At 44.5% G+C, this 68457-nt stretch overlaps 2 protein-coding genes, 1 long non-coding RNA gene, 1 other non-coding gene and 1 pseudogene across 4 annotated transcripts; 3 read left to right on the top strand and 2 right to left on the bottom strand.

The window, feature by feature from the left end:
- The first annotated feature begins 23687 nt into the window (after window positions 1-23687).
- Window positions 23688-28302, top strand: LOC125521092 (putative respiratory burst oxidase homolog protein H). Its single transcript, XM_048686143.1, has 15 exons — window positions 23688-24206; window positions 24573-24735; window positions 24815-24863; window positions 24951-25064; window positions 25146-25568; window positions 25681-26067; window positions 26155-26250; window positions 26365-26480; window positions 26560-26662; window positions 26769-26857; window positions 26952-27102; window positions 27180-27329; window positions 27422-27550; window positions 27644-27722; window positions 27840-28302. Exons 1-15 carry the CDS (start codon window positions 23867-23869, stop codon window positions 27947-27949), a joined length of 2499 nt encoding a protein of 832 aa, XP_048542100.1. The 5' UTR covers window positions 23688-23866; the 3' UTR covers window positions 27950-28302.
- Window positions 26511-28838, bottom strand: LOC125521100. The gene is made up of 3 exons (XR_007289018.1): window positions 28645-28838; window positions 26868-27078; window positions 26511-26650 (listed from the first exon to the last, which is right to left on the bottom strand). It is a non-coding gene; the product is annotated as an uncharacterized LOC125521100 (long non-coding RNA).
- A 2683-nt stretch (window positions 28839-31521) lies between these two features.
- On the bottom strand, window positions 31522-34763 carry LOC125521107 (transcription factor FAMA-like). Its single transcript, XM_048686159.1, has 4 exons — window positions 34508-34763; window positions 33765-34412; window positions 31974-32477; window positions 31522-31888 (listed from the first exon to the last, which is right to left on the bottom strand). Exons 1-4 carry the CDS (start codon window positions 34517-34519, stop codon window positions 31799-31801), a joined length of 1254 nt encoding a protein of 417 aa, XP_048542116.1. The 5' UTR covers window positions 34520-34763; the 3' UTR covers window positions 31522-31798.
- Window positions 34764-57897: 23134 nt separating this feature from the next.
- Window positions 57898-57970, top strand: TRNAE-CUC. Its single transcript has one exon. It is a non-coding gene; the product is annotated as a tRNA-Glu (tRNA).
- Window positions 57971-58373: 403 nt separating this feature from the next.
- LOC125532937 lies at window positions 58374-59277 on the top strand (annotated as a pseudogene).
- Window positions 59278-68457: the final 9180 nt, after the last annotated feature.

Here is a 68457-nt window from a genome sequence, read left to right on the forward strand (position 1 = left end):
GTTCTTGCCATGTCTAGCTTGCATTTTGTGCCTTCTTGATGGGTATATGCTTAGTTTGTCATGACTTGCCCTGTGGTGAGTGCATCGAGCTCGTAAACATGCCTACTTGAGTTATGTTTCAGCATGTGCCAGTTTTTACCAAGTCTGAAAACTGATTATGTTTTTGCTATGTTCACATGCTTGCAATTATATTTTCTGATCCCTTTTGGCTCAAGGTCACTAAGGGACTTTTGATAAGCTCTTTGAGTATCTCCATTCCATGCTTTACTTTGCCATGTTCAGGTCATGTAACATGTAGTTTTGATGCTCCGAAGAGTGCTACCTGATCTGAAATTCCAGACAAGTGTTAATTTCACTAAGTCTGAGATCTGTTTGCCATATGCATTTTTGCCATGCTTGTTTGAACCTGTTAATGGATGAATTGGCCATAGCTCAGTGCTAGACTTTTGTTAAGCATCTTGAGTGCATCCCTGCCATGTATTTTGTTGCCATGTTTGGGTGCTGTAGCATGTTCATCTCATTGCATTTAGATGGCTACTTGCTGTAAATCGCAGAACGTGGCCATATTTTGAATCGCTTGCCATTTCCAAACCATAACTCCGATCCCGACGTTCTTTATATCGTTTTCAAGCGATTTCATCTCATCTTTCCAGTGACACACTTGGATCTCCAAGTTGAGGCCAGGTTCTTGCATTTCCTGTCATATCTTGTATATGCATCCCGCATCGCATCCCGCATATCGTATCATCATTGCTTCGTATTGTTTGTTCCTTGCACGTGGTTGATTGTGTCCTTGTTGCTTGTTTGTCTTGTTTGGGTAGAGCCGGGAGACGAGTTCGCTAACGAGGAGCCCGTTGAGTTTTCTTTCGAGGATCCAGTCAACTTTGACAACTGTGCAGGCAAGATGATCATACCCTCGAAATCACTACTATCTTTGCTATGCTAGTTTGCTCGCTCTTTTGCTATGCCAATGCTACGATGCCTACCACTTGCTTTCAAGCCTCTCAAATTGCCATGTCAAACCTCTAACCCAACATGTCCTAGCAAACCGTTGATTGGCTTTGTTACCGCTTTGCTCAGCCCCTCTTATAGCGTTGCTAGTTGCAGGTGAAGATTGGAGGCCGTTCCTTGTTGGAACATTTATTTACTTGTTGGGTTATCATTATATTGCCATGTTATATTAATGCATCTATATACTTGGTAAAGGGTGGAAGGCTCGGCCTCTCTCCTAGTGTTTTGTTCCACTCTTGCCGCCCTAGTTTCCGTCATATCGGTGTTATGTTCCAGGATTTTGCGTTCCTTACGCGGTTGGGTTATAATGGGAACCCCTTGATAGTTCGCCTTGATTAAAGCTTTTCCAGCAATGCCCAACCTTGGTTTTACCATTCGCCACCTAGCCTCTTTTTCCCTTGGGTTTCCGGAGCCCGAGGGTCATCTTATTTAAACCCCCCCGGGCCAGTGCTCCTCTGAGTGTTGGTCCGAACTGAGCTGCCTGCGGGGCCACCTCGGGGAAACTTGAGGGTTGGTTTTACTCGTAGCTAGTCTCATCTGAGTGTGCCCTGAGAGCGAGATATGTGCAGCTCCTATCGGGATTTGTCGGCACATTCGGGCGGTGTTGCTGGTCTTGTTTTAACCTGTCGAAGTGTCTTGAAGAACCGAGATACCGAGTCTGATCGGAACGTCTTGGGAGGAGGTGTATTCCTTCGTTGACCGCGAGAGCTTGTCATGGGCTAAGCTGGGACTCCCCTGCAGGGATTTGAACTTTCGAAAGCCGTGCCCGCGGTTATGGGCAGATGGGAATTTGTTAATGTCCGGTTGTAGATAACTTGAACCTTAATTTAATTAAAATGAATCAACTGAGTGTGTTACCGTGATGGCCTCTTCTCGGCAGAGTCCGGGAAGTGGACACGGTGTTGGAGTAATGTTTGCGCAGGTTGCTCTCTAGTTTCTCGCTCGTGCTTTGCCTCCTCTTCTCGCTCTCTTTTGCGAATAAGTTAGCCACCATATTTGCTAGTCGCTTGCTGCAGCTCCACATATTTACCTTACCTCACCTATAAGCTTAAATAGTCTTGATCGCGAGGGTGCGAGATTGCTGAGTCCCTGTGGCTCACAGATTACTATTACACCAGATGCAGGGCCTGATGATTCCGCTCCAGGAGACGCGCTTGAGCTCAAGTGGGAGTTCGACGAGGACTCTCAACGTTACTATGTTTCCTTTCCTGATGATTAGTAGTGGTGCCCAGTTGGGGGTGATCGGTACCGTGTCGCATGTTGGGTTATCTTTTATTTTGGCGCCGTAGTCGGGCCATGAGTTTTTGGATGATGTAATGTTATTTATGTACTTGATTGACGTGGCAAGTGTAAGCCAACTATGTTATCTCCCCTTTATTATTCATATTACATGGGATGTTGTGAAGATTGCCTAACTTGCGACATATGCCTTCAATGCGATTATGTCTCTAAGTCGTGCCTCGACACGTAGGAGCTATAGTCGCATCGAGGGTGTTACCAAGTTCATCACCCCAGCCAAGAACAGACCCTTGCGAGGCTGTTCTTCCTTGTACTGTCCACTATCATCAGCCCAAGAGGCAATCCACCACACCACACACTGGAGTAGGGTATTACACCACAACGGTGGCCCGAACCAGTATAAACCCTGTGTCTCTTGTGTTGTTCTTTCCTTAGCTTAGATCTTAGCGAGGCGGAGGGGTGCAGGTAGGTAGGAGGCGAAATCTCTACGCGCACCCCAGTGTTCGAACCTCAAGGGTCTGCCGGAACCCGTAAATCCGATAGAGGATGGTTGATAATGATGACGGTGACGAATCCCCCTCTCCGGAGCCCCGAACGGACTCCAGATCACCTCCCGAGAGGTTTTAGGGCTTGGCGGCGGCTCCGTATCGTAAAACGTGATGATTTCTTCTCCCTGATTTTTTTCTCATCAAAACTCAATATATGGAGGTGGAGTTGGAGTCGGAGACGCAACAGGGGGCCCACGAGGTAGGGGCGCGCCCTAGGGGGGCGCGCCCCCACCCTCGTGAGAAGGGTGTGGGCCCCCTGGTCTTCATCTTTTGGCGAGGATTTTTTATTATTTTTCTAAGACCTCCCGTGGAGTTTCAGGTCATTCCGAGAATATTTGTTTTCTGCACATAAAACAACATCATGGCAATTCTGCTGAAAACAGCGTCAGTCGGGTTAGTTCCATTCAAATCATACAAGTTAGAGTCCAAAACAAGGGCAAAAGTGTTTGGAAAAGTAGATACGACGGAGACGTATCAACTCCCCCAAGCTTAAACCCTTGCTTGTCCTCAAGCAATTCAGTTGACAAACTGAAAGAAAGAAAGAAAAACTTTTACAAACTCTGTTTGCTCTTGTTGTTGTAACTATGTCAAGCCAGCATTCAAGTTTTCAGCATAGATCATAACTAACCACATTTGCAATAATTCTCAGGTCTCATAATTACTCATATCAATAGCATAATCAACTAGCAAGTCATAATAATAAATCTCGGATGACAACACTTTCTCAAAACAATCATAATATGATATAACAAGATGGTATCTCGCTAGCCCTTTCTGAGACCGCAAAACATAAATGCAGAGCACCTTTAAAGATCAAGGACTGACTAGACATTGTAATTCATGGTAAAAGAGATCCAATCATAGTCATACCCAACATAAATTAATAGTGATGAATGCAAATGACAGCTGTGCTCTCCAGCTAGTGCTTTTTAATAAGAGGGTGATGTAAATGGATAGGCCCTTCGCAGAGGGAAGCAGGGATTTGTAGAGGTGCCAGAGCTCGGTTTTGCAATAGAGATAAATTGTATTTTGAGCGGTATACTTTCATTGTCAACGTAACAACTAAGAGATGGCGATATCTTCCATGCTAAACACATTATAGGCGGTTCCCAAACAGAATGGTAAAGTTTATACTCCCCCTCCACCAACAAGCATCAATCCATGGCTTGCTCGAAACAACGAGTGCCTCCAACATACATCAGGTCCCAGGGGGAGTTTTGTTTGCAATTAATTTTGATTTAGTTTGCATAAAGCATGGGACTGGGCATCCCGGTGACCAGCCATTTTCTTCGTGAGTGAGGAGCGGAGTCCACTCCTCTTGAGAATAACCCGCCTAACACGGAAGATAAGGACAGCCTTGGTTGATACATGAGCTATTCGAGCATACAAAACAGAATGTTTATTTGAAGGTTTAGAGTTTGGCACATACAAATTTACTTGGAACGGCAGGTAGATACCGCATATAGGAAGGTATAGTGGACTCATCTGGAATAACTTTGGGGTTTAAGGGATTGGATGCACAAGCAGTATTCCCGCTTAGTAAGGTGAAGGCTAGCAAAAGACTGGGAAGCGACCAACTAGAGAGCGACAACAGCCATGTACATGCATTAAAATTAATAAACATTGGATGCAAGCATGAGTAGGATATAATCCACCATGAACATAAATATCGTGAAGGCTATGTTGATTTGTTTCAACTACATGCGTGAACATGTGCCAAGTCAAGTCACTTAAATCATTCAAAGGAGGATACCACCCCATCATACCACATCATAACCATCTCAATAGCATGTTGGCACACAAGGTAAATCATTATAACTCATAGCTAATCAAGCATGGCACAAGCAACTATGATCTCTAATTGTCATTGCAAACATGTTTATTCATAATAAGCTGAATCAAGAAAGCGGGACTCATCATATTTACAAAAACAAAAGAGGTCGAGTTCATACCAGCTTTTCTCATCTCAGTCAGTCCATCATATATCATCATAATTGCCTTTCACTTGCACGACCGAACGGTGTGAATAATAATAAGAGTGCACGTGCATTGGACTAAGCTGGAATCTGCGAGCATTCAATAAACAGGAGAAGACAAGGAAATATGGGCTCTTTGGTTAATTCAATAATAATGCATATAAGAGCAACTTCAACAATTTAATTATGGTCTTCTCCTACTGACCCCAAAGAAAAGAAAAGAAATAAAACTATTTACACGGGAAAGCTCCCAACAAGCAAAAGAAGAACGGGAGATATTTTTGGGTTTTCTTACTACATACTACAGCAGAAAAATAAACTACTACTAATTTTTTTTGGTTTTTCTTAAGGTTTTAACAAGCACACAAGAAGAAAAGCAGGAAAAAGAAATAAACTAGCATGGATAATATAAGTGAAAAAGTATGAGCACCGACATCTAGCAATGAGTGTGTGTGAACATAAATGTAATGTCGGTGAGAAATACGTACTCCCCCAAGCTTAGGCTTTTGGCCTAAGTTGGTCTATGGCCACGGCTGGCCTGGCGGATATCCATAATAATAGTTGTTGGGGTCATATGATGAGGAGGAAGAAGGCTCCGATTGCCACTGGGCTGTAATCATCTCGGGATCCCACTGATAGTTAGACTGTCGTGAAGGATCAAATTGTGGTTCCGGTTCTGGCTCCTCAGCTGGTGGCGGGGTCCGGTAGGCGTGAATAGCTGCCAACGGAACAAGGTACGTGCCTGCAGTCAAATCAAACAAAGAAGGAGCAGGCAAGGTAATAGTCTCAGGATGATGTTTATTAAAGAACAATTGATATTTAAGCTCCCCCCTATTCTTAACAATAAAATCATGTGCCACCATACTTTTATGATCTAGATAAACACGGGGCAGCACCTTTTCTTCCTTCTCAGCATGCCTAATAGGTATGTTAAAATGTGCGGCTAGGCGTGTAGCATAAATGCCTCCAAAGATGGGGCCCTTAGTACGGTTCATATTTAACCGTCTGGCAATAATACCGCCCAAACTAAAAGTGTTATCACGTATAAACCTTGGAGTAGAATAATTAAATCAGGGATACTAAGGTTTCCAACTGTTTCCGCGTCCAATTAAACAACGACTAGCAAATAATGCAAAGTAACGTAAAACAGGAAAATGTATGCTAGTGATTCGTGCATCGGAAACCTTCCTGGTTTCTCCTACAGTGATATTATTAATAAATCCCTCCACATCATCATGTGTGGTTCTTCTGTCTTGCCCTCAAAAGGGACTAAACAAATACGACAGAAATCAAAAAGTGACATCTCCTTAGGCTCATCATATAAATGAAATTCCACCGTAGGTGGTGAGTTCCTAGGATGAAAATAAAAGTTTTGCACAAAGGTATTTGTGAGTAAGAGATACTGATCGCATTGGTCGTGGAGGAAAGCGGTGAGGCCTGCATTGTGAGCCAATTCATGAAAATCTTCATAGATACCGGCTGCTCTCAAGAAATCATCAGAAGGCCATTCACACGCCCGAATCTCCGTGCGCGGCAAATTATACTTAGGCTTCGGTGCCTTTTCCTTCGAGCTTTGGCTCGATGAGCCCCTCAATAATCTCCTCATCATTTTCTGAAAAATTCTGAAATTTTTAGTAACTTCAAAATAAAAGTGAACAAAACTCAATAATATTGATAGCAACTACTCCTACAAGTGCCTAGAGCCTATATCATGCATCAAAACTACTTGAACCATATAAATTTGACATGCAAGCTCAAGAACATGGTCACCTAATGCAGCACAAATTTGCAATGAATAAAGCACTAGAACAAAAACTAATTGGACCAATGGAGGAGTCACATACCAAGGAACAATCTCCCCAAGCAGTTTTGCGAGAGGTGCTTTGAGCAAGGAGATCGAAAATCACAGCAAAAGTGGCTGGAACTCGTGCTTGAGTTGGTTTTTCGGGTTTGTGTGAGCATAGAGGAAGAAGATGGGTGCTGGGATAAGTGGAAGGAGGGCCCATGTGGCCACGAGGCAGGGGGCGCGCCCACCACCCTCGTGGCCAGGTGGCAGCTCCTCCCGCGGTAATTTTTGCACAGTAAATCCTCAAATATTCCCGAAAAAATCATATTAAATTGGCATGTCATTCTGAGGACTTTTATTATTTTGGGATATTTTTATATTGCACGGATAATCAGATAACAGACAGAAAAATACTATTTTTACTTTATTTAATATAAATAACAGAAATAAAGAGTGGGTACAGAAGTTTGTGCTTCTAGTTTCATCCATCTCATGCTCATCAAAAAGAATCCACTAACAAGGTTGATCAAGTCTTGTTAACAAACTCATTCCGATAATCATGGAACCGGAGAAATTTCGAATAACACTAAGTTACCTCAACGGGGATATGCACATCCCCAATAAGTATATCATATTTCTTCTTGACAGTAGGAAGAGGAAATTCAAAACCTCCAAATATAATCGATGGAATTTTTCCAATAGAGTTGATACTATGAACTTGAGGTTGTTTCCTCGGAAAGTGTACCGTATGCTCATTACCATTAACATGAAAAGTGGCATTGCCTTTGTTGCAATCAATAACAGCCCCTGCAGTATTAAGAAAAGGTCTTCCAAGAATAATAGACATACTATCATCCTCGGGAATATCAAGAATAACAAAGTCCGTTAAAATAGTAACGTTTGCAACCACAACAGGCACATCCTCACAAATACCGACAGGTATAGCAGTTGATTTATCAGCCATTTGCAAAGATATTTCGGTAGGTGTCAGCTTATTCAAGTCAAGTCTACGATATAAAGAGAGAGGCATAACACTAACACCGGCTCCAAGATCACATAAAGCAGTTTTAATATAATTTCTTTTAATGGAGCAAGGTATAGTAGGTACTCCGGGTCCAAGTTTCTTTGGTATTCCACCCTTAAAAGTATAATTAGAAAGCATGGTGGAAATCTCAGCTTCCGGTATCTTTCTTTTATTAGTAATGATATCCTTCATATATTTATCATAAGGATTTGTTTTGAGCACATCAGTTAATCTCATACGCAAAAAGAGAGGCCTAATCATTTCAGCAAAGCGCTCAAAATCCTCATCATCCTTTTTCTTGGATGGTTTAGGAGGAAAAGGCATGGGTTTTTGAACCCAAGGTTCCCTTTCTTTACCATGTTTCCTAGCAACAAAGTCTCTTTTATCATAACATTGATTCTTTGATTGTGGGTTATCAAGATCAACAGCAGGTTCAATTTCTACATCATTATCATTACTAGGTTGAGCATCATCATGAACATCATTATTAATATTTTCATTAGGTTCATGTTCATTACCAGATTGTGTTTCAGCATCAGACATAGAGATATCATTTGGATTATCAGGTGGTTCAGCAATAGGTTCACTAGAAGTTTGCACAGTTCTATTATTTTTCTTCTTCTTTTTAGAAGAACTAGGAACATCAATATTATTTCCCTGAGAATGTTGCTCGATTCTCTTAGGGTGGCCTTCAGGATACAAAGGTTCCTGAGTCATTCTACCAGTTCTAGTAGCCACTCTAACAGCATAATCATTTTTCTTACTATTCATTTCATCAAGCACTTCTTTTTGAGCTTTAAGTACTTGTTCTACTTGAGTGGTAACCATAGAAGCATGTTTGCTAACAAGTTTAAGTTCACCTTTAATATCAGCCATATAATCACCCAAGCATCTAATCATATAAGCATTTTCTTTTAATTGTCTACCAAAATAAGCATTGAAGTCGTCTTGCTATTAAACATAAAGTTATCAAACTCATCCAAGCACTGACTAGTCAATTAGTAGGAGGTAATGGTTGAGGACTATCAATGCACTGTCATAGGAGATTACGAATATATAGCATGTGCGCGAATAGGAGTAGCTGAGGACGATTCCTTCAAACATTCAGACACTTTGCTGACTCATAAGTTGTGTCTCTCAACAGGATAGCACTGCGAGTCATAAGACATGTAATTTTCTTCAACTCGGGGTAAAATCTCAGTTTTGTGTGTAAATACCTTTGTACGTTGGAGAGATTATCTTTGCCTCTTGCATATTTATATGTGGCGAAATTACAGAAGAGAAATAGAACACCTCTCTCAGAGTTTGTTTAGGAATATGCTCAGTAATTGGATTGGATGTCAGGAGATGGCTCAGGAGTCAGAGTGTATTATTTTCATTTGTCAACATATTATTCAATAGAATTTCAGCTTCATCCGGTGTTCTTTCCCTGAAAAGAGAACCACACAACTATCCAGGTAATCTCTCGAAGCATCGGTTAGTCCATTATAAAAGATATCAAGTATTTCAGGTTTCTTAAGAGGATGATCAGGCAAAGCATTAAGTAACTTGAGAAGCCTCCCCCAAGCTTGTGGGAGACTCTCTTCTTTAATTTGCACGAAGTTGTATATTTCCCTCAAAGCAGCTTGTTTCTTATGAGCAGGGAAATATTTAGCAGAGAAGTAATAAATCATATCCTGGGGACTACGCACACAACCAGGATCAAGAGAATTAAACCATATCTTAGCATCACCCTTTAATGAGAACGGAAATATTTTGAGTATATAAAAGTAACGTGATCTCTCATCATTAGTAAATAGGGCAGCTATATCATTTAACTTAGTAAGATGTGCCACAACAGTTTCAGATTCATAGCCATAAAACGGATCAGATTCAACCAAAGTAATTATATCAGGATCAACAGAGAATTCATAATCCTTTATCAGGAACACATATAGGTGAAGTAGCAAAAGCAGGGTCGGGTTTCATTTTATCTCTAAGTGATTCTTTGTTCCATTTAATTAATAACCTCTTAAGCTCATATCTATCTTTGCAAGCTAAAATAGCGGCAGAAGATTCCATATCAAAAAGATAGCCCTCAGGAATAACAGGCATATTTTCATCATCACTATCATCATCGTATTCAGATTCAATAATTTCTTTTTCTCTAGCCCTAGCAATTTGTTCATCAAGAAATTCACCAAGGGGCACAGTAGTATCAGACATAGAAGCAGTTTCATCATAAGTATCATGCATAGCAGAAGTGGCATCATCAATAACATGCGACATATCAGAACGAATAGCAGAAGCAGGTGTAGGTGTCGCTAGCTTACTCATAACAGAAGGTGAATCAAGTGCAGAGCTAGATGGCAGTTCCTTACCTCCCCTCGTAGTTGAGGGATAGATCTTGGTTTTTGGATCTCTCAAGTTCTTCATAATGATAAGTAGATATAAATCCCAAGTGACTCAAAGAATAGAGCTATGCTCCCCGGCAACGGCGCCAGAAATTAGTCTTGATAACCCACAAGTATAGGGGATCGCAACAGCTTTCGAGGGTAGAGTATTCAACCCAAATTTATTGATTCGACACAAGGGGAGCCAAAGAATATTCTCAAGTATTAGCAGCTGAGTTGTCAATTCAACCACACCTGGAAACTTAGTATCTGCAGCAAAGTGTTTAGTAGCAAAGTAATATGATAGTGGTGGTAATGGCAACAAAAGTAAAGACACAAAAGTAATGTTTTTGGTATTTTGTAGTGATTGTAACAGTAGCAGCGGAAAGTAAATAAGCGTAAACCAGTATATGGAAAACTCGTAGGCACCGGATCAGTGATGGATAATTATGCCGGATGCGGTTCATCATGTAACAGTCATAACATAGGGTGACACAGAACTAGCTCCAATTCATCAATGTAATGTAGGCATGTATTCCGTATATAGTCATACGTGCTTATGGAAAAGAACTTGCATGACATCTTTTGTCCTACCCTCCCGTGGCAGCGGGTCCTATTGGAAACTAAGGGATATTAAGGCCTCCTTTTAATAGAGAACCGGAACAAAGCATTAGCACATAGTGAATACATGAACTCCTCAAACTATGGTCATCACCGGGAGTGGTCCCGATTATTGTCACTTCGGGGTTGCCGGATCATAACACATAGTAGGTGACTATAGACTTGCAAGATAGGATCAAGAACTCACATATATTCATGAAAACATAATAGGTTCAGATCTGAAATCATGGCACTCGGGCCCTAGTGACAAGCATTAAGCATAGCAAAGTCATAGCAACATCAATCTCAGAACATTAATGGATACTAGGGATCAAACCCTAACAAAACTAACTCGATTACATGATAAATCTCATCCAACCCATCACCGTCAGCAAGCCTACGATGGAATTACTCACGCACGGCGGTGAGCATCATGAAATTGGTGATGGAGGATGGTTGATGATGACGACGGCGACGAATCCCCCTCTCCGGAGCCCCGAACGGACTACAGATCAGCCCTCCCGAGAGGTTTTAGGGCTTGGCGGCGGCTCCGTATCGTAAAATGCGATCCTTTCTTCTCTCTTATTTTTTTCTCTCCGAAAGCGAATATATAGAGTTGGAGTTGGCGTCGGAGGGTTTCCAGGGGGCCCACGAGGTAGGGTGGCGCGCCCTAAGGGGGGCCACCCTCGTGAGAAGGGTGTGGGCCCCCTGGTCTTCATCTTTGGCGAGGATTTTTTATTTTTTTTCTAAGATGTTTCGTGGATTTCCAGGTCATTCCGAGAATATTTGTTTTCTGCACATAAAACAACACCATGGCAATTCTGCTGAAAACAGCATCAGTCCGAGTTAGTTCCATTCAAATCATACAAGTTAGAGTCCAAAACAAGGGCAAAAGTGTTTTGAAAAGTAGATACGACGGAGAACGTATCACTACTCCCGAACCCAACGAGACGCTTCTCGTGTTCGTCTCCCACTTCCTCCGAGGACTAGGCCTCGCTCTGGATCCCTTTGTTAGGGGTCTTATGTTCTATTACGGGCTAGATTTTCATGATCTGGCCCCGGATTCCCTTCTTCACATCTCGACATTTATTGTCGTATGTGAGGCCTTCCTCCGCATTACCCCTCACTTCGGCATGTGGCTCAAGACCTTCGATGTGAAGCCGAAGATGATCGAGGGGCAGCACGCAGCGTGCGGAGGCGCTTCAATAAGCAAAATTGCTGAACGCTCCATGGCCTGAGGGTTACTTCCCAGAGGTGTCCGGATTGTGGCAGCGGGAGTGGTTCTACATCACAGCTCCCCGAAGTGCCAAGTGGGTAGCTGCCCCCACCTTTCGCTCAGGCCCCCCACCACAACTGATGTCATGGATCAGCAGGGGGCTGAGCTGGGGTCCAGCCAAGGACGTGCCAATACTGCAAAGCCGTATCTGAGATCTCTTTGAGAGAGATTTCAGTCTGGTTATGGTAGTGCAAGTTGCTAGTTCGTCAAGTCCAGCCTTGCAAACGCCGGCCCCTTCGCATGTGGGAATTCAACCCGGAAGGATCGCGAGCTATTCAACATTTCCTCGGCATGACGCACGAAGAGATGTACAAATTGTTCTTCTGGACCACAAATAATGTGTCCGGACATCACTGAGGATGCAGGTCTGAGCTGCAATCGCCTCGGATACCCAAGTAAGTAGCCCCGCATCCGAACACACTGTCCGTTTATTTATCGCAACATTGCCCTAAAAACACTCTTTGACCAGGATTGGATAGCGAAGGCAAAGTTGATCAGGTGTTCGGCCCCCCTCCCTGAGACCTCACCAAATCCCGTGCTAACCAGGATGCTGGAGATCGCGCCTTATCAAGCGCCCTCAGGAGAAGATAAAGGGGGGAACAAGGAGGCTAGCGCCTCCGCGAAGGAGGTTAGCCGGGGGAGGAACTGAAACTTCCTCTCCCCAGGGACGGAAGAGAACCCTCTGAGGACCCGGAGAGACATGGTCTCCAAACGGGGGGAAATCTCCGCCGGAGGGTCCTGCCCTGGGTGATGTAGTCGTACGTCTTCACGATCCGACCGATCAAGTACCGAACACACAGCACCTCCGAGTTCTGCACACGTTCAACTCGATGACGTTCCTCAAACTCCGATCCAGCCAAGCTTTGAGGGAGAGTTCCGTCAGCACGACGACGTCGTGACGATGATGATGTTCTACCGATGTAGGGCTTCGCCTAAGCAACACTATGATATGACCGAGGTGGATTATGGTGGAGGCGGGCACCGCACACGGCTAAGAGATCCAACAGATCAATTGTTGTATCTCTAGGGGGTGCCTCCCTCCCCGTATATAAAGGAGTGGAGGAGGGGGAGGGGGCCGGCCACCCTTGGCGCGCCCCATGAGGAGTCCTCCTCCCATCGGGAGTAGGACTCCCCCTTCCATGTTGGAGTAGGAGAGGAGAGGGAAGGAGAAAGAGGAAGAAAGGAATTGGGGGGGGGCGCCGCCCCCTTCCTTGTCCAATTAGAACTTGGGAGGGGAGGGGCGCGCGGCTGCCCCTTGGCCGCCTCTCCTCTTCCACCAATTGGGCCCATGAGGCCCAATAACCTCCGGAGGGGAGGGGATGTCCCGGTAACCCCCCGGTACTCCGGTATATATCCGATAACCCCCGGAACCATTCCGGTGTCCGAATATAGTCGTCCAATATATCAATCTTCATGTCTCGGCCATTTCAAGACTCCTCGTCATGTCCGTGATCACATCTGGGACTCCGAACTACCTTCAGTACATCAAAACACATAAACTCATAATATAACCGCCATCGAACTTTAAGCGTGCGGACCCTACGGGTTCGAGAACTATGTAGACATGACCGAGACACGTCTCCGGTCAATAACCAATAGCGGAACCTGGATGCTCATATTGGCTCCTACATATTCTACGAAGATCTTTATCGGTCGACCGCATAACAACATACGTTGTTCCCTTTGTCATCGGTATGTTACTTGCCCGAGATTCGATCGTCGGCATCTCAATACCTAGTTCAATCTCGTTACCGGCAAGTCTCTTTACTCGTTCCGTAATACATCATCTCGCAACTAACTCATTAGTTGCAATGCTTGCAAGGCTTAGGTGATGTGCATTACCGAGAGGGCCCAGAGATACCTCTTCGACAATCGGAGTGACAAATCCTAATCTGAAATACGCCAACCCAACAAGTACCTTCGGAGACACCTGTAGAGCACCTTTATAATCACCCAGTTACGTTGTGACGTTTGGTAGCACACAAAGTGTTCCTCCGGTAAACGGGAGTTGCATAATCTCATAGTCATAGGAACATGTATAAGTCATGAAGAAAGCAATAGCAACAAACTAAACGATCAAGTGCTAAGCTAACGGAATGGGTCAAGTCAATCACATCATTCTCCTAATGATGTGATCCCGTTAATCAAATGACAACTCATGTCTATGGTTAGGAAACATAACCATCTTTGATCAACGAGCTAGTCAAGTAGAGGCATACTAGTGACACTCTGTTTGTCTATGTATTCACACATGTATTATGTTTCCGGTTAATACAATTCTAGCATGAATAATAAACATTTATCATGATATAAGGAAATAAATAATAACTTTATTATTGCCTCTAGGGCATATTTCCTTCAGTCTCCCACTTGCACTAGAGTCAATAATCTAGATTACACAGTAATGATTCTAACACCCATGGAGCCTTGGTGCTGATCATGTTTTGCTCATGGAAGAGGCTTAGTCAACGGGTCTGCAACATTCAGATCCGTATGTATCTTGCAATCTCTATGTCTCCCGCCTGGACTTGGTCCCGGATGGAGTTGAAGCGTCTCTTGATGTGCTTGGTTCTCTTGTGAAATCTGGATTCCTTTGCCCAAAGCAATTGCACCAGTATTGTCACAAAAGATTTTCATTGGACCCGATGCACTAGGTATGACACCTAGATCGGATATGAACTCCTTCATCCAGACTCCTTCATTTGCTGCTTCCAAGCAGCTATGTACTCCGCTTCACATGTAGATCCCCTACGACGCTTTGTTTAGAACTGCACCAACTGACAGCTCCACCGTTAATAAAATCGTATCCGGTTTGCGATTTAGAATCGTCCGGATCAGTGTCAAAGCTTGCATCGACGTAACCATTTACGACGAGCTCTTTGTCACCTCCATAAACGAGAAACATATCCTTAGTCCTTTTCAGGTATTTCAGGATGTTCTTGACCGCTGTCCAGTGATCCACTCCTGGATTACTTTGGTACCTCCCTGCTAAACTAATAGCAAGGCACACATCAGGTCTGGTACACAACATTGCATACATGATAGAGCCTATGGCTGAAGCATAGGGAACATCTTTTCATTTTCTCTCTATCTTCTGCAGTGGTCGGGCATTGAGTCTTACTCAACTTCACACCTTGTAACATAGGTAAGAACCCTTTCTTTGCTGATCCATTTTGAACTTCTTCAAAACTTTATCAAGGTATGTGCTTTGTGAAAGTCCAATTAAGCGTCTTGATCTATCTCTATAGATCTTGATGCCCAATATATAAGCAGCTTCACCGAGGTCTTTCATTGAAAAACTCTTATTCAAGTATCCTTTTATGCTATCCAGAAATTCTATATCATTTCCAATCAACAATATGTCATCCACATATAATATCAGAAATGCTACAGAGCTCCCACTCACTTTCTTGTAAATACAGGCTTCTCCAAAAGTTTGTATAAAACCATATGCTTTGATCACACTATCAAAAGCGTTTATTCCAACTCCGAGAGGCTTGCACCAGTCCATAAATGGATCGCTGGAGCTTGCACACTTTGTTAGCTCCCTTTGGATCGACAAAACCTTCCGGTTGCATCATATACAACTCTTCTTCCAGAAATCCATTCAGGAATGCAGTTTTGACATCCATTTGCCAAATTTCATAATCATAAAATGCGGCAATTGCTAACATGATTCGGACAGACTTAAGCATCGCTACGGGTGAGAAGGTCTCATCGTAGTCAATCCCTTGAACTTGTCGAAAACCTTTTGCAACAAGTCGAGCTTTGTAGACAGTAACATTACCGTCAATGTCAGTCTTCTTCTTGAAGATCCATTTATTCTCATGCTTGCCGATCATCGGGCAAGTCAACCAAAGTCCACACTTTGTTCTCATACATGGATCCCATCTCAGATTTCATGGCCTCAAGCCATTTTGCGGAATCTGGGCTCACCATCGCTTCTTCATAGTTCGTAGGTTCGTCATGGTCTAGCAACATAACCTCCAGAACAGGATTACCGTACCACTCTGGTGCGGATCTTACTCTGGTTGACCTACGAGGTTAGTAACAACTTGATCTGAAGTTTCATGATCATCATCATTAACTTCCTCACTAATTGGTGTAGACGTCACAGGAACCGGTTTCTGTGATGAACTACTTTCCAATAAGGGAGCAGGTACTGTTACCTCATCAAGTTCTACTTTCCTCCCACTCACTTCTTTCGAGAGAAACTCCTTCTCTAGAAAGGATCCATTCTTAGCAACGAATGTCTTGCCCTCGGATGTGATAGAAGGTGTACCCAACTATTTCTTTTGGATATACTCCCTCCGGTCCTTTTTAGTTCGCATATAAGATTTGTCTGAAGTCAAGCATCGTAAAGTTTGACCAACTTTATAGAAAAAAATATCAACATTCACAATGTGAAATCAATTCTAGTAGATATGTCATGACTTAATGTTTCATATTGTACAACTTTAGCATGGTAGATATTAATATTTTTTCATATAAATATGGTCAAACTTTGTGAAGTTTGACTTCAGACAATTCTTATATGTGAAGTAAAAAGGACCGGAGGGAGTACTATGAAGACACATTTCTCCGATTTGGGTTTGAGCTTATCAGGTTGAAGCTTTTTCACATAAGCATCGCAGCCCCAAACTTTAAGAAACGACAACTTTGGTTTCTTGCCAAACCATAGTTCATAAGGTGTCGTCTCAACAGATTTTGATGGTGCCCTATTTAACGTGAATGCGGTTGTCTCTAAAGCATAACCCCAAATGATAGCGGTAAATCAGTAAGAGACATCATAGATCGCACCATATCTAGTAAAGTACGATTACGACGTTCGGACACACCATTACGCTGTGGTGTTCCAGGTGGCGTGAGTTGCGAAACTATTCCGCATTGTTTCAAAGGTAGACCAAACTCGTAACTCAAATATTCTCCTCCACGATCAGATCGTAGAAACTTTATTTTCTTGTTACGATGATTTTCAACTTCACTCTGAAATTCTTTGAACTTTTCAAATGTTTCAGACTTATGTTTCATTAAGTAGATATACCCATATCTGCTTAAATCATCTGTGAAGGTGAGAAAATAACGATACCCGCCGCGAGCCTCAACATTCATTGGACCACATACATCAGTATGTATGATCTCCAACAAATCAGTTGCTCGCTCCATAGTTCCGGAGAACGGCGTTTTAGTCATCTTGCCCATGAGGCATGGTTCGCAAGTACCAAGTGATTCATAATCAAGTGATTCCAAAAGTCCATCAGTATGGAGTTTCTTCATGCGCTTTATACCAATATGACCCAAACGGCAGTGCCACAAATAAGTTGCACTATCATTATCAACTCTGCATCTTTTTGGCTCACATTATGAATATGTGTATCACTACTATCGAGGATTCAATCAAAAAATAGACCACTCTTTAAGGTGCATGACCATAAAAGATATTACTCATATAAATAGAACAACCATTATTCTCTGATTTAAATGAATAACCGTCTCGCATCAAACAAGATCCAGATATAATGTTCATGCTCAACGCTGGCACCAAATAACAATTATTTAGGTCTAAAACTAATCCCGAAGGTAGATGTAGAGGTAGCGTGCCGACGCGATCACATCGACTTTGGAACCATTTCCCACGCGCATCGTCACCTCGTCCTTAGCCAGTGTTCGCTTAATCCGTAGTCCCTGTTTCGAGTTGCAAATATTAGCAACAGAACCAGTATCAAATACCCAGGTGCTACTGCGAGCTCTGGTAAGGTACACATCAATAACATGTATATCACATATACCTTTGTTCACCTTGCCATCCTTCTTATCCGCAAATACTTGGGGCAGTTCCGCTTCCAGTGACCAGTCTGTTTGCAGTAGAAGCACTCAGCCTCAGGCTTAGGTCCAGACTTGGGTTTCTTCTCCTGAGCAGCAACTTGTTTGCTTTCTTCTTGAAGTTCCCCTTCTTCTTCCCTTTGCCCTTTTTCTTGAAACTGGCGGTCTTATTGACCATCAACACTTGATGCTCCTTTTGATTTCTACCTCCACAGCTTTAGCATTGCGAAGAGCTCGAGAATTGTCTTATTCATCCCTTGCATATTATAGTTCATCACGAAGCTCTTGTAGCTTGGTGGCAGTGATTGAAGAACTCTGTCAATGACACTATCAACAGGAAGATTAACTCCCAGTTGAGTCAAGTGATTATGATACCCAGACATTTTGAGTATATGCTCAGTGACAGAACTATTCTCCTCCATCTTGCAGCTATAGAACTTATTGGAGACTTCATATCTCTAATCCGGGCATTTGCTTGAAATATTAACTTCAACTCCTGGAACATCTCATATGCTCCATGACGTTCAAAACGTCGTTGAAGTCCCGGTTCTAAGCCGTAAAGCATGGCACACTGAACTATCGAGTAGTCATCAGCTTTGCTCTGCCAGTGTTCATAACATCTGGTGTTGCTCCTGCAGCAGGTTTGCACTTAGCGTGCTTCCAGGACGTAATTCTTCTGTGCAGCAATGAGGATAATCCTCAAGTTACGGACCCAGTCCGTGTAATTGCTTACCATCATCTTTCAACTTTGCTTTCTCAAGGAACGCATTAAAATTCAGCGAACAACAACGAGCCATCTATCTACAACAAACATAGACATGCAAAATACTATCAGTACTAAGTTCATGATAAATTTAAGTTCAATTAATCATATTACTTAAGAACTCCCACTTAGATAGACATCTCTCTAATCATCTAAGTGATCACGTGATCCAAATCAACTAAACCATAACCGATCATCACGTGAAATGGAGTAGTTTTCAATGGTGACATCATTATGTTGATCATATCTACTATATGATTCACGCTCGACCTTTCGGTCTCAGTGTTCTGAGGCCATATCTGCATATGCTAGGCTCGTCAAGTTTAACCTGAGTATTCTGCGATGTGCAAAACTGGCTTGCACCCGTTGTAGATGGACGTAGAGCTTATCACACCCGATCATCACATGGTGTCTGGGCACGACGAACTTTGGCAACGGTGCATACTCAGGGAGAACACTTTTATCTTGAAATTTAGTGAGAGATCATCTTATAATGCTACCGTCAATCAAAGCAAAATAAGATGCATAAAAGATAAACATCACATGAAATCAATATAAGTGATATGATATGGCCATCATCATCTTGTGCTTGTGATCTCCATCTCCGAAGCACCATCATGATCACCATCGTCACCAGCGCGACACCTTGATCTCCATCGTAGCATCATTGTCGTCTCACCAACTATTACTTCTACGACTATCGCTACCGTTTAGTGATAAAGTAAATCAATTGCAGGGCGATTGCATTGCATACAATAAAGCGACAACCATATGGCTCCTGCCAGTTGCCGATGACTCGGGCAAAACATGATCATCTCATACAATAAAATATAGCATCATGTCTTGACCATATCACATCACAATATGCCCTACAAAAACAAGTTAAGAACCAAAGTATGACATGCTGGTAAGCAGTATGACTTATATCGCCCACAACTCACTTGTGTTCTACTCGTGCATATAACATCAACACATAAAACCTGGCTCTGATGCCACTGTTGGGTTTCGTAGTAATTTCAAAAAAAATCCTACGCACACGCAAGATCATGGTGATGCATAGCAACGAGAGGGGGAGAGTGTGATCTACGTACCCTTGTAGATCGACAATGGAAGCGTTAACTTGATTGATGTAGTCGTACGTCTCCACGGCCCGACCGATCAAGCACCGAAACTACGGCACCTCCGAGTTCTAGCACACGTTCAGCTCGATGACGATCCCCGGACTCCGATCCAGCAAAGTGTCGGGGAAGAGTTCCGTCAGCATGACGGCGTGGTGACGATCTTGATGTTCTACCGTCGCAGGGCTTCGCCTAAGCACCGCTACAATATTATCGAGGACTATGGTGGAAGGGGGCACCGCACACGGCTAAGAATATGATCACGTGGATCAACTTGTGTCTCTAGGGGTGCCCCTTGCCTCCGTATATAAAGGCTCAAAGGGGGGGGCTGGCCGGCCAAGAGGAGGCGCGCCAGGAGGAGTCCTACTCCTTCCGGGAGTAGGACTCCCCCCCTTTCCTAGTTGGAATAGGATTTGCGGAGGGGGGAAGAGAGGAGAGAGAGGAGGAAGGGGGGCCGGCCCCCTCTCCTTGTCCTATTCGGACCAAGGGGGGGAGGGGCGTGCGGCCCATCTATGGCCACCTCTCCTCTCTTCCACTAAGGCCCACTAAGGCCCATATACCTCCCGGGGGGTTCCGGTAACCTCCCGGTACTCCGGTAAAATCCCGATTTCACCCGGAACACTTTCGATATCCAAACATAGGCTTCCAATATATCAATCTTTATGTCTCGACCATTTCGAGACTCCTCGTCATGTCCGTGATCACATCCGGGACTCCGAACAAACTTCGGTACATCAAAATGTATAAACTCATAATATAAATGTCATCGTAACCTTAAGCGTGCGGACGCTACGGGTTCGAGAACAATGTAGACATGACCGAGACACGTCTCCGGTCAATAACCAATAGCGGGACCTGGATTCCCATATTGGTTCCTACATATTCTACGAAGATCTTTAATCGGTCAGACCGCATAACAACATATGTTGTTCCCTTTGTCATCGGTATGTTACTTGCCCGAGATTCGATCGTCGGTATCCTATACCTAGTTCAATCTAGTTACCGGCAAGTCTCTTTACTCGTTCCGTAATACATCATCCCGCAACTAACTCATTAGTTGCAATGCTTGCAAGGCTTAGTGATGTGCATTACCGAGAGGGCCCAGAGATACCTCTCCGACAATCGGAGTGACAAATCCTAATCTCGAAATACGCCAACCCAACATGTACCTTTGGAGACACCTGTAGAGCTCCTTTATAATCACCCAGTTACGTTGTGACGTTTGGTAGCACACAAAGTGTTCCTCCGGCAAACGGGAGTTGCATAATCTCATAGTCATAGGAACATGTATAAGTCATGAAGAAAGCAATAGCAACATACTAAACGATCGGGTGCTAAGCTAATGGAATGGGTCATGTCAATCAGATCATTTAACTAATGATGTGATCCCGTTAATCAAATAACAACTCTTTGTCCATGGTTAGGAAACATAACCATCTTTGATTAACGAGCTAGTCAAGTAGAGGCATACTAGTGACACTCTGTTTGTCTATGTATTCACACATGTATTATGTTTCCGGTTAATACAATTCTAGCATGAATAATAAACATTTATCATGAATATAAGGAAATAAATAACAACTTTATTATTGCCTCTAGGGCATATTTCCTTCATGTGAAATCTCCTTAGTGTTGTTAAAGCAGCCTTGTTTAATCTTCTTCAGGTTTTCAAGGGGTTTTTGTTTATGATAGCCATGGAGCAGGAAAAACTGACATGCTACTAAAGCTAAGATGGTACTGATTCTGATTCTCGTATCATTTCGTGAACGAAATTTGTGTCTTGTCAATGCTTGCTGGATGCTAGTCATGCTGTGTAGTATAGCTAATTCTTTACGTATCTTTATAACATTCAATAGCTCTTTAGTCCTGCCAGGACAAGGTTTGATGGAAATTCGTCGGAGCCTTTCATTGTTTCCTTGCTTGATGCAACAGATTCGTACCTGCTATGTTTGTGCTTGCTTAGTTTAGCTATTCTATTTGTGATTTGTTATTCTGGGGTGAGATGTGGTATGTGTCTAACTGTTGTGTAGAGATGCTTGTGCTTGGAGCCTTGTTGTATATCTTTGTATCGCCTTCTTTGCAAGCTACCCATTTTGTTTACCCTTTGTATAGTCCCAAAAAGGTTTTCAGGTTTTATATCAAAGCTGAAGCCTATTGTGTTCATATGTTTCACTGAGGAAAACTTCAAATCTTAGTCTATAGAGAAAATGCTTTGTGTCACATGCTCAATACACTTTGAACTATATACCTGGTTTAGTTTTAAGGAAAAATGGTCCAGTTTTAGAGAAAATGCTCCTGGTTATTTAACACACTTACTGAACTAATCAGCCTACCGACTAACTACCATCAGTATCCACCGAACGGTTGTGGAAATAACTTTTGCTGATAATCCTTTGTTTTAAACAAGTACTAATATTTTGGTAGGACAAGAAGTTTCAAATTCTTATGCTGGTTTATGTTCTCTTTTTAGGTTATGAGAAGATATGCTGCTGGAAAGATGCTCTTAGCAAAATGGAAGGGCTGCAACCAAATCCAATCGACAATGTGGCAGTGGTCTCTGAATATCTAAGCTAGTGATCATCTTTTCAGCGATTCCTTTTCTGTTTGGCCTTCTCGTAGGTAGTGTACATTAGTTGTCTGTTGGAGTTGTGATGACAGTATATCTTTTTTGTTGCTTCGCTGTCGTTTGATATAAATGGCATTCTTTTTAGTTGCTGCTGCTTATGTATACATAATCTGATGAAGATGTACATATATGATATATGATTGTACGGCGAAACAAATATTGCTTTGATAGCAAAATAATAATAAAACTCATCTATTTCTCTGTTGTCCAGTCCTATGAATTAGTGGGCTGAAAATATTGATGGGCTGGAAGAGGCTTTGGCCAAAACAATGCTGGACAAAGATGAAACAAAAAAAGTCTTAAAAATAGAAAATGGACCGCAAAAAGGCTCAGGCCTAGAAAATGGAAAAGGCTTAGAAAACAAAAAGGCCAAATTGTTGGGCTAGGCCCATATAGCTAGCGAAAATTAACGGGCAAAAACATAAAATGGGCTGAATTAATGGGCTCGGCCCATGTAAAACCCCCAATTGGAACGGGCTGATTGTAATCAACGACCTTCTCATTTGGTCGCAATTTTGCCACATCAGCTTGCCACGTCAGATCCGACGTGGCCTGGACAGACAGCTAGCGACCAAAACCGAAGGTCATAGAACCAATGACCTTTTGTTTTGGTCGTAAACGTCTAGGACCTTCTCACAGAGAAGGTCGTTATTTCAGTTTACGACCGCCAGGTTTTGACCATCTGTTTTTTGTCACAAAAAGGTCACAAATGAAAACAATGACCTTTCAGTGATCAATAGTGATGGTCGCAAGTTGACATATTTCTTGTAGTGCTCGTTCTGGCGGCGGATATGGTCGTTCGGTTGCCCATGGAACTCGATGTAATCTATAATACATAAATAGTTGATCCCCACTAAGTCTAATTCTCTCAACATGCAGCCCTCCACATCATCAAATATGACACGTCATCATCCACCAGAACTATTTTGTAGGACATGCATACGCCAATTTAATTGTTCCATTTCCAATAATCCAACATACATGCATACCCTTTGTTTACGTATAATTACTTTCAAAAGTAATAGCTTTCGATTTAGGTCATTTCATTCGTATAGAATGTGTCCAAAATTAATCTTTAAGCTCCCGCAGCAACGTGCAGGGAAATCACCTAGTTTTTATTATGTTTGGGGCGCTTTGCACTTCCGGTGAATCTTTATAATAGATTTGATATTTTTACAAAAAATATATATTAGTAACTTTGACCTAGAAAAATCTCAGAACTTTATTTTTTTTGGGACGGAGGGAGTATTTTTTTTTACTTTTCAGGAGTGTTTTGCTACTAATAAGAACTTTTAGATCACTCTACGTCCGAACGCTTTTTCCACAAAAAAAACTTGGGCGCGGCGCTTTTGGCGAATGGCACCTACCAGCACTCACGTCGCACAGTCACGTCTGGCTGTGCAGCGCAGGGCAGACTCGCGTGGACGGCACGCCACGGCCACAGGTGCCCGTGCCACGCTCTCATCTCAGGTCCAAACAAAAGGAAGAAGAGACACGCCGAGCGGCAGGCTAGGCTCGTCCGGCCTTGCCGCGCATGCAGTGCAACGGCTAAAATTGGCGCGACCCCTCTCCGCAACACGCGCCACAGTTCTCCTCGCTTTCTCCTCCCCTCCCCACCTCGTCTCCCACCTTCCAAATTTACTACGCCCACCAGCGGCCTCGCATTGGGCTTGGGCGGTGGTGCCATCACCGGTGCAGCGCGCAATGGCGTCGTCGTCGGAGGGGTACGTGGACGTGCCGCTCGGCGGCGAGCATCATAAGCAGCCGCCGCCGCAGCCGCACCCGTACTCGGCGCCCACCATGCGGAAGCAGCCGTCGCGGCTGACGTCCGGGATGAAGCGGCTGGCGTCGAGGGTCACCTCCTTCCGCGTGCCCGACATGGGCCTCAAGCGCACCCACTCCAGCGCGCAGCCGGCGCTCAAGGGCCTCCGCTTCCTCGACAAGGCCGCCGCCGGCAAGGACGGCTGGAAGTCCGTCGAGAAGCGCTTCGACGAGATGAGCGCCGACGGCCGCCTCCACCAGGAGAACTTCGCCAAGTGCATCGGTACGTCCGTTTCCCCGATCAACCGGCCGTCCTTTCTTGTTGCCTTCCCGCTCCCGCAATCTCGATGCTCTCTGAATCTCTGATACCTGCTAGCTTGACGGTCCGGCAAAGCATGTCAGAATTCAGCAGTGCTCTGCTCTCTTTTCCAAAACATGTCAGATTCATTTTCAGGTTGGCCAGCAAAGCATTAGCCAGCCACATTGGTTGATCTGGAACGCAATCGTTTATTTATCAGAGGATAATTAGCAATGTATCATCTTGAAACTGAATCTGTCTACATCTGTCTACGTTGGCCAGCAAAGCATTAACCAGCCACATTGTTTCATCTCTGAATATCTAAGCCCAGAACGGCTCTGCTTCTCACAGGCATGGCGGACTCCAAGGAATTCGCAAGCGAGGTGTTCGTGGCGATGGCGAGGAGAAGGAAGATCGACCCAGAACAAGGACTCACCAAGGAGCAGCTCCAGGAGTGCTGGGAAGAGATGTCTGACAACAACTTCGATGCACGGCTACGCATATTCTTTGACATGTAATAAAGGTCTACCTTACCTTCTCTTCGGTTGCGATACCTCACTGCCGGCGTCTTGATGAGATTGTTTTGCAACCAGGTGCGACAAGAACGGCGACGGAAAGCTCACAGAAGATGAGGTCAAGGAGGTCGGTAGCACGCCGTCTCCGGACCTGCCTGCCCTTCTCCACAAAGCCAGCCTCTATGAAATTTCAGGGTTTTCATTCCATGTGCAGATCATAGTGCTGAGCGCGGGGGCGAACAAGCTTGCCAAGCTGAAGAAACATGCTGCGACCTACGCCTCGCTCATCATGGAGGAGCTGGACCCTGATGCCCGCGGCTACATTGAGGTGCCAAGAAATGAAAACTTATCTTCTTCTGATGCAGCACCAGCATGCTTACATATATGCTCATCTTCTGTCCTGATGCAGATTTGGCAGCTGGAGAAGCTACTCCGTAAGATGGTGATGGAAGAGGGGTCACAGGATCAGATGGACCAGGCGTCAACCAGCCTCGCCAAGACAATGGTTCCGTCCAGTCACCGGAGCCCAATGCAGAAACAGATTCACGAGACCGTCGACTTCATCCACGAGAACTGGAAGAGGATATGGTTCCTGGCGCTGTGGGGGGTCGCCAACATTGCCCTCTTCATATTCAAGTTCATACAGTACAGGAATCGGGCCGTCTTCGAGGTGATGGGGTACTGTGTCTGCATCGCCAAGGGTGCCGCTGAGACGACCAAGCTGAACATGGCCCTCATACTCCTCCCGGTGTGCCGAAACACGCTAACAGCACTCCGGTCGACTGCACTCAGCGCCGTCATACCATTTGACGACAACATAAACTTCCACAAGGTACATAGCCCTTGTGCCATTTCCATTCCAGGACAATACAAGGAACATCTTACCGGCATCTGCATCATGCAATGCACAGTACGCCCCCCTTTAACGATCGCAATGTATCCAGGTTATCGCGGTTGGAATTGCAATTGGAGCGGGTATGCATACGGTTGTTCACCTGACCTGCGACTTCCCAAGGCTGGTCTCCTGCCCAAGTGACAAGTTCCAGGAGAAGCTGGGGCCCTTCTTCAACTATGTTCAACCAACATGGGGAACTCTGTTCGCGAGCACTCCAGGGTGGACTGGTATCCTCCTGGTCCTCATAATGTCATTCTCCTTTACACTGGCGACAACCTCCTTCAGGAGGAGCGTCGTGAAGCTGCCATCGCCACTGCACCACCTGGCTGGCTTCAATTCCTTCTGGTATGCCCACCACCTGCTGGTGTTTGCATACATCCTTCTGGTGATGCACTCCTACTACTTATTCCTCACCAAGCCGTGGTACAAGAAAACGGTATTGCTCTTGCTCTCAATTATGTTTGGCAAGAGTAGTTATGAATGTGCATAAATTGAAATTGTAACTTTGGATGTGCTTCTACAGGGATGGATGTACATAGCAGTTCCTGTTATCTTCTATGCCAGCGAGAGAGCCACCAGAAGAGTTCGTGAGAAGAATTATGGAGTGACTGTCATCAAGGTAAGCTATAGATTCTACAAGTATACAACATACAAGTTTCCTCAGTATACATTTTAAAGTGCAAGTATCACAAGAGAACTGGTAATATTATGCATGGTTCTATGTGTCATGCAGGCAGCAATTTACCCAGGAAATGTTCTCTCTCTTTACATGAAGAAGCCATCAAGTTTCAAATACAAAAGTGGGATGTACCTCTTTGTAAAATGCCCAGACGTCTCGCCTTTTGAATGGTACCATCCCATCATCCATATTTTCCAAGTTATGAGTTTTCCAAGGCTTTGGCTTCAAAATTTTCTTCAATGTTTGCAGGCATCCCTTCTCCATCACCTCTGCACCTGGGGACGACTACTTGAGTGTACATATCCGCACATTAGGTGACTGGACAACAGAACTAAGGAACCTATTTGGGAAGGTCAGTAGAAAAAGTGAGGAGGGAGCATAGAAGAAGTACAACTTGTGAGGAGCTTACACTCTATATATTTTACTTAACTGATGAAAAAGTATAATAATTCATGCAGGCCTGTGAAGAAGAAGTAAATTCCAAGAAGGCTACACTATCAAGACTTGAGACCACAGTCATAGCAGAAGGCGCGGACGAGAATACTAGGTGATTATACCTTAAGCTTTCTTAAGGAATTGCTTGAGGATATGTATATAGGCGATATTGCACTAACTTTAGTGACTTGGCTTTCTTTATTTAGATTTCCCAAGATCTTTGTTGATGGCCCTTTCGGTGCACCAGCTCAAAATTACAAGAAATACGACATCCTTTTCCTTATTGGCCTTGGAATTGGTGCAACTCCTTTCATCAGCATACTGAAGGATCTCCTGCACAACATAAAGTCTAATAATGTAACTCAGTCACTAAAAGTTATTTCTCATACATGAGTGCAGATGCACAAAAGCCTAAAATGAATTTGATTCAACAGGAGCAGCAAAGCATGAATGACGAGGAGGCAGGCAGCAGCTTCAAGAGCAACGGGCCAAGCCGAGCTTACTTCTATTGGGTTACCAGGGAACAAGGCTCCTTTGAATGGTTCAAAGGTGTCATGAATGAAGTTGCTGAATGTGATAGCGATGTACTGCTCAACCGAAACTGTTTCAGTAAACAGCAACGTCCCACATAGTTCAGTTTTGTAAAAGAAAAATAACTTAATCTCTTGCTGTACAGAATGCAATAGAGATGCACAACTACCTAACCAGTGTGTACGAGGAAGGAGATGCGAGGTCAGCTCTGATTGCCATGGTTCAATCGCTCCAACACGCAAAAAATGGTGTGGATATCGTCTCCGGCAGCAAGGTTTTTTTCTCCCTCCCTTCTCCCTCCCTTTGTTAACTGCAATAAGATTCAGATACACCATGGTTGCTTCCTTTCCTGACCGCTGTTTCACAGATCCGGACACATTTTGCAAGGCCAAACTGGAGAAAGGTGTACTCTGATTTGGCAAATACCCACAAGAATGCTCGTATAGGCGAGTCACATTTGTTTTTATTTTTTTGTGTGCACCTGATCAAAATTTAAGTGTCGAATCCTACTTAACATTACAAAGATATATATACTAAGATGGTGCTGCATAAATCTTCTGCAGGTGTTTTCTATTGTGGATCTCCGACGCTTACAAAAACACTCAGGGAACTTGCAATAGAATTCAGCCACACGACAACAACACGGTTCCATTTCCACAAGGAGAACTTCTAACTTGTGAGGTCAGCGCAACAAAAAATTCGGTAGCATCGGGTAGCAGTTCTAGCTCTGCAGGTGCCAGAGGGAGCTGGGGCATATATTAGTGTACAAACTACATGGAGTGAAAAGCATGTGGCGTTAGTTATAGCTGCTGCCACACATAGATAGGGGGAGGAAAGCCATGTATTTATATTTTCATTCGTCAGTGAGATTGCTTCTTAGAATAATTCAGACCTTGAACAGGTGATTGGCTCGGTTCAAAATTGATAGGATCAAGTTTGGATTGGCTGAAAATTAAAGTGAGCCATTTACTCATTTTGTTGTAACAAAGATTACCCTCCGAATCGGATTCGTTAGCTTGATAAAAAGATTGTGTTGTAAACCAAGTAGGAGCATTTCAAGTCAATCTGCCCATTTCTTTTCAATTGTGAACGATGCTCCATTTCTTGGCTGGATATTTGGGAATAATCCCCTTTCCACGGATATAGCTAGCACCTTGCATTGCACGCAAGCACATACTACTACATACAGACGAAGAGGAATCCCTGGTTGCCGTCGGTCAATTCCGGGCGCCCAGAGGCGCGAGCCCTATCGTCGAGCAGCCGCAATGGAGCGGGGAGGGCAGCATCCAGGATGGGTAGTAAGAAGAGAAGAAGTACAGCCCAAGCATCCGTAGGGGGTAGGAAAGGGAGGAGGGTTCGGTGGCTGACCTTTGTTGCGGCAGAGGCACCGGCGGCGGCGTGAAGCGACCGTGATCTGACGAGAAAGCCGGGAAGCGCCGGCCACCGTTAGGGGCTTTTTGCTTCGTATAGCAGGGACACTAGCTGTTTGATAAAATGCCAATGTGGACAGGCCAGTGAACCAGTGATGCAACAACACTCGCGCAAGCAATTTTTGTATGCATTTGCAGTTGTAAGACATAGTTTGAGCCAAATACATGTGAAAATGTGGATTTTTGGGTTTGGGTCCTAGGACGCCTGTTCATAAGGTCTGGATCCGTAGTTTGAGCCAACTAGTTCCGGAACAAATTCGATATACTACTAGGCACCTAGGCGGAGGTAGACTGAAAGCTATACGAATCAGACGCCAAACCAAAAGGGTAAACAGGCAGGAAAGAAAAGGATGTTGAATTATTTTCTCTTGGTCACCGAAACAACATTTTTACATTCCTACCAATTATATGTTTAGCTAGATTTTGATTGATGAGGATTACCCCGGTGCATAAAACCACATGAGAATCTTGATTTCAATCGACACTTTGGTCTTTCAAATGTGTTATCTGCAAAATATGGAGTATGTGTTTATGAGATCCACGTACATGAATTTGACTATGAAAACATCATTAATAGTGAACCTTCAGTGAAATACTCACTTTGTACCATAATATATGACGTTTTGGCAGTTCAATGGTAAATTTATGCTAGGTTGATAGACATCTATCTATGCACTAAATGTACCACACCCATTTATCAACAACCCAAACCTGTCGGAACTAAATGTTCAATGACTTGCCCCAAGAACCAATGCAGCATAAACATCTTTCCTCTACACACTAATATACAGACTCGGGGAGTGAAGAGCTAATGGGGTATCCCAACAAGATATCTAGTATCTCTATAAAATCACGGAGAGTGGAGATTCAAATCCGTCATACACATAAATATCTCTTAAAGCTCACACTCAACAGACAAAGTGGCCTAAACTACCCTATTTGTACCGCATCCTCCTTAGGAAGCAACAAATAATACCGAAGTTAAGACAGAACAACAAAAAATTATCAATGTATGAGTCCTCAAACATTGGCAATATATCTCCTTGGATGACCCCCGACAATGGCCCCGACACCTATTTTTCCAAAAACTTGTCAATACAGTGTTTTCTTCGGGAGAGAGTTGGGGTGTATCGTAGGTAATGCCCTCATCCATTGTTATTGTTACAAAATGGGACAATAGAGAACCAAAAATTTCCTTATAATAATTGACGATGTAAGCTTATAGACATTGGTCCTCTCAACATGCTCTAATTGGAAGATTTTTTTCCGATGCTTGCCACTCACAATCAAATGGAAAAATCTTGTATTGTTATCCCCTTCCCAAGCGCGTCTAACCTTAGCAGGTTGGGCGCATTTGATCTCCTCCTCGCGCATTACCTCCCGCTTGACATAATATGCTGCCGCACTTACAGGGAATGATTCTGCTTTAATGTCGGAAGCTTCAACGAAAGCAATCAATTGATCCTTTTCTTTCTTATAAACACCACTCAAACTCTTAGCGTAGCCCTGAAATAATTTTCTCAGATGTCGGATCTTAAATTTCCACTTCAACCTTGGTGTCCTTCCTGCCCGGATCATGCATGACAACTCAAATGACAAAGCGGTCTTGTTCCCCACATCAACGGCCTCATCGAAATCCAAAAGAGGGGGGAGGGGGAGGAGGAGGAAGTTTCTGGCCAGAAATACTCCTCTAAAGTTCCCACATGGGTACCAGAGGAAACTTGTCAAGATATGATCCAACTTCTCGTACGTTGCTGTTTACAGACCGTTAGCCGAATTATACCATCGACCCGAAAGAGCTATCTCAAATCTAGGTTTTCAATAACAGCATCGAATGTAAAGGGTCATCTAGCGTCAAAGTTATCATTCCTTCCGTGTCCTGTCTCTAAATTATACTCTCTTTGTTCCTTTATCTAAGGTGTATTATTTCTGGCATGATGACCAAGGCACATAAATATTAATAATTTAGGACGAAATTACTCTTGTCTAATTCGTTGATTAGCAGCAAGTAAATCATTTAGGCTAGGAAAGGAAGAGATACACACAATCGGGAGAGGGATACATTCCCTTTTTTCTCTAGAAGTAGACACATGCAATCGGGGGAGATATACTTTTCTTTTCCTAGAGGGTCAAAAACGGAATTATGAGAAATTAGAAAAAAAATACATCTTACATTGTGGAATTTTATCAAAAAACAAACACACCTTACATAAAGGAACGGAGGGAGTATTAAAGTCTCCAACACCAATACGGGTAAAGATTCATAGCCACAAATCACAACTCAACCCAACTAGGAAAGCAGGTTTAAGATCTGATTGGGCAGCCCCATATACTGCCACCAAAACCAAAATAAAGCCATCAACTCTCGAATACACATGAATTTTGACAGCAAAATCACCCACCTGCATTTTTCAAACCTCAATCGTTGCTTTATTAACAACCATCAAAATATCACCGGATCTCTTTTGTTTCATTCTCTTGCAGTTAATACCATGATTGAAGATGAAGAGATCAAAAAAAAAATTCTCGCAAAAATAAAATAAAAAATACCAGTCCATGAATTATGTCTACTAATAATAAGTTTTTTTGTTGCTTGCCCTTTTTTTCTTCTAATTTTGTTTCATTCTCTATGAATCAATAGTAGTTGTTATTCCCAAATCCCTTCCCTTTTTTATGTGTGCTAATCACTTGAGTTGAATATCTTTCGAGTAGGCTCACCAATTGGCGTAGCAGGGACACCACGTTAAGAAATTTAATAGTTCATTCACCAAAAAGAAAAAAAACATGTTAGTTCTTGGTCGCAAACGAAGGCTGGTAAAAAAATTAAATGAAATATTTGAAAATTCAGATAACTTACATATAGACAACCCCATTATAGAGTATATATGGAGTCACTCATTGTACATCTAATCAGTTTACATGCATACGAGAGTGAAGAAGGAACAGTGTATATCGTCATACAGATACAATTAAGCACAAGTACTCGAGGGAGGAAAAAATATAATTAAGCGCACAATGTACGTATAGAATTTGAAATTAATCGAGTCGAGATCGACAACAGGAGCTCAATCCTGAGTAAAGGGATGGGTCGGTCATAACGTGTAGTTGACGTCGATGAAGCTGAGGATCTGGTGGACGGCGCCAACGATCTCCTCGGCCGTGAATCTTGGCTCGCTCGTGATCTAACATCAGAAGCAGCAATTCAATCCCGCGGTCGATAATCTGATCTGCATTCAGTTGGTACACAAAATGAATGCTCGTGCGTACCTTGACGTTGAAGGAGTAGAGGACGGTCTGCTCGATGGTGGTGATGTTGGTGTGGAGGATGGACATGTGCATCTCCTCCAGCACGGCGATGGTCTTGATCAGCTGCTCCGGCCGGCGGCGAGACAGGACCTTGATCACCGCGTCCTCGCCCAGCACGCGCACCTCGATGTCCGCCAGGCTCGACTTGTTCTCGGCCACCTCCTCCCGGAGCCCGCCGCCGCACGCGTCGAGGTCGATCATCACCTTGGCTCCGGCGGCACCGTCACCGTTCCCCGCCCCGGGGAACGAGAGGCTCGGGGAGACGTAGAACGGCGCAGCCTCGTGCCCTTGCGGCGGCGGCTCGTGGATGGATGTCGCCGGCACCACCGGGGCGGACGCGTCAGCGACCGGCCGTGGCGTGTCGCCGTACAGGCGCCGCCGCTTCTGTGACTCGAGGCACTGGATTAGCTGCTCTAGCTCACGTATGAACTCTATGGCTCCGCCTATGATGGATGCTTGATCTCCCTGCACGGCATCGTGCCATATGTTACCAAAGTTATAGGGGGTCATGTATTGTATGGTGTATGGATTAGGTTTTTTAGGGGAATATTGTATGGATTAGGTGTACTGGACCTACTGGTATATCAGGCACTTCGTTAGCTTCTTTAGAAATTACACAAATAAACTCTAAGGCAGACTGATAACATTGAAAAAAAAGCATCTAACTAGCTAAGTTTGTTTTTTGCGGGTAACTAGCTATGAAATTTTAAAGGGAGTGCCTATGTCTCCGTCGCCTAAAAGTTAACAAATTCATTGTCGATTTTACAAAATTTATTCAACTCTCGAAAAATGTTCATCGTGCTACGAAAACTTGTTCATTCAGTAAAAAGGGTAGTCATAATTTTCAGAGCTAGGGGAAGATAAAAACTTGCATGAATCTCATCATCAAGATCGACAGTCCTCGGTGTTGACTGAAAATTAGCAAATCCAAATTTTAAATCCATGCTTTGGAAGACAAAATAGTACTCTCGGCTTGGGAGAATATTAGGTGCTCCCATGCTCCAAGGCCACGTGGGCCATTGGATACGAGATCCATTGATCATGGTCGGAGGCTTTGTAAATTTGCAAAAAACCGCCTCGAGAGTCCCATATTTGTGTGCATGTTCTAGGAGTCTCACTATGACCAGTAGATCTGAGATCCAACGGCCCACATGGCGCTGGAGCATGGGAGTATGTCTCAACACATGATATTCAGGGCTATCCAATTCTAGTCTGCTTCGTCTGCCACCCTTTGTTTTGATAACAAAAGAAAACCTTGAGCATGTAAACCCCAAGTTAACCCTAACATCGTCAAAGTAATTGAGGTTGGCTTCAAAGTAGAGGAAGGAAGAAAAAAAACACGACGATCGATGCAAATCGCACTAACATATCTTAAGCGAGATTTTTTTTGTAACCTTGAAATTCCTGTCCAGATTTGAACTAGTTCCAAACCAAATTTAAATTAAACCAAATTTCTTTAAAATCAGTGCAATTTGATAGATCGAAATCCGAAAGAACTTCATTTTTTATAGATATTTCCGCGAGGTCTGGAATTTTTATGTTACCAAAAGTTCAATCCCTCGTGACTCACGTGATGTCTCATATAGCACCATCGACTTAGACATAAGAAAATCTTAGGCTTAATTGGAACTACCATAAGTTTAAGTTTGGGTTCTTATAATTCATATGAAAATCAAATTGTTCGTTGAAATGTCACTGCAAGCGATGAACTATATGTTGCAATGGTAGCGAGTAAGATGTGCAAACATATACCCTTTGGACGTAGGATCCTGGCATGAGGGACCTGAGGACCCTGAGGTAATCGTTCATCTGTCGCCGCCGGTTGCGCTCGACGGCGATGTGCGTCATCCGCTGGCTCTCCACCTCCTCGCTGGTCTTCGTCGACCTGGGCCGCTTCCGCCGCCCGCTCTTCGCCTGCTCCCCGCCAGCCTTCTGGCCTACCCTGCCGCCACCGTCGGACTGCTGCACCAGCGTGGTGCTCTCGGAGACGCCGCCGCCATGATCGTGCGGGCCTCCTGATCCGTCCGCCGTCTTGCTGCCCTCGTGCTCCGCCGCGTGGTGGATACCTGCGCCTCCGCGGGGATCAGGGTCGTCCGAGCCGGAGAGCTGGGACTGGAACCTGAAGAAGTAGCTGTCCTCCTCGTCGTCGTCACGGGCGTCGTCGTGGTCGGCGGACGGCTGGTTGAGCGCGAGCCTGGGGCCGAAGTCGGCGAACTGTAGCACGTCGGAGAAGCTGAGCTTGTCCAAGGACACCTGGCCGTGCGGCCCTCCCGGAGGCAGCGGCGTCGTCTGGCCCAGCATGTAGTCCACCATCTCGGCTGCCGCGCCGCCACCGATCGGCTCCTCCGGCGCCGCCCCGCCGTCCAGTTGAGCGAAGGTGTCCAGCTGGTGGCTGCTTCCCTGCTCAGAGCGACCACGCATGGTGACCAACAAACACATCCGAAACTGATCGGCCATGCATGGCCAGGCGGTGCGTGATCGATGCATGCATGTACCTGTTTTTCCATGATCACGACGACGTAGCTTTGATAACCTCACGGCGAGCGCATGCATGCAGCTGGCTCCCGATCTGCGATCACACGCCGGCCTTCATGCGTGCATGCACGGCCGGTGTGCTGTGCGTCCGCCGGAAGAAGAGCCTGCAGTGAACAAGTTGAGGAGGAAGAAGATATCGAGTGGGTTGAAATTTGTGGGCGTTTGTGCACTGCTCTAGAGAGGAGCCTCTCGGACGCATTAATTGAAAAGGGTGGCGGATGAATTCACCGCGCCACCTCCGGAGGATGGAACGGGAGGCTCCGGCCGGCCGGTGAGTTATTTTTCTCACATGCGCCACGCTCCCTGCCTTTGCTTTCTCCACTTCTCCTCTACTTTTTGTGCTCTTTTTCTTGGGTCGACATGTGACGATGCATGGCAGGCCCAGCCCACGGGGCTCAAGAGATCTCTCACTGTTTTATTTTCTTTTGGGTGGTGGCAATGGCAGAACTAGCCAAGGATCTTCAGGGAGCAAGACACAAAAACATGATTGTCTGAGGCCCGAGGGGCAAAATCTTTTTTGAACTTCTTCTAAAATAAAAACCTCGGTCGTCAGGATACGACAAGTCGCCAGCATCACAGACTGCTGCAGGGATGAACCAGTCGTTTTGGGCCTCTCTCGGTCGGCAAGGCCTGAGTGGCATTCTGGCCGTAAACAAATTGTCCAATAGGGGTACTAGTTTGGAACAAAGCTTTTTGTTTTGAGGGACTGGCTAGAATTATGAGAATCGCAAGTTTCCGCGATTCTAGATTGCACCGCGATTCTGGGTTGATTTTAGGCGGTTCCTGGGACATAGATGACTTCTTTTATGATTTTGATTCTTTGGACCGTGATTCTTCAGAATCGCATTAAAAGAACTGGTCTTTGGTCATAGCTCGCCCACTGTGGGGTCGGGATGTAAGTCACTTACATCCTGACTGTAGCAAGCAACTTTTAGCAGAATATTTCCACATATTTAGTTACCCCTTCTTTCCTTTTCCCTCAACCAAACAAGTGGCATCCTTGGGAAAAGTGTTTATCCTTGTCCTGTGGTGGATAGCCACAAAACCAGATGCCCTCTTACATCCTGACCGTGGGGTTAGTAGAATGTAACTTGTCTAAGGTCATCTTCAACGCGGACCCTCAAACCGTCCGCATACATTTAGACCGTGTGGTCTTTTTGCCATCTGACGCGGTCCCGCCTCCGTTTGCTGGCCGGTCTGGACGTCCTTTTTCTCGTAAACCAGAAGCAAACACCAGAGGGGAGGGGGAGGGGATTCGCGGGGTGTCTAGACCGCTGCCACACCAGCTTTCGACAATCCTGGCATACCCAAAACCATCTTCCTCGCCCGCCCTTTCCTGCCCGAGGCCAGTTGCCCGCATTCATGCCGCTTTAAAGCGGCTGCTCCACATTGATGTTGGCCCAGAGCGGATGTGACCTCTCACTGGCACCAACATTAAAGCAGCTCGCTGGCTGAGGGCACTACCCGTGCTGCATCCCCAATGTATGCGTCTATTCATTGTCGGTGAGACGTATACTAGATGGGGTGGGACATATATCTAACATGCATGTTCAATGCCTGTCTGTCCATTTGCCGCCATTAAACACACATGTCGGCCAAGAAACCATCTCTGCCGCCCGCGCATTGACACAACTGGACGCTTGGCCTCACTGGCATCCACTATTTAAAGGCGGCTAACTCATGGCTCAAACCACATCACACCATGTCCGCTCCACACTCTCCTCTTGTGCACCACATCCGCCCTGACTGCGAGCGGGAACGGGTTGTGGGAGAGCCTCTCAATGGAGCAGAAGCACGAGGTGGATGCCCTTGCAGCCGCCTGATAGAGCCGATGTGCTAGGTAGCTAGAGGGCAGCATGTCGGCCAGCTCTCGGGGGTCTCCGATGATGACCTGACGATGGAGATGGCCTTCGACTACGACGAGGCGTCGGCGCCCGCGCCGACTTGACTTTCGAGCAGCCGCAGGCGCACTTCAATGAGACTACGGCGAAGGAGTAGACGACGCCTATGTCGAGGAGCATCAGTACAAACTCTTCCTCCTCAAGCAACATCGGCTAGCAGACGGAAAAATCCATGGCGAGCGCGCGAGTGAGGAAGGTATAGCGGCCATGGTAGCGGCGAACCCCAACGTCGTGGCCAAAACACGGGCGCTCTACGAGGCCACCCATGCTCACGCCATCCCTCGTGATGTTGAGGCGGCGTGGGCGGCACATGCAATCATGAATGAGAACTCTGCCAGCTGCGTGTCCTACCAGTGGCATGAGGAAAGTGTAGGCCCATCCACGTCCATCATCAGCCTCACGTCAACCGGCATTGGACAGGCGACAGACTCCGACAAGGAGGAGTAGTGCATATTGGAGGCGGCATGGCCTCGAGTCCCAAGTGGGCTGGTCCGTCTCCTATTGTTGGGGAATGTAGTATTTCAAAAAAATTCCTACGACCACGCGAGATCTATCTAGGAGAAGCATAGCAATGAGCGGGTAGAGTGTGTCCATGTACCCTCGTACACCGAAAGCGGAAGCGTTTAGTAACGCGGTTGATGTAGTCGAACGTCTTCATGATCCAATCGATCCAAGCAATGAACGTACGGCACCCCCGCGTTCAGCACACGTTCAGCTCGATGAAGTCCATCGATCTCTTGATCCAGTTGAGGACGAGGGAGAGTTCCATCAGCACGACAGTGTGGCGACGACGATGATGAAGTTACCGGCGCAGGGCTTCTCCTAAGCACTACAACGATATGACCGAGGTGTGTAACTGTGGAGGGGGGCACCGCACACGGTTAAGAGAAACTTGTGTGTTCTAGGGTGCCCCCTGCCCCGTATATAAAGGAGGGGAGGGGGAGGCCGTCCTGTAGGGCACGCCAGGAGGAGGGAGTCCTACTAGGACTCCAAGTCCTAGTAGGCTTCCATCCGGAGGAAAGGGGAAAGAAGGAAGAGAGAGGGGGAAGGGAAGGAAAGGGGGGCGCCGCCCCCTTCCCCTAGTCCAATTCGGACCCAAGGCGGGGGGGGGGCAGCCCCTTGTGGCCCTTCCTCTCTCCACACTAAGGCCATCAAGGCCCATTAGTTCCCCTAGGGGGTCCCGATAACCCTCCGGCACTCCGATAATTATCCGGTACCTCTCGGAACTCATCCGGTGTCCGAATAACATCATCCAATATATCAATCTTTATGTATCGACCATTTCGATACTGCTCGTCATGTCCCTGATCTCATCCGGGACTCCGAACAACCTTCGGTACATCAAAACACATAAACTCATAATACCGACGAACGTTAAGCGTGCGAACCCTATGGGTTCGAGGACTATGTAGACATGACCGAGACTCATTTCCGGCCAATAACCAATAGTGGAACCTAGATGCTCATATTGGCTCCTACATATTCTATGAAGATCTTTATTGGTCAAACCGCATAACAACATACGCTGTTCCCTTTGTCATCGGTATGTTACTTGCCCGAGATTCGATCGTCGGTATCATCATACCTAGTTCAATCTCGTTACCGGCAAGTCTCTTTACTCGTTACGTAATGCATCATCCCACAACTAACTCATTAGTCACATTTCTTGCAAGGCTTATAGTGATGAGCATTACCAAGAGGGCCCAGAGATACCTCTCCGAAACACGGAGTGACAGATCCTAATCTTGATCTATGCCAACTCAACAAATACCATTGAAGACCCCTGTAGAGCATCTTTATAATCACCCAGTTACGTTGCGACGTTTGATAGCACACAAGGTGTTCCTCCGGTATTCGGGAGTTGCATAATCTCATAGTCAGAGGAACATGTATAAGTTATGAAGAAAGCAATAGCAATAAAACTAAACGATCATTTATGCTAAGCTAACAGATGGGTCTTTTCCATCACATCATTCTCTAATGATGTGATCCCGTTCATCAAATGACAACACATATCTAGGGTCAGGAAACTTAACCATCTTTGATTAACGAGCTAGTCTAGTAGAGGCATACTAGGGACACTCTATTTGTCTATGTATCCACACATGTACTAAGTTTCCAGTTAATCCCATTCTAGCATGAACAATAAACATTTATCGTGATATAAGGAAATATAAATAACAACTTTATTATTGCCTCTAGGGAATATTTCCTTCAGTCTCCCACTTGCAGTAGAGTCAATAATCTAGATTACATAGTAATGATTGTAACACACATGGAGTCTTGGTGCTGATCATGTTTTGCTCGTGAGAGAGGCTTAGTCAACGGGTCTGCAACATTCAGATCCGTATGTATCTTGCAAATCTCTATGTCTCCCTCCTTGAATTGATCACGGATGGAATTGAAGCGTCTCTTGATGTGTTTGGTTCTCTTGTGAAATCTGGGTTCCTTCGCCAAGGCAATTGCTCCAGTATTGTCACAAAAGATTTTCATTGGACCCGATGCACTAGGTATGACACCTAGATCGGATATGAACTCCTTCATCCAGACTCCTTGATTTGTTGCTTCCGAAGCAGCTATGTACTCTGATTCACACGTAGATCCCGCCATGACGCTCTGCTTGGAACTGCACCAACTGACAGCTCCACCATTCAATATAAATATGTATCCGGTTTGTGACTTAGAGTCATACGGATCAGTGTCAAAGCTTGCATCGATGTAACCATTTACGACGAGCTCTTTGTCACCTCCATAAACAAGAAACATATCCTTAGTTCTTTTCAGATATTCCAGGATGTTCTTGACCCTGTCCAGTGATCCACTCCTGGATTACTTTGGTACCTCCCTTCTAAACTAATAGCAAGGCACACATCAAGTCTGGTACACAACATTGCATACATGATAGAACCTATGGCTGGAGCATAGGTAATGACTTTCATTTTCTCTCTATCTTCTGTAGTGGTTGGGCATTGAGTCCGACTCAACTTTACACCTTGTAACACAGGCAAGAACCCTTTCTTTGACTGATCCATTTTGAACTTCTTCAAAACTTTATCAAGGTATGTGCTTTGTGAAAGTCCAATTAAGCTTCTTGGTATATCTTTATAGATCTTGATGCCCAATATGTAAGCAGCTTCACCGAGGTCTTTCATTGAAAAATTATTATTCAAGTATCCTTTTATGCTATTCAAAAATTCAGTATCATTTCTGATCAACAATATGTCATCCACATATAATATCAGAAATGCTTCAGAGCTCCCACTCACTTTCTTGTAAATACAGGCTTCTCCAAAAGTTTGTATAAAACCATATGCTTTGATCACATTATCAAAGCATAAATTCCAACTCCGAGAGGCTTGCACCTTTCCATAAATGGATCACTGGAGCTTGCACACTTTGTTAGCACCTTTAGGATCGACATAACCTTCTGGTTGCATCATATACAACTATTCTTTAAGATATCCATTAAGGAATGCAGTTTTGACATCCATTTGCCAAATTTCATAATCATAAAATGCGGCAATTGCTAACATGATTCGGACAGACTTAAGCATCGCTACGTGTGAGAAGGTCTCTTCATAGTCAACTCCTTGAACTTGTCGAAAACCTTTTGCAACAAGTCGAGCCTTGTAGACAGTAACATTACCGTCAGCGTCAGTCTTCTTCTTGAAGATTCATTTATTCTCTATGGCTTTCCGATCATCGGGCAAGTCAACCAAAGTCCACACTTTGTTCTCATACATGGATCCTATCTCAGATTTCATGGCCTCAAGCCATTTTGCGGAATCTGGGCTCATCATCGCTTCCTCATAGTTCGTAGGTTCGTCATGGTCAAGTAACATGACCTCCAGAACAGGATTACCGTACCACTCTTGTGTGGATCTTATTCTGGTTGACCTACGAGGTTCGTTAGTAACTTGATCAGAAGTTTCATGATCATCGTCATTAGCTTCCTCACTAATTGGTGTAGGAATCACTAGAACTGATTTCTGTGATGAACTACTTTCCAATTCGGGAGAAGGTACAATTACCTCATCAAGTTCTACTTTCCTCCCACTCACTTATTTCGAGAGAAACTCCTTCTCTAGAAAGGACCCATTTTTAGCAACGAATATTTTGCCTTCGGATCTGTGATAGAAGGTGTACCCAATAGTCTACTTTGGGTATCCTATGAAGACACATATTTCCAATTTGGGTTCGAGCTTATCAGGTTGAAGCCTTTTCACATAAGCATCGCAACCCCAAACTTTAAGAAACGACAACTTGGGTTTCTTGCCAAACCACAGCTCATATGGTGTCGTCTCAACGAATTTAGATGGTTCCCTATTTAACGTGAATGCAGCCGTCTCTAAAGCATAACCCCAAAACGATAGCAGTAAATCAGTATGAGACATCATAGATCGCACCATATCTAATAAAGTATGATTACGATGTTTGGACACACCATTACGCTATGGTGTTCGAGGTGACTTTACAAAACTATTCCACATTGTTTCAAATGAAGACCAAACTCGTAACTCAAATATTCACCTCCATGATCAGATTGTAGAAACTTTATTTTCTTGTTACGATGATTTTCAACTTCACTCTGAAATTATTTGAACTTTTCAAATGTTTCAAACTTATGTTTCATCAAGTAGATATACCCATATCTGCTCAAATCACCTGCAAAGGTCAGAATAACGAGTACCCGCCGCGAGCCTCAACACTCATCAGACCGCATACACCAGTATGTATTATTTCCAACAAGTTTGTTGCTCGCTCCATTGTTCTGAAGAACAGAGTCTTAGTCATCTTGCCCATGAGGCATGGTTCGCAAGCATCTCAGAGTTGGAATATATGCTTTTATAAAGTGATCAAAATATATGGTTTTATACAGACTTGCGGTGAAGCCTGTATTTACAAGAAAGTGAGTGGGAGCACTACAACATTTCTGATAAGTGTATGTGAATGCCATATTGTTGATCGGAAATAATGTAGAATTTTCTGGAAGGCATAAAGGAGTATTTGAAAGGAGTTTTTCAAAGAAAGACCTCGGTGAAGCTACTTACATATTGAGCATCAAGATCTATAGAGATAGATCAAGACGCTTGATATATTTTCAATGAGTACATACCTTGACAAGATTTTGAAGTAGTTCAAAATGGAACAGTCAAAGTAGGAGTTCTTGCCTATGTTGTAAGTGAAGGAAATATGCCCTAGAGGCAATAATAAAGTTATTATTTATTTCCTTATATCATGATAAATGTTTATTATTCATGCTAGAATTGTATTAACCGGAAACATAATACATGTGTGAATACATAGACAAACAGAGTGTCACTAGTATGCCTCTACTTGACTAGCTCATTAATCAAAGATGGTTATGTTTCCTAACCATGGACAAAGAGTTGTTATTTGATTAACGGGATCACATCATTAGGTGAATGATCTGATTGACATGACCCATTCCATTAGCTTAGCACCCGATCGTTTAGTATGTTGCTATTGCTTTCTTCATGACTTATACATGTTCCTATGACTATGGATTATGCAACTCCCGTTTGCCGGAGGAACACTTTGTGTGCTACCAAACGTCACAACGTAAATGGGTGATTATAAAGGTGCTCTACAGGTGTCTCCAAAGGTACATGTTGGGTTGGCGTATTTCGAGATTAGGATTTGTCACTCCGAATGTCGGAGAGGTATCTCTGGGCCCTCTCGGTAATGCACATCACATAAGCCTTGCAAGCATTACAACTAATGAGTTAGTTGCAAGATGATGTATTACGAAACGAGTAAAGAGACTTGCCGGTAACGAGATTGAACTAGGTATTGAGATACCGACGATCGAATCTCGGGCAAGTAACATACCGATGACAAAGGGAACAACGTATGTTGTTATGCGGTCTGACCGATAAAGATCTTCGTAGAATATGTGGGAGCCAATATGAGCATCCAGGTTCTGCTATTGGTTATTGACTGGAGACGTGTCTCGGTCATGTCTACATTGTTCTCGAACCCGTAGGGTCCGCACGCTTAAGGTTTCGATGACAGTTATATTATGAGTTTATGAGTTTTGATGTACCGAAGTTAGTTCGGAGTCCCGGATATGATCACGGACATAACGAGGAGTCTCGAAATGGTCGAGACATAAAGATTGATATATTGGACGGCTATATTCGGACACCGGAAGTGTTCCGGGGAAGTTTCGGATAAAACCGGAGCACCGGGGTGTTACCGGAACCCCCCGGGGGGTTAATGGGCCTCATGGGCCTAAAGTGGAGAAGAGGAGGGGCTGCCAGGGCAGGCCACGCGCCCCCTCTCCCCCTAGTCCGAATTGGACAAGGAGGGAGGGGCGGCGCCCCCCTCTCCTCTCTCCCTTCCTTCCCCCTCTCCTACTTGGACAAGGAAAGGGAGGGGAGTCCTACTCCCGGTAGGAGTAGGACTCCTCCTGCGCGCCTCCTACTAGGGCCGGCCGCACCCCCCTTGGATCCTTTATATACGGAGGCAAGAGGCACCCCATAGACACAAGTTGATCCACGTGATCTTACTCTTAGCCGTGTGCGGTGCCCCCTTCCACCATAATCCTCGATAATATTGTAGCGGTGCTTAGGCGAAGCCCTGCAACGGTAGAACATCAAGATCGTCACCACGCCGTCGTGCTGACGGAACTCTTCCCCGACACTTTGCTGGATCGGAGTCCGGGGATCGTCATCGAGCTGAACGTGTGCTAAAACTCGGAGGTGCCATAGTTTCGGTGCTTGATCGGTCGGGCCATGAAGACGTACGACTACATCAACCGCGTTGTGCTAACGCTTCCGCTGTCGGTCTACAAGGGTACGTAGATCACACTCTCCCCTCTCGTTGCTATGCATCACCATGACCTTGCGTGTGCGTAGGAAATTTTTTGAAATTACTACGTTCCCCAACAGTGGCATCCGAGCCTAGGTTTTATATGTTGATGTTATATGCACGAGTAGAACACAAATGAGTTGTGGGCGATATAAGTCATACTGCTTACCAGCATGTCATACTTTGGTTCGGCGGTATTGTTGGACGAAGCGGCCTGGACCAACATTACGCGTACGCTTACGCGAGACCGGTTCTCCCGACGTGCTTTGCATAGAGGTGGCTTGCGGGTAACAGTTTCTCCAACTTTAGTTGAACCGAGTGTGGCTACGCCCGGTCCTTGCGAAGGTTAAAACAGCACCAACTTGACAAACTATCGTTGTGGTTTTGATGCGTAGGTAAGATTGGTTCTTGCTTAAGCCCGTAGCAGCCACGTAAAACTTGCAACAACAAAGTAGAGGACGTCTAACTTGTTTTTGCAGGGCATGTTGTGATGTGATATGGTCAAGACATGATGCTAAATTTTATTGTATGAGATGATCATGTTTTGTAACCGAGTTATCGGCAATTGGTAGGAGCCATATGGTTGTCGCTTTATTGTATGCAATGCAATCGCACTGTAATGCTTTACTTTATCACTAAGCGGTAGCGATAGTCGTGGAAGCATAAGATTGGCGAGACGACAACGATGCTACTATGGAGATCAAGGTGTCGCGCCGGTGACGATGGTGATCATGACGGTGCTTCCAAGATGGAGATCACAAGCACAAGATGATGATGGCCATATCATATCACTTATATTGATTGCATGTGATGTTTATCTTTTATGCATCTTATCTTGCTTTGATTGACGGTAGCATTATAAGATGATCTCTCACTAATTATCAAGAAGTGTTCTCCCTGAGTATGCACCATTGCGAAAGTTCTACGTGCTGAGACACCACGTGATGATCGGGTGTGATAGGCTCTACGTTCAAATACAACGGGTGCAAAACAGTTGCACACGCGGAATACTCAGGTTATACTTGACGAGCCAAGCATATACAGATATGGCCTCGGAACACGGAGACCGAAAGGTCAAGCGTGAATCATATAGTAGATATGATCAACATAGTGATGTTCACCAATGAAACTACTCCATCTCACGTGATGATCGGACATGGTTTAGTTGATTTGGATCACGTAATCACTTAGAGGATTAGAGGGATGTCTATCTAAGTGGGAGTTCTTTAAGTATATGATTAATTGAACTTAAATTTATCATGAACTTAGTACCTGATAGTATCTTGCTGGTTTATGCTTGATTGCAGATAGATGGCTCGTGCTGTTGTTCCGTTGAATTTTAATGTGTTCCTTGAGAAAGCAAAGTTGAAAGATGATGGTAGCAATTACACGGACTGGGTCCGTAACTTGAGGATTATCCTCATTGCTGCACAGAAGAATTACGTCCTGGAAACACACTGGGTGCCAGGCCTGCTGCTGGAGCAACACCAGATGTTATGAACGTCTGGCAGAGCAAAGCTGATGACTACTCGATAGTTCAGTGTGCCATGCTTTACGGCTTAGAATCGGGACTTCAACGACGTTTTGAACGTCATGGAGCATATGAGATGTTCCAGGAGTTGAAGTTAATATTTCAAGCAAATGCCTGGATTGAGAGATATGAAGTCTCCAATAAGTCCTATAGCTGCAAGATGGAGGAGAACAGTTCTATCAGTGAGCATATACTCAAAATGTCTGGGTATAATAATCACTTGATTCAATTGGGAGTTAATCTTCTAGATGATCGCGTCATTGACAGAATTCTCCAATCACTGCCACCAAGCTACAAGAGCTTCGTGATGAACTATAATATGCAAGGGATGAATAAGACTATTCTCGAGCTCTTCGCAATGCCGAAAGCTGCGGAAGTAGAAATCAAGAAGGAGCATCAAGTGTTGATGGTCAACAAGACCACTAGTTTCAAGAAAAAGGGCAAAGGTAAGAAGAAGGGGAACTTCAAAAAGAACAACAAGCAAGTTGCTACTCAAGAGAAGAAACCCAAACCTGGACCTAAGCCTGAAACTGAGTGCTTCTACTGCAAGCAGACTGGTCACTGGAAGCGGAACTGCCCAAGTATTTGCCGGATAGGAAGGATGGCAAGGTGAACAAAGGTATATGTGATATACATGTTATTGATGTGTACCTTACTAATGCTCGCAGTAGCACCTGGGTATTTGATACTGGTTCTGTTGCTAATATTTGCAACTCGAAACAAGGACTATGGATTAAGCGAAGATTGGCTAAGGACGAGGTGACGATGCGCGTGGGAAACGGTTCCAAAGTCGATGTGATCGCAGTCGGCACGCTACCTCTACATCTACCTTCGGGATTAATATTAGACCTAAATAATTGTTATTTGGTGCCAGCGTTAAGCATGAACATTATATCTGGATCTTGTTTGATGCGAGACGGTTATTCATTTAAATCTGAGAATAATGGTTGTTCTATTTATATGAGTAATATCTTTTATGGTCATGCACCCTTAAAGATTGGTCTATTCTTATTGAATCTCGATAGTAGTGACACACATATTCATAGTGTTGAAGCCAAAAGATGCAGAGTTGATAATGATAGTGCAACTTATTTGTGGCACTGCCGTTTAGGTCATATCGGTATAAAGCGCATGAAGAAACTCCATACTGATGGACTTTTGGAACCACTTGATTATGAATCACTTGGTACTTGCGAACCGTGCCTTATGGGTAAGATGCCATGGGCAAGATGACTAAATGCCGTTCTCCGTACATGGAGAGAGCAACAGATTGTTGGAAATCATACATACAGATGTATGTGGTCCGATGAATATTGAGGCTCGTGGCGGATATCGTTATTTCTCACCTTCACAGATGACTTAAGCAGATATGGGTATATCTACTTAATGAAACATAAGTCTGAAACATTTGAAAAGTTCAAAGAATTTCAGAGTGAAGTTAAATCATCGTTAACAGAAAATAAAGTTTCTACGATCTGATCGTGGAGGAGAATATTTGAGTTACGAGTTTGGTGTACATTGAAACAATGCGAATAGTTTCGCAACTCACGCACCGGAACCACAGCGTAATGGTGTGTCGAATGTCGTAATCGAATGTCGTAATCGTACTTTACTAGATATGGTGCGATCTTTGATGTCTCTTACTGATTTACAGCTATCGTTTTGGGGTTATGCTTTGGAGACGGCTGCATTCACGTTAAATAGGGCACCATCAAAATCCGTTGAGACGACGCCTTATGAACTATGGTTTGGCAAGAAACCAAAGTTGTCGTTTCTGAAAGTTTGGGGCTGCGATGCTTATGTGAAAAAGCTTCAACCTGATAAGCTCGAACCCAAATCGGAGAAATGTGTCTTCATAGGATATCCAAAGGAGACTATTGGATACACCTTCTATCACAGATCCGAAGGCAAGACTTTTGTTGCTAAGTTCAGAAACTTTCTAGAGAAAGAGTTTCTCGCGAAAGAAGTGAGTGGGAGGAAAATAGAACTTGACGAGGTAACTGTACCTGCTCCCTTATTGGAAAGTAGTGCATCACAGAAAACTGTTTCTGTGACACCTACACCAATTAGTGAGGAAGCTAATGATAATGATCATGAAACTTCAGGACAAGATACTACTGAACCTCATAGATCAACCAGAGTGAGATCCGCGCCAGAGTGGTACGGTAATCCTGTTCTGGAAGTCATGCTACTAGATCATGATGAACCTACGAACTATGAAGAAGCGATGGTGAGCCCAGATTCCGCAAAATGGCTTGAAGCCATGAAATCTGAGATGGGATCCATGTATGAGAACAAAGTGTGGACTTTGGTTGACTTGCCCAATGATCGACAAGATATTGAGAATAAATGGATCTTCAAGAAGAAGACTGACGCCGACGGTAATATTACTGTCTACAAAGCTCGACTTGTCGCAAAAGGGTTTCGGCAAGTTCAAGGGATTGACTACGATGAGACCTTCTCACCCATAGCGATGCTTAAGTCTGTCCGAATCATGTTAGCAATTACCGCATTTTATGATTATGAAATTTGGCAGATGGATGTCAAAACTGCATTCCTGAATGGATTTTTGGAAGAAGAGTTGTATATGATGCAACCAGAAGGTTTTGTCGATCCAAAGGGAGCTAACAAAGTGTGCAAGCTCCAGCGATCTATTTATGGACTGGTGCAAGCCTCTCGGAGTTGGAATAAATGCTTTGATAGTGTGATCAAAGCATTTGGTTTTATACAGAATTTCGGAGAAGCCTGTATTTACAAGAAAGTGAGTGGGAGCTCTGTAGCATTTCTGATATTATATGTGGATGACATATTACTGATTGGAAATGATATAGAATTTCTGGATAGCATAAAGGGATACTTGAATAAGAGTTTTTCAATGAAAGACCTCGGTGAAGCTGCTTACATATTAGGCATTAAGATCTATAGAGATAGATCAAGACGCTTAATTGGACTTTCACAAAGCACATATCTTGACAAAGTTTTGAAGAAGTTCAAAATGGATCAAGCAAAGAAAGGGTTCTTGCCTGTGTTACAAGGTGTGAAGTTGAGTCAGACTCAATGCCCGACCACTGCAGAAGATAGAGAGAAAATGAAAGATGTTCCCTATGCTTCAGCCATAGGCTCTATCATGTATGCAATGCTGTGTACCACACCTGATGTGTGCCTTGCTATAAGTCTAGCAGGGAGGTACCAAAGTAATCCAGGAGTGGATCACTGGACAGCGGTCAAGAACATCCTGAAGTACCTTAAAAGGACTAAGGATATGTTTCTCGTGTATGGAGGTGACAAAGAGCTCATCGTAAACGGTTACGTTGATGCAAGCTTTAACACTGATTCGGACGATTCTAAATCGCAAACCGGATACGTGTTTACATTAAATGGTGGAGCTGTCAGTTGGTGCAGTTCTAAACAAAGCATCATGGCGGGATCTACATGTGAAGCAGAGTACATAGCTGCTTCAGAAGCAGGAAACGAAGGAGTCTGGATGAAGGAGTTCATATCCGATCTAGGTGTCATACCTAGTGCATCGGGTCCAATGAAAATCTTTGTGACAATACTGGTGCAATTGCCTTGGCGAAGGAATCCATATTTCACAAAAGAACCAAGCACATCAAAAGACGCTTCAATTCCATCCGGGATCTAGTCCAGGTGGGATACATAGAGATTTGCAAGATACATACGGATCCGAATGTAGCAGACCCGTTGACTAAGCCTCTTCCACGAGCAAAACATGATCAGCACCAAGGCTCCATGGGTGTTAGAATCATTACAGTATAATCTAGATTATTGACTCTAGTGCAAGTGGGAGACTGAAGGAAATATGCCCTAGAGGCAATAATAAAGTTGTTATTTATTTCCTTATATCATGATAAAAGTTTATTATTCATGCTAGAATTGTATTAACCGGAAACATAATACATGTGTGAATACATAGACAAACAGAGTGTCACTAGTATGCCTCTACTTGACTAGCTCGTTAATCAAAGATGGTTATGTTTCCTAACCATGGACAAAGAGTTGTCATTTGATTAACGGGATCACATCATTAGTTGAATGATCTGATTGACATGACCCATTCCATTAGCTTAGCACCCGATCGTTTAGTATGTTGCTATTGCTTTCTTCATGACTTATACATGTTCCTATGACTATGAGATTATGCAACTCCCGTTTGCCGGAGGAACACTTTGTGTGCTACCAAACGTCACAACGTAACTGGGTGATTATAAAGGTGCTCTACAGGTGTCTCCAAAGGTACATGTTGGGTTGGCGTATTTCGAGATTAGGATTTGTCACTCTGATTGTCGGAGAGGTATATCTGGGCCCTCTCGGTAATGCACATCACTAAAGCCTTGCAAGCATTGCAACTAATGAGTTAGTTGCGGGATGATGTATTACGGAACGAGTAAAGAGACTTGCCAATAACGAGATTGAACTAGGTATGGGATACCGACGATCGAATCTCGGGCAAGTAATATACAGGTGACAAAGGGAACAACGTATGTTGTTATGCGGTCTGACCGATAAAAGATCTTCGTAGAATATGTAGGAGCCAATATGAGCATCCAGGTTCCGCTATTGGTTATTGACCGGAGACGTGTCTCAGTCATGTCTACATTGTTCTCGAACCCGTAAGGTCCGCACGCTTAAGGTTACGATGACAGTTATATTATGAGTTTATACATTTTGATGTACTGAAGTTTGTTCGGAGTCCCGGATGTGATTACGGACATGACGAGGAGTCTCGAAATGGTCGAGACATAAAGATTGATATATTGGAAGCCTATGTTTGGATATCGGAAGTGTTCCGGGTGAAATCGGGATTTTACCGGAGTACCGGGAGGTTACCGGAACCCCCCGGGAGGTATATGGGCCTTAGTGGGCCTTAGTGGAAGAGAGGAGAGGTGGCCATAGATGGGCCGCGCGCCCGTCCTCCCCTTGGTCCCAATAGGACAAGGAGAGGGGGCCGGCCCCCCTTCCTCCTCTCTCTCCTCTCTTCCCCCCTCCGCGAATCCTATTTCAACTAGGAAAGGGGGGAGTCCTACTCCCGGAAGGAGTAGGACTCCTCCTGGCGCGCCTCCTCTTGGCCGGCCAGCCCCCCCCTTTGAGCCTTTATATACGGAGGCAAGGGGAACCCCTAGAGACACAAGTTGATCCACGTGATCATATTCTTAGCTGTGTGCGGTGCCCCCTTCCACCATAGTCCTCGATAATATTGTAGCGGTGCTTAGGCGAAGCCCTGCGATGGTAGAACATCAAGATCGTCACCACGCCGTCGTGCTGACGGAACTCTTCCCCGACACTTTGCTGGATCGGAGTCCGGGGATCGTCATCGAGCTGAACGTGTGCTAGAACTCGGAGGTGCCGTAGTTTCGGTGCTTGATCGGTCGGGCCGTGGAGACGTACGACTACATCAACTAAGTTAACGCTTCCGTTGTCGATCTACAAGGGTACGTAGATCACACTCTCCCCCTCTCGTTGCTATGCATCACCATGAACTTGCGTGTGCGTAGGAAATTTTTTGAAATTAGTACGAAACCCAACACCACAGGCAACAACATCAAGCAGTTCTGTTATGGAACTCAACATGAATTGAAGTAAAACAAAAACTGAATATTCTGAACCTTGACGCCATTCCCATCAGATTTAGCACCCCATAAACACTTGTATAAACAGACAAAATAGAACATAGAGATCATAACAGGGGTTTAGGATAGTGCCCTCAAACTTGTATGTGTCAAGTATTTAGAAACAAAACAATGTCACATTTATGGAAATAGAGGGACTAAAAAGATATATGAGCATAAGGTCTTCAATAAGTAGACTCAAAGGCACATGACATCATAGAGAAGATAAAAGCACAAGATGACTGCAGTGACTAGGCTACAAGTTAATACAATTAACACAAGTTAATGCAAGTCTGATGTACTACTCAGGCTAAGAAGAAGCAGGTACAGTAGTAGTTTTAGCACACTAGTACATGTGTTAAAATGGAAGCATCGTTGCTGGGTTATATTAATAAATAATCCAAGTGTTGCAACGGCGAACAAAATTTAAAAAAATCTATACACATTCATAGACCACAACACATTTACCGACATTGATGGACTGGACAAACCTAACACATACTTATCATACTAACTAGTAGGATGCCCGTGCTACGCTACTGGGTCACACAAGATTTCGCTTCATCCATTTGGTAACCTAAGAGGAGATTAGACAAATTTGAACTGTAGCTACCTTATTGTTTGCTCTTTATTTTTCCCAAAAATCATTTATAGTTACATAATTATCTATTTAAGCATAAATACATGGTTTGGTGGCGATACGTCGAGTTTTGGATGGTGGCCTAGAGCCCCAAGTCCAAAGCGCATAAACTCGCATGCCCACCGCGTGGTCACCGCGTGACCTTGGTGTTGACATGCGTTCTGGGAGGTCTAGGCATGTCTAGTGGGTTGGGCACTCCCCAGGTAGGTGCTAGGAAGAAAATTACAACAGAAGAATCTCACGAGGAGACCGACCTATGCTCAAAGATGAATTAATAGCCAAGTGTTTGATTAGCGCTACGGGAAATGCACATGGCCAATGGGCGTGAGTTTTGGCTGAGGATGATCATCTACTAAGAGGAATGTCTTCATAAATTTTCAGCTCAAAAGAAGGATCCTAGGTGGTACTTGCTTTGCAAAGTACCACACTGGACCAAAATATGAATGTTGAAGCTGGGCTCAAAATAATGAATGGATTTAGCTGAAATTTGGTGGAGGATGGTTATTTGGGCATAGTAAAGCACTGTAGAAAATTGATACCATTTGGACATGCCAAAGTGGTACTTCCTTCACAATGCTCTTCTCTGGACAGAAACTTGGAAAAATTAGCGAGAGAAATTGGATGAATGAAATGAGCTCAAATTTGGTGTAGGTAAGTTACATAGGTATGGTCATGCGCTTGTAAATTTTCAAATCATTTGGGTACCTAGCTAGTACTTACTTCACAAAGCTTCTCTCGAGGTAGAAACTTTGGAAATTTCCTGAGAAAGATTTACCAGGAAAATGGAGCTGAATATTATCATGCGGCAATGATTTGGGTATGGAAAAGTGCCCAAAAATTTTGAGGGTAATAGGAGGGGTCTAGATAACACTTGCTTTGCAACGTGCCAATCTGGCCATAAAATATAAATTGAACCTGGGATCACATAGATGATTTAAATGAGCTGCAATTTGGAGGAGAGTGATAATTTGGGCATATGAAGGAATTGTATAAATTTGGATATATAAAAAAGGTACTTCCTTCACAATGCTTCTAGGTGGACAAAAACTTTGAAAATTTGCCGAGGAAGATTTGCTAGGAAAATGGAGCTAAATTTTGTCATGAGGCAATGATTTGGATAGGAAAAAGTGCCCAAAAATTTTGAGGGCAATGAAGAATATATAAATAGCACTTCCTTCATAAAGTGCTGTTGTGAACAGAATAGAAAAATGAATATTGTTGAATTATTTTTGAACTAGGCAAGGAAGGATTTTTACATATTTTCGAAGATATGACCCAAGGAATTTATGAGATTTTTTGTGAATTTTGGGAATGACAGAAATACAGGTTGCTTCACAACCTAGGGCCAAAATTGACACATGGACATGACACATAGGCGAAACTAATGAGGTGGCGCCAAGTCATACCAATCCACCACAATTTACAAGGTTATGACCATCTATATTGGTCATGATCAGCTAGAAATAAGGCAGCGGAATAGTGTTGTCTGCTTTATGACCATTTCGTGTGAGGAAATTACGACCTTTCTAACCAAAATGGTCAATATAGTTTAGGGTTTGGAGCCCCCCGGATTTTGACCAATTGGTCTCAAATGGTCATAGATCTATGACCAATTCTTCCAGGGTCACTGACAGAAGGTCACTAGTTGACATATTTCTTGTAGTGGAGCCGCCGACAGATCGTTGCCGCCGCTCTCATACCGGAGTCGGCCTGACCTTGTCGATGACAGTCGTGAAGTCTTCATGCACGTGCCCCTAAGGACAAGCATTCGGGAGCCACAATCGTCATCATTGAATCCATGAATTGATCTGAAGAACTTGATATCAAATTTCGCCCTAACAAGAACCCCTAACCTTGCCGCTCCGAGGAGCTGGCAGGAATCTACGCCGGAGCTCCGTCTTATCCGTCCCGACGAATGAACTTGAGGAGGATCGGAGCCCACAAGACTGACTCGAAGAAGAAGCGCCGCCATCCGTCCGTATGCCGCCCTTGCGAGAACCAAAACCCTACCTATCTAAGCCAAGGCACCAGGAATTCCCTCCCCGCCACCGGCCGCTGGAGCGGCAAGCGGAGGGGAGGCGAATCCACGTGCTTGCCGACGAAGATCGAAGGGAAGAAAGCTTTCTCTAGTAGCCTTGCGAGAGGGAAAGAAAAAGCTGCACAATATGTTGGGAAGCGTAGCATGCAATTTCAAAAAAATTCCTACGATCACGCAAGATCTATCTAGGAGATGCATAGCAACGAGAGGGGGAGAGTGTGTCCACGTACCCTCGTAGACCGAAAGCGGAAGCGTTAGGTTAACACGGTTGATGTAGTCGAACATCTTCACGATCCAACCGATGTAGTACCGAACGTACGGCACCCCCGAGTTCAGCACACGTTCAGCTTGATGACGTCCCTCGAACTCTTGATCCAGTAGAGGGTCAAGGGAGAATTTCCTCAGCACGATGGCGTGGTGACAGTGATGGTGATGTGATCCGCGCAGGGCTTCGCCTAAGCACTACGACGCTATGAGCGGAGGAGTAAACTATGGAGGAGGGCACCGTACATGGCTAAGAGAATCACTGTTGTACTTTGGGGTGCCCCCTGCCCTCGTATATAAAGGAGGGGAGGAGGATGCCGGCCACCAGGGGCGCGCCATAAGGGGGGGGACTGACTAGGACTCCCACTCCTAGTCGCCCCCCCTTCCTTTCTATCGGAGGGGAAAAGTGAAGGAGAGGGAGAGAGGAAAAGGAAAGGGGGCCGCGCCCCCTCCCCCTTGTCCAATTCGGACTCCCTTGGGGGTGGGGACGCCACCCTTGCGGGCTCCCCTCTCTCTCCCCTATGGCTCATGAAGGCCCATTACTTCCCCGGGGGTTCCGGTAACCCTTCAGTACTCCGATAAATGTCTGAAATGTCCCAAAACCATTCCGGTGTCCGAATACCTTCGTCCAATATATCAATCTTTACCTCTCGACTATTTTGAGACTCCTCGTCATCTCTGTGATCTCATCCGGAACTCCGAACAATCTTCGGTCACTAAAAACACGTTACTCATAATACAAATCCTCATCGAACGTTAAGTGTGCGGACCCTACGGGTTCGAGAACTATGTAGACATGACCGAGACACATCTCCGGTCAATAACCAATAGCAGAACATGGATGCTCATATTGGTTCCTACATATTCTACGAAGATCTTTATCGGTCAAACCGTAATGAGAACATACGTAATTCCCTTTGTCATCGGTATGTTACTTGCCCGAGGTTCGATCATCGGTATCCTCATACCTAGTTCAATCTCGTTACCAGCAAGTCTCTTTACTCGTTCCGTAATGCATCATCCCGTAACTAACTAATTAGTCACATTGCTTGCAAGGCTTGATGTGCATTACTGAGAGGGCCCAGAGATACCTCTCTGATACACTGAGTGACAAATCATAATCTTGATCTATGCCAACCCAACAAACACCTTCGGAGACACATGTAGAACATCTTTATAATCACCCAGTTACATTGTGACATTTGATAGCACATAAGGTATTCCTCCGGTATTCAGGAGTTACATAATCTCATAGTCACAGGAATATGTATAAGTCATGAAGAAAGCAATAGCAATAAAACTTAACGATCATTATGCTAAGCTAACGGATGAGTCTTGTCCATCACATCATTCTCCTAATGATGTGATTCGTTCATCAAATGACAACACATGTCTATTGTCAGGAAACTTAACCATCTTTGATTAATGAGCTAGTCTAGTAGAGGCATACTAGGGACACTTTGTTTTGTCTATGTATTCACACATGTATCAAGTTTCCGGTTAATACAATTCTAGCATGAATAATAAACATTTATCATGATATAAGGAAATATAAATAACAACTTTATTATTGCATTTAGTTCATATTTCCTTCAGTCTCCCTTTTGCACTTCCAACATGGTGTATCAGGTCGCCATCTTACACGCACACATATTTTAACCTCACAAAATAATCCGTGAAGGGGAATTTTTAAGCCTGGCCTCCATTTCCATTACAATCATGGCTGGCTCCCTTGTGTGGTGGTAAAAGTTGGCTCGCACATGGGTAATTTAGTGGTTGGGGTACAAAGCAGCCATAGGTCCATAGTGGAAACGGAAAATTCTGTATTCACAGAAACAGAAAGCGCCATTACATATATGTTCTGCCACAAAAATATCGTTTCGTTTTTTTATTGCCGCCTACACAAATCAGTTCTTGCTTCCATATTACCTCCCCGTTTTCGTTTTTCGCCGGAAAAGCAGAAAGTTTTCACTCTGTTTTCATCCCGGTATTAACCAAACCAGCAACACAAATACTAAAAATAAAAATATCAAAATCTTTGGAGCTGGTCATCATCATCACCCCTGAATGGGTTGATGGTGCAATGTCGCATATTGCCACAACGCCGGAATCAACATCTCCCTGTTGATCGTAGACGAGAAATCATCAAGGCAATCGAACACCCTACAGAAGAAGTCATCACCATCGAAAGAGCCGAAGATCCGAAACCAAACATCTATTAATTCGCATAGGTCTCATGCTCGTAGACAAGAAATCATCAAGGCAATCGAACACCCTACAAAAGAAGTCATCACCATCGAAAGAGCCAAAGATCCAAAACCAAACATCTATTAATTTGCATAGGTCTCATCAGAGGCCGCATCAAAATTGTGAAGACGGAAGACGAGGCTCAAGGGCCAAACTGCACAGGAGTGTTGACGTCGTCGCACCAACAAATCCCTGCAAACAATAACCTCATTGGCTAGAAAAGTCAGTAAAAATATACTATGAAGCCATTGAAGCTGGCACAGGGGACGATGTTGAGATTGTGAGGCTCAAGAAGACCGTTGCCGCCACTGTAGACGACACACCGTCACAGGAGACTTTCTTCACTTATCCAGATCTGAAAACCACAAAATAGTATTTTCAGGATCAACAGCGTCGAGTCGGTTAATCTCTGTTGGAAAGTATGTATGCCAAGCATTTTATAGAGAATCAACTTGTGGTTGGATGGATGGTGGTAACTCAGCCACCAGAAATCAAACCATAGATTTGACATCATGTCTTGTAAAAACAGAATATTCTTTCGGCGCAAGGTGGCGTTTTCTATGATAGTGTGGCGCATGTGATGATTTCATCGATCTCAGACCTGCCTGCTCAGTGTTTCAGAAATGCACATCAGGATTTGCGTATTTGCATATATGTGAGGGTGAATGTACTTGTGTAGTATATGCGAGTTTGTGCGTCTGCCGTTAGTTTCTTAAAATAAACATTTTGTAGCGATCCAACAATAATTAATTTTACAACCCAAACCACGAGCCTTCTCTTCCGCTCTCGAGTGCGCACCCGAGCCCTCGCTTGGTTTCTTCACAGTCGCAACGCCACCGCCGCTCCCCACATCCCGGTTGCGGCTCTGTACCTCTCACGCTCCTTTCCCTATCCTCCGTCCCATCCTTGCAGCGCCTCAGCCCGCGCTCAACCACGACTCGCCTCCTCCTCACGCCCCTGCTCCGCCTACAGTTGTTGCCGCCACCAGCTTTATTCCGAGTCGGCTGTGACTGTGGGGTCTGATCTGTGTTAGCTGTGGACTAAGGTTGGAATTATTAATTTGTGCATATATGTGTTCGACTGGCTAATCTGTGTTTGGCATGTATACGGGTTGAAAATATGTGATAGTGTTAGATAGTGCACAATTTCGGCATATATGAGTGGAAGAGGAGAAGAAGACATTGAGCAATAATGAGCATGTATTTTGGTAACCGAGAGCATGTGAAATTGTTGGTTGATCTATAAAAATGCGATAGTGTTAGATAGTGAGCAATTTCGACATATGTGACGGTTTTTGAGAGCAAATTTCTTTTTCAGTTCATGTATATGTTGTGAAGCAAGCAAGTTCAACATACATGTTGTGTATATCATTTTCATTGTTTTGTTTTACAAAAGGTGTACTCATGTGTTATTTGTCTTTGTTTGTAGATGTGTCCGACGGCGACCAAGTTTTGTCGTTCTCCATTAGCGGATGAGGACAAAATGAGAGATCACCATAGTTTTACATGCAAGAATGTGAGGGTGCCAACTCCAACATCTCAAGCTGGTCCCTCTCAAGTTAACATTGTGGACAATGATGCTCAAGTTACACATGCGGCGAGTCATGGTAAAGGCAGGAAGAAGAAGTCACGTCCTTATTCACCTAGGCCAACGACGACCAAAAAGGTGTCAAGTGAGAGTAGTCGAAAAACAACATTAAAGCTAATGGTAGACATGTTTGACTCTATGACAGCTGAGCTCAAAGCTGATCCTGATCCTGTGAGACAGGAGATTCAAGAGATGTTGGCCATGGTGATTGCGGATGGAGGTGTGCCTGGTGGAGTGGTGGTGATGAGCATTTCTATGCTTCACAACTTTTCATGAAAGGAATATCGTGGTGTATTCAGTTGTTTAGAGGAGGATGGTGCTGCTGTGAGGCTTGAGTGGCTGTGACGAAGAATAACTAGCGAGCAACTCAGATGTGTTATTTGCTTTGAAACAATTGTCTTCTTTGGGCACCAGTAGTGTTGACATGGACTATTTGCTGTCAACTCGTGTTATTGTCATGAACAATTTGATGTCAACTCGTATTGTTGTCATGAACTATCAGTTTGAACTAGCCTTAAATCACATAGACCAGACGATATATAGCGCGTAAGTCCTGGGCGTTGCTTGGTTATGTTTACTCATCAACTGTATTCTGGCCACCATACAACCACATCTTAAGCCTGCGTTCGGGACAGGAACATACACACACTCATCAAGCTGTGTGCCAACAGTCGAACATAATCCGTCGTAGTCTAGGTGGTTAGGATACTCGGCTCTCACCCGAGAGACCCGGGTTCAAGTCCCGGCGACGGAATTATTTTTGTGGTTTTTTCCTACGCTGGTGCGTTTCTTACAACGTCCAAAAGCAGCAGCACTGAAGACATCTTTTCTGCATGTAGCGTATCGTCAACAATTTATGCCCGAAGCAAGACTGCACGGTACGCGCTGGCCCTCCCTGCCGCCTCGCCTCCCAATCCTCGCCTATTTATTGGTCCGCTTCGCTGCCCGGCGATTCAACCGCTCAGTTGGACGCCTCCCACAGGTACTATCTCGATTTCACGATTGATTGATTGGTATCACATGCTCTTCCCTTCATTCATCTTTACACGAGCATGTCCGGATTCCCGCGCGGAAACTCCCCTCTGCACGCGCATGATACCTGCGAAAATGCGCGTTGTTGATTGTTCGATCCTGGTTGGTGACCCAAATGCATGGCAATGGCGTCAGAGAAACACAAATCCGCGTCGCCGGTAATGTATGCCGATCTCAGCCTGGTTTGGTTTGGTCCTCATGTGTTTTGATTGGGAACGGGTGGCGAGATAGTGTATTGATTAGTAGGAAGAAATCGATCGATTGATCGATCGGCCGGTCGGTCGATGCCTTGGCTCTGAGGCACAGCACGCGGTTCCGCGCGGTCACCGCGTTCCTCGGCGTGCTCTCCTTCGTCCTCGCCGTCGTCGCCGAGCTCAAGAAGCTAATTCTGTTAGCTGGCTCCGTCGCTACCACGTCGCTATGCGTGCATGCAAATGATCGATGTCCCATTCGATCGCAGCCGCCGTACCGGATGCCGATCAGAGGCGCGGACGTGGTCGTCTGCCGGCTCCCGCCGGACCCGACGGTGGCGCTGGGCGCCCTGTCCGCGCTCGCCGCCGCGTGCTGCGCCGGGATCGGCGCCGTCTCCGTCTTCTTCCCCTACGACGGCAGGTCCATCCCCAGGAAGGCCTCTTCGACTACACGCCATGCTCCACGTCTTCTTCCATCTCGCCATGTAATGGATCGAATCCACCAAGCACCGCGTCGTACCGTCGTAATATAATTACACCGGCAATATGAATTTTTTTTCGTTTTTTTTCTAGTGGCGCCACGGTGGCCGGGATAGGGACGACGACGTGGGCGACAGCGACGGAGGCCATGCACCACGTCCGGAACGTGCACCGCAACCTCGGGTACGCCTGCCCGACGGCCGAGACTGGGCTGCTCGGCGCCGCCGCGTTCCTCGACCTCGACGCCTCGCTCTTCTGGCTCATATGCGTCATGCTCGTTGGCAACGTCACGGAGGACTACTTCGACGGCCGGGACGAGATCGGCGGCGACGGAGGCGCAGGGACAGGAGAGAAGTGAACCTCAGTTTTCACAATATGCGGCATCCACATACACATTGTAAATTTGTGACAACGCAAACATGCAACACAATACGCGTCATCTTCATGTCGAGGACTTTTGTACGTTTATTGTGCATCAATTGCACGGTTCGCATTTGGCGTATCAGAGCATCTCCACTCGCCCCCTTCCCCTGTTGAGGAACGTAATAATTTTAAAAAAAATTCTACGCACACACAAGATCATGATGATGCATAGCAACGAGAGGGAGAATGTGTCCACGTACCCTCGTAGACCAAAAAATGGAAGCGTTAGCACAACGCGGTTGATGTAGTCGTACGTCTTCACGATCCGACCGGTCAAGTACTGAACGCACGGCACCTCCGAGTTCTGCACACGTTCAACTCGACGACATCCCTCGAACTCCGATCCAGCTGAGCTTTGAGGGAGAGTTCCGTCAGCACGACGGCGTGGTGACGATGTTGATGTTCTACCGTCGCAGGGCTTCGCCTAAGCACCGCTACGATATTATCGAGGTGGACTATGATGGAGAGGGGCACCGCACACAGCTAAAAGATCCAAGAGAACAATTGTTGTGTCTCCAAGGGGTGCCTCCCTCCCCGTATATAAAGGAGTGGAGAAGGAGGAGGGGGCATGCCACCCTAGGCGCGCCCCATGAGGAGTCCTACTCCCACCAGGAGGACTCCCCCTTTTCCATGTGGGAATAGGAGAGGAGAGGGAAGCAGGGAGAAGGGAAAGGAAAGGCCCCCCCCTCCTTGTCCAATTCGGACTAGGGGGGAAGGGGGCGCGTGGCTGCCCTTTGGCCGCCCCTCCTCTTCTCCATTAGGGCTCAATAGGCCCATTAGTCTCCCCGGGGGGTTTCGGTAACCCCCAGTACTCCGGTATATGCCCGAAACTCCCTGAAACCATTCCGGTGTCCGAACATGGTCGTCCAATGTATCGATCTTTATGTCTCAACCATTTCGAGACTCCTCGTCATGTCCGTGATCATATCCGGGATTCCGAACTACCTTCGGTACATCAAAAACCATAAACTCATAATATAACCGTCATCGAACTTTAAGCGTGCGGACCCTATGTGTTCGAGAACTATGTAGACATAACTGAGACACGTCTCTAGTCAATAACCAATAGCGGAACCTGGATGCTCATATTGGCTCCTACATATTCTACGAAGATCTTTATCGGTCAAACCGCATAACAACATACGTTGTTCCTTTTGTCATCGGTATGTTACTTGCCCGAGATTCGATCATCGATATCTCAATACCTAGTTCAATCTCGTTACCGGCAAGTCTCTTTACTCATTCTGTAACACATCATTCCGCAACTAACTCATTAGTTGCAATGCTTGCAAGGCTTAAGTCATGTGTATTACCGAGTGGGCCCAGAGATACCTCTCCGACAATCGGAGTGACAAATCCTAATCTCAAAATACGCCAACCCAACAAGTACCTTCGGAGACACCTGTAGAGCACCTTTATAATCATCCAGTTACGTTGTGACGTTTGGTAGCACACAAAGTGTTCCTCTGGTAAACAGGAGTTGCATAATCTCATAGTCATAGGAACATGTATAAGTCATGAAGAAAGCAATAGCAACAAACTAAACGATCAAGTGTTAAGCTAACAGAATGGGTCAAGTCAATCACGTCATTATCCTAATGATGTGATCCCGTTAATCAAATGACAACTCTTTGTCTATGGCTAGGAAACATAACCATCTTTGATCAATGAGCTAGTCAAGTAGATGCATACTAGTGACATTCTGTTTGTCTATGTATTCACACATGTATCATGTTTCCGGTTAATACAATTATAGCATGAATAATAAACATTTATCATCATATAAGGAAATAAATAATAAGTTTATTATTGCCTCTAGGGCATATTTCCTTCAGTCTCCCACTTGCACTAGAGTCAATAATCTAGATTACACAGTAATGACTCTAACACCCATGGAGCCTTGGTGCTGATCATGTTTTGCTCGTGGAAGAGGCTTAGTCAACGGGTCTGCTAAAGGAAATATGCCCTAGAGGCAATAATAAAGTTATTATTTATTTCCTTATATCATGATAAATGTTTATTATTCATGCTAGAATTGTATTAACCGGAAACATAATACATGTGTGAATACATAGACAAATACAGTGTCACTAGTATGCCTCTAATTGACTAGCTCGTTAATCAAAGATGGTTATGTTTCCTAACCATGAACAAAGAGTTGTTATTTGATTAACGGGATCACATCATTAAGTGAATGATCTGATTGACATGACCCATTCCATTAGCTTAGCACCCGATCGTTTAGTATGTTGCTATTGCTTTCTTCATGACTTATACATGTTCCTATGACTATGAGATTATGCTACTCCCGTTTGCCGGAGGAACACTTTGTGTGCTACCAAACGTCACAACGTAACTGGATGATTATAAAGGAGCTCTACAGGTGTCTCCAAAGGTACATGTTGGGTTGGCGTATTTCGAGATTAGGATTTGTCACTCCGATTGTCGGAGAGGTATCTCTGGGCCCTCTCGGTAATGCACATCACTTAAGCCTTGCAAGCATTCCAACTAATGAGTTAGTTGCGGGATGATGCATTATAGAACGAGTAAAGAGACTTGCCGGTAACGAGATTGAACTAGGTATTGGAATACCGACGATCGAATCTCGGGCAAGTAACATACCGATGACAAAGGGAACAACGTATGTTGTTATGCGGTCTGACCGATAAAGATCTTCGTAGAATATGTAGGAGCCAATATGAGCATCCAGGCTCCGTTATTGGTTATTGACCGGAGACATGTCTCGGTCATGTCTACATTGTTCTCGAACCCGTAGGGTCCGCACGCTTAAGGTTACGATGACAGTTATATTATGAGTTTATGCATTTTGATGTACCGAAGTTTGTTCGGAGTCCCGGATGTGATCACGGACATGACGAGGAGTCTCGAAATGGTCGAGACATAAAGATTGATATATTGGAAGCCTATGTTTGGATATCGGAAGTGTTCCGGGTGAAATCGGGATTTTACCGGAGTACCGGGAGGTTACCGGACCCCCCGGGAGCTAGATGGGCCATAGTGGGCCTTAGTGGAAAAGAGAAGGGGCTGCCCAAAGTGGGTTGCGCGCCCCTCCCCTCCCTTGGTCCGAATAGGACAAGGAGAGGGGGCCGGCCACCCTCTCTCTCTTCCCCCCTGCGCGAATCCTATTCCAACTAGGATTAGGGGGGGGGGGGATCCTACTCCCAGAGGGAGTAGGACTCTCCTGGAGCGCCTCTCCTAGGCCGGCCGCACCCCCCCCCTTTAGTCCTTTATATACGGAGGCAGGGGCACCCCAGACACACACAAGTTGATCCACATGATCATATTCTTAGCCGTGTGCGGTGCCCCCTTCCACCATAGTCCTCGATAATATTGTAGCGGAGTTTAGGCGAAGCCTTGCTGCAGTAGTACATCAAGATCGTCACCACGCCGTCGTGCTGACGGAACTCCTCCCCGACACTTTGCTGGATCGGAGTCCGGGGATCGTCATCGAGCTGAACGTGTGCTAGAACTCGGAGGTGCCGTAGTTTCGGTGCTTGATCGGTCGGGCCGTGAAGACGTACGACTACATAAACCAAACGCTTTCGTTGTCGATCTATAAGGTACATAGATCATACTCTCCCCTCTCGTTGCTATGCATCACTATGATCTTGCGTGAGCGTAGGAAAATTTTGAAATTACTACGAAACCCAACATCTGCAACATTCAGATCCGTATGTATCTTGCAAATCTCTATGTCTCCCACCTGGACTTGATCCCGGATGGAGTTGAAGCGTCTTTTGATGTGCTTGGTTCTCTTGTGAAATCTGGATTCCTTTGCCAAGGCAATTGCAGCAGTATTGTCACAAAAGATTTTCATTGGACCTGATGCACTAGGTATGACACCTAGATCGGATATGAACTCCTTCATCCAGACTCCTTCATTTGCTGCTTCCGAAGCAGCTATGTATTCCGCTTCACATGTAGATCCCGCTACGATGCTTTGTTTAGAACTGCACCAACTGACAGCTCCACCATTTAATAAAAACATGTATCCGGTTTGTGATTTAGAATCGTCCGGATCAGTGTCAAATCTTGCATCAACGTAACCATTTACGACGAGCTCTTTGTCACCTCCATAAACGAGAAACATATCCTTCGTCCTTTTCAGGTATTTCAGGATGTTCTTGACCGCTGTCTAGTGATCCACTCCTGGATTACTTTGGTACCTCCCTGCTAAACGAATAGCAAGGCACACATTAGGTCTGGTACACAACATTGCATACATGATAGAGCCTGTGGCTGAAGCATAGGAACATCTTTCATTTTCTCTCTATCTTCTACAGTGGTCGGGCATTGAGTCTTACTCAATTTTACACCTTGTAGCACAGGCTAGAACCCTTTCTTTGCTTGATCCATTTTGAACTTCTTCAAACCTTTGTCAAGGTATGTGCTTTGTGAAAGTCCAATTAAGCGTCTCGATCTATCTCTATAGATCTTGATGCCCAATATATAAGCAGCTTCACTGAGGTCTTTCATTGAAAAGCTCTTACTCAAATATCCTTTTATGCTATCCAGAAATTTTATATCATTTCCAATCAACAATATGTCATCCACATATGATATTAGAAATGCTACAGAGCTCCTACTCACTTTCTTGTAAATACAGACTTCTCCAAAAATCTGTATAAAACCATATGCTTTGATCACACTATCAAAACGTTTATTCCAACTCCGAGAGGCTTGCACCAGTCCATAAATGGATTGTTGGAGCTTGCATACTTTGTTAGCTCCCTTTGGATCGACAAAACCTTCAGGTTGCATCATATACAACTCTTCTTCCAGAAATCCATTCAGGAATGCAGTTTTTACATCCATTTGCCAAATTTCATAATCATAAAATGCGGCAATTGCTAACATGATTCGGACAGACTTAAGCATCGCTACGGGTGAGAAGGTCTCATCGTAGTCAATCCCTTGAACTTGTCGAAAACCTTTTGCGAAAAGTCGAGCTTTATAGACGGTAACATTACCATCAGCGTGAGTCTTCTTCTTGAAGATCCATTTATTCTCGATGGCTTGCCGATCATTGGGCAAGTCAACCAAAGTCCACACTTTGTTCTCATACATGGATCCCATCCTAGATATCATGGCCTCAAGCCATTCTGCAGAATCTGGGCTCACCATCGCTTCTTCATAGTTCAGAGGTTCGTCATGGTCTAGCAACATAACCTCCAGAACAGGATTACCGTACCACTCTGGTGCGGATCTTACTCTGGTTGACCTACGAGGTTCAGTAACAACTTGATCTGAAGTTTCATGATCATCATCATTAACTTCCTCACTAATTGGTGTAGACGTCACAGGAACCGGTTTCTGTGATGAACTATTTTCCAATAAGGGAGCAGGTACTGTTACCTCATCAAGTTCTACTTTCCTCCCACTCACTTCTTTCGAGAGAAACTCCTTCTCTAGAAAGGATCCATTCTTAGCAACGAATGTCTTGCCCTCGGATCTGTGATAGAAGGTGTACCCAACTGTTTCTTTTGGGTATCCTATGAAGACACATTTCTCCGATTTGGGTTCAAGCTTATCAGGTTGAAGTTTTTTCACATAAGCATCGCAGCCCCAAACTTTAAGAAACGACAACTTTGGTTTCTTGCCAAACCATAGTTCATAAGGTGTCGTCTCAACGGATTTTGATGGTGCCCTATTTAACGTGAATGCGACCGTCTCTAAAGCATAACCCCAAAAAGATAGCGGTAAATCAGTAAGAGACATCATAGATCGCACCATATCTAGTAAAGTACGATTACGACATTCGGACACACCATTACGGTGTGGTGTTCCGGGTGGCGTGAGTTGCGAAACTATTCCACATTGTTTCAAATGTAGACCAAACTCGTAACTCAAATATTCTCCTCCATGATCAGATCGTAGAAACTTTATTTTCTTGTTACGATGATTTTCAACTTCACTCTAAAATTCTTTGAACTTTTCAAATGTTTCAGACTTATGTTTCGTTAAGTAGATATACCCATATCTGCTTAAATCACCTGTGAAGGTGAGAAAATAACGATACCCGCTGCGAGCCTCAACATTCATTGGACCACATACATTAGTATGTATGATCTCCAACAAATCAGTTGCTCGCTCCATAGTTCTAGAGAACGACATTTTAGTCATCTTGCCCATGAGGCATGGTTCGCAAGTACCAAGTGATTCATAATCAAGTGATTCCAAAAGTCCATCAGTATGGAGTTTCTTCATGCGCTTTATACCAATATGACCCAAACGGCAGTGCCACAAATAAGTTGCACTATCATTATCAACTCTGCATTTTTTGGCTTCAACATTATGAATATGTGTATCACTACTATCGAGATTCATCAAAAAAAGACCACTCTTTAAGGGTGCATGACCATAAAAGATATTACTTATATAAATAGAACAACCATTATTCTTAGATTTAAATGAATAACCGTCTCGCATTAAACAAGATCCAGATATAATGTTCATGCTCAACGCTGGCGCCAAATAACAATTACTTAGGTCTAAAACTAATCCCGAAGGTAGATGTAGAGGTAGCGTGCCGACAGCGATCACATCGACTTTGGAACCATTTCCCACGCGCAGCGTCACCTCGTCCTTAGCCAGTGTTCGCTTAACCCGTAGTCCTTGTTTCGAGTTGCAAATATTAGCAACAGAACCAGTATCAAATACCCAGGTGCTACTGTGAGCTCTGGTAAGGTATACGTCAATAACATGTATATCACATATACCTTTGTTCACCTTGCCATCCTTCTTATCTGCCAAATACTTGGGGCAGTTCCGCTTCCAGTGACCAGTCTGTTTGCAGTAGAAGCACTCAGTCTCAGGCTTAGGTCCAGACTTGGGTTTCTTCTCCTGAGCAGCAACTTGTTTGCTGTTCTTCTTGAAATTCCCCTTCTTCTTCCCTTTGCCCTTTTTCTTGAAACTGGCGGTCTTATTGACCATCAACACTTGATGCTCCTTTTTGATTTCTACCTCCGTTGCCTTTAGCATTGCGAAGAGCTCGAGAATTGTCTTATTCATCCCTTGCATATTATAGTTCATCATGAAGCTTTTGTAGCTTGGTGGCAGTGATTGAAGAACTCTGTTAATGACACTATCAACAGGAAGATTAACACCCAGTTGAGTCAAGTGATTATGATACCCAGACATTTTGAGTATATGCTCACTTACAGAACTATTCTCCTCCATCTTGCAGCTATAGAACTTACTGGAGACTTCATATCTCTCAATCCGGGCATTTGCTTGAAATATTAACTTCAACTCTTGGAACATCTCATATGCTCCATGACGTTCAAAACGTCGTCGAATTCCTGATTCTAAGCCGTAAAGCATGGCACATTGAACTATTGAGTAGTCATCAGCTTTGCTCTGCCAGGTATTCATAACATCTGGTGTTGCTCCGGCAGCAGGTTTGGCACTTAGCGGTGCTTTCAGGACGTAATTCTTCTGTGCAGCAATGAGGATAATCTTGAAGTTACGGACCCAGTCCGTGTAATTGCGACCATCATCTTTCAACTTTGCTTTCTCAAGGAACGCATTAAAAATCAACGGAACAATGGCACGAGCCATCTATCTACAAAAAACATAGACATGCAAAATATTATCAGGTACTAAGTTCATGAAAAATTTAAGTTCAATTAATCATATTACTTAAGAACTCCCACTTAGATAGATATCTCTCTAATCATCTTAGTGATCACGTGATCCACATCAACTAAACCATATCCGATCATCACGTGAAATGGAGTAGTTTTCAATGGTGAACATCATTATGTTGATCATATCTACTATATGATTCATGCTCGACCTTTCGGTCTCAGTGTTTCGAGGCCATATCCGCATATGCTAGGCTTGTCAAGTTTAACATGAGTATTCTGCGTGTGCAAAACTGGCTTGCACCCGTTGTAGATGGACGTACAACTTATCACACCCGATCATCACGTGGTGTATGGGCACGACGAACTTTGGCAACGGTGCATACTAAGGGAGAACACTTTTATCTTGAAATTTAGTGAGAGATCATCTTATAATGCTACTGTCAATCAAAGCAAAATAAGATGCATAAAAGATAAACATCACATGCAATCAATATAAGTGATATGATATGGCCATCATCATCTTGTGCTTGTGATCTCCATCTCCGAAGCACCGTCATGATCACCATCATCCCCGGCGCAACACCTTTGATCTCCATCGTAGCATCGTTGTCGTCTCGCGAAATATTGCTTCTACGACTATCGCTACCGCTTAGTGATAAAGTGAAGCCGTTACAGAGCGATTGTATTGCATACAATAAAGCGATAACCATATGGCTCCTGCTAGTTGCCGATAACTCAGTTACAAAACATGATCATCTCATATAATAAAATATAGCATCATGTCTTGACCATATCACATCACAACATGCCCTGCAAAAACAAGTTAGACGTCATCTACTTTGTTGTTGCAAGTTTTACGTGGCTGCTACGGGCTGAGTGATACGTCTCCAACGTATCTATAATTTTTGATTGCTCCATGCTATATTATCTTCTGTTTTGGACATTATTGGGCTTTATTATCCACTTTTATATTATTTTTGGGACTAACCTATTAACTGGAGGCCCAGCCCAGAATTGCTGTTTTTTTTGCCTATTTTAGGGTTTCGAAGAAAAGGAATATCAAACGGAGTCCAAACGGAATGAAACCTTCGGGAACGTGATTTTTGGAACGAACAAGATCCAGGAGACTTGGACCCTACGTCAAGCAACCAACAGGGAGGCCACGAGGTAGGGGGCGCGCCTACCCTCCCCCCCCCCCAAGCGCGCCCTCCACCCTCGTGGGCCCCCTGTTGCTCCACTAACGTACTTCTTCCTCCTATATATACCTACGTACCCCCAAACGATCATAACAGGAGCCAAACCCCTAATTCCACCACCGTAACTTTCTGTATCCACGAGGTCCCATCTTGGGGCCTGTTCCGAAGCTCCGCCGAAGGGGGCATCGATCACGGAGGGCTTCTACATCAACACCATAGCCCTTCCGATGAAGTGTGAGTAGTTTACCTCAGACCTTCGGGTCCATAGTTATTAGCTAGATGGCTTCTTCTCTCTTTTTGGATCTCAAT

This window comes from Triticum urartu, chromosome 1 (genome assembly GCF_003073215.2).
Source record: "Triticum urartu cultivar G1812 chromosome 1, Tu2.1, whole genome shotgun sequence".
NCBI lineage: Eukaryota > Viridiplantae > Streptophyta > Magnoliopsida > Poales > Poaceae > Triticum > Triticum urartu.

Coding starts and splice junctions, on each gene's coding strand:
- LOC125521092 (XM_048686143.1), top strand. CDS start 23,867: ATGGCGTCGTCGTCGGAGGGGTACGTGGACGTGCCGCTCGGCGGCGAG. Junction 26,068..26,154: donor AGCCGTGGTACAAGAAAACG/GTATTGCTCTTG, acceptor GTGCTTCTACAG/GGATGGATGTACATAGCAGT. Junction 26,481..26,559: donor GACGTCTCGCCTTTTGAATG/GTACCATCCCAT, acceptor CAATGTTTGCAG/GCATCCCTTCTCCATCACCT.
- LOC125521107 (XM_048686159.1), bottom strand. Junction 32,478..33,764: donor CAGGATCCTACGTCCAAAGG/GTATATGTTTGC, acceptor GATGCCGTGCAG/GGAGATCAAGCATCCATCAT. Junction 31,889..31,973: donor TCTACTCCTTCAACGTCAAG/GTACGCACGAGC, acceptor TTCTGATGTTAG/ATCACGAGCGAGCCAAGATT.